Source organism: Vigna angularis, chromosome 1 (genome assembly GCF_016808095.1).
Source record: "Vigna angularis cultivar LongXiaoDou No.4 chromosome 1, ASM1680809v1, whole genome shotgun sequence".
In the NCBI taxonomy this organism is placed as follows: Eukaryota; Viridiplantae; Streptophyta; class Magnoliopsida; order Fabales; family Fabaceae; genus Vigna; species Vigna angularis.
The window spans coordinates 12,606,551-12,678,639 of NC_068970.1; the positions used below are offsets into that span (position 1 = coordinate 12,606,551).

Below are 72,089 nucleotides of genomic sequence, written 5' to 3' on the forward strand. Positions count from 1 at the left end.
AATAAATTGTGATTAGAATCAATGTTGAGAAATATTTAAGGAAGGGAAGAAAATTAAATTAATATTGGTTTTATATTAATTTTCGAAAAAGTTTGAAAGAGTGTTTAAAGTATAATTGTTTGCGCTATTGAGCCTGATCTAGTGGATGTTATATTATTGATGTTGAGGGAAACACTTTAGGTTAATGCTCCATTATTTGATTCCAAAAGGGAACTTTTATTCCCACTCCCAAAGCCTTATCTCACTTTGCTTTTCATGCATTAAATGATGAAAGAGAAGAGGGATGTTATATTATTGATGTTGAGGGAAACACTTTAGGTTAATGCTCCATTATTTCATTCCAAGAGAGAACTTTTATTCCCACTAATCCCTCATTCAAGTGAAGTGTTGCATGAGTGCTTGAATCATTGCTTCTTTTTCTCCACTTTGCTTGAGTGGGCACATGTTTCCTAGACTTAAGAGGCTTGTAAGTGACCTTGGGGAGGTTGAAGCTTGGAGAGTGGAAAAGAGATTTTTGGAGAGCAACCAAGTTGGGAGAGAAAGGAAGAGCCACCCTAGCCTTGGAGTTTTTGGACATCACTTGTAGGAGACCAAGAGTAGTGAAAGCTTGTTGTCTAGTGAGGAAAGAAACCTAAGAGCCTTTGGAAGCTAGCTTGGAATTGAGGTAAGGGGTTTAACTTGGGATATAACATAGTGTATGATGGGTAGAAGGTAACAATATAATGTTGTTGCATGCTTTCTTCCTTGTGTGTTGGGATTAAAGTTAACATGTTGAGGTATGTACTTTTCTTTTTGGTTGTAAGTTTTATGAGTTTTTGGGTATAACATGTAGAAGCTAAAAATGAACTTTTACGATTTTTCCTAGATTTATTTGAGACCCTTCCCGAAGCCCAAAATAGTCGTATGAGTAGTCAAATTAAAGATATTTGAGTCTAGTTTCCAACAAATCAAGAATCAACTCAATTGGAGTTCGGTAGAGAGACTAATGAGCAAAATAGTCATCAAAGATCAAAGTAAAGCAGACCAGAGCGTGGTTAAACTTCCAATTTTAATAATTTTACTGCAGCTAGCCCTGTAGTCCAAAAATTACGAGTTTTGTGTCCAAAGAAAGATATTTGAGTCTAGTTTCCAAAAAAGCAATAATCAACTCAATTGGAGTTCGGTAGAGAGAGTACTGAGTAAAATGGTCATCAAAGGTCAAAGTTGAGCATAACAGAGCGTGATTAAATTTTCAATTTTATTAATTTTACTGCAGCTAGACCTGTTATCTAAAAATTAGGAGTTTGGTATCCAAAGAAAGATGTGTGAGTCTAGTTTCCAGCAAAGCAATAATAAACTCAATTGGAGTTTGGTAGAGAGAGTAATGAACAAAACAATCAACAAAGGTCAAAGCTGAGAATACCAGAGCATGATTAAATTTCCGATTTTAATAATTTTACTGCAGCTAGCCCTGTTGTCCAAAAATTTCGAGTGTGATTGTTGTGATGGTAAAATTGTGAGAGCAAGCGTTCTGTCATTTCCTTATAGTTTTGTTGAATCGATGGTGTTCGTATTGAGATACGATACTGTGTTGAGTCTCTGCGGAGACTGAGATTCGAGTGTCACCCTTTCCTCGTGCGCGGGGACTAGAGATGGTTGGATGTCTCGCCCAATGACTTCGGCTCGTGTGAGTATAGTGCTCGGTGGGTGTGCCTAACCGAAGTTTTTACTCGTAATTCCTTGAGGAGTCGGGGAGATAGGTCTGAAGTTGCAATGGAAGACGACTCGAATCGCCCTGTTTTGCGAAACAGGTTTGGTACGACAAAATTCAAGGAAACAACAGAATCTTGAGTAAATGATTGAGTCGTGAGTTTAATACTGTGATGTATTGTAATATTGTGACTTTGATAGTCTAAGTGGTGATGATCTGAGGTATTAATATTGTGACTTTGATAGTCCGAGTGGTTATGATCTAAGGTATTAATATTGTGACTTTGATATATAGTCTGAGTAGTGATGATCTGAGTTATTAATATTGTGACTTTGATAGTCTGAGTGGTGATGATCTGAGTTATGAGTTGAATATTGCGTTGTAATGTAAGATTGTGATTAGGATAATCTAAGTTGTGATATTTTGATATTGAAATTATATGCTATGTTAGGTTCTTCGTTACTCACCCTGAAATGTTGTGGTTGTGGTTTCCACCTACGATGATCGTACTTGTACGGGAGTAGATGACGTTGCAGATGAGGCAGAGATGAAGTAGCACGACGAGAGTTACGGGAAATACTATGGGGAACTTATCATGTTTTAAAGTAATTTTATGTCTTTGAATAATGAATTTGATATTTGTAAGGTTTTAACCTTATGTTGTAAGATGCTTAGACTTTTGATGATTTAGTTTCGCGATGTTAATTTAAAAAAAAAACTGGCGTATGGATTTGAATTTTGTTATTTTCTAGTGGCACTCCGTAAGGGGTGTTACACGTGAGACCACCAGCACACCAAACACTGAGTCTACTAGTGTTCAATATATTCTTCCACCTCATTCTAACCGTGGTCAACCTCCAATTAAATATGAACCAGACCTTCAACCCAAAGTTAAATATCTCATTAGTAAATATGTGTCGTCTCACAGGTTATCTCAGTCATATGCATCATTTGTATCTCAATTATCTTCAATTTTCATTCCTAGTAATATACATGAAGCTTTGGCAGATCCTAGATGGACTGAAGCAATGGTTGAGGAGATGACAACTTTAGAAAAAACAACACTTGGGATCTTGTGTCCTTACCAAGAGGGAAGAAAACTGTGAGCTGCAAATGAGTCTTTACAATTAAGCATAAAGTTGATGGAACTATTGAGAGGTATAAAGTACGACTTGTGGCTAAAGGTTACACTCAGTCTTATGGTGTAGATTACCAAGAGACGTTCGCACCGGTAGCCAAGCTCAATACTGTGAGAATACTTTTGTCGCTAGCTGCAAACCAATTTTGCCTCTTCTACAATTTGATGTGAAAAATGTTTTCCTACACGGAGAAATTTCAGAAGAAATTTATATGGATTCTCCACCAGGCATGACTGATTCAATTGGAATGAAGGTTTGCAAATTAAAGAAGGCTCTATATGGATTAAAACAATCCCCAAAAGCATGGTTTAGAAGGTATACCAAGTTTATGGAGGCTTTTGGCTATAGAGCAAGTAACTCTGATCACACCTTATTTTTTAAGAGAGGAAAAGGAAAAATTACACCTTTGATTATATATGTAGATGACATGATTGTTACAGGAAATGACCAAGATGAGATTTCTAGTTTACAACAATACCTTGCATCTGCATTTGAGATGAAACAACTTGGAAACCTTAAATATTTTTTAGATATTGAAGTAGCTAGATCAAAACATAGTATTTTTCTATGCCAAAGAAAATATACTATTGATTTACTATCAGAAACTGGGCTGCTTGGGAGTAAACCAGCTGATACACCAATTGAACAAAATCATAAACTCTTTCAATGTCAAATTCAGTAAGCATAGACAGAGGAAGATACCAAAGGCTGGTAGGAAAATTAATTTATTTGTGTCATACATGCCAGACCTATGCAGTGAAGGTTAGTCAATTATGCATGACCCACGAAAGCTTCATATGGATGTTGTTGAAAGGATTTTGAGATATTTGAAGTCCGTTCCTGGAAAAGGAATTTTGTTCTCAAATCATGAAAACTTAAAGGTAGAAGGGTACACTAATGCAGATTGGGCAGGTTTAAAAGATGGTAGAAGATCTACCTCTGGATACTTTACTTTTGTAGGAGGGAATCTTGTAACTTTGAGGAGTAAAAAACAACCTATAGTACCAAGATCTAGTATTGAAGCAGAATTCAGAGGCATGACACTAGGTGTATGTGAACTTTTGTGAATTAAAAATGTGCTATCAGATTTGGGCTTTAAACAAAATGAAGCTATGAGTTTGTACTGTGACAATACTTCGGCTATAGCAATTGCTCACAATCTTGTGCAACATTATAGAACAAAGCATGTGGAGATTGATAAACATTTCATCAAAGAGAAGCTTGAAGCTGGAATAATTTCATTTCCTTTTGTAAGATCAGAATTACAGTTGGCTGATGTTCTCACCAAAGGAGTGTCAAGAAGATTGTTTAATGAGTCTCTATTCAAGTTGGGAATGTGTGATATCCATGCACCAACTTGAGTGGGGATGTTAAGATAGACCAAATATTCTATTAAAGGATATTAGACAATCAAATATTATTTTAGTTATAATTTAGATATTATTATAATTTGTGCAGATTTATGCACATTGTTATTCCTTTAATAGATGAAGAATTATAGGATCCTTGAATGTATATATATGGTACTCTACTCTTTGAAATAATACATCACAATTATTCTTTAAACCTTTTATTAGTGATGACTCTTGTTTTTTTTTTTTACCGACCATGATTCCAATTATTATTTGATTTTAAAGAGTGAGAACAAAAGTCGAGAGAGATTAATGTTGATCTATTTTCATGACTTAGTGTCCATATATAAGACTAAAATCCGTACATTCATATTTTAAACAAAAGTCTTCTTGTAAATTCATACAAAAGTCTTCTTGTAAATTCATATTTTAAAAGAAAGAAAACTTATTAAAGGAAATTCAATTATATTAATTATGAGAATTGATGTAAGTACGATTATTAATATTTATATTAACTTAGATTATAATTGTAGTTGTCAAGTACATTGTTGAATTTAATGTTACGACATTTGATTAGGGTTCCCATTTATTTTAAATATGAGTAAATGTTACAGTCACTGTTACAGTTATAATATGTATATATATTAATAACAGTGATATACATAGCATAACCAGGCAGATCTGTGAGGTAAATTTGTGATGTGTATGGTCATATTTGAGGTGATTGTGTGAGGGTTATAACTAATCTGACTTACCGAAAAAAGAAAGTCGTTCCTATTTTTTTTACTGTACAAATCCTATCATTCATTTAGAAATACAAATGTAAAACAAACTTTATCCGTAGAAATTCTCTAACTTCCTTTTTTAATGTTTGTGGTAAAATGCTGACAGTTAGTTAGTTGAAGAGAGAGTTCCATATAAAGAGTACATGTTTGTCGCTCGAACGCAAGTTGATAAATCAACACTTCAAACCTAGTTTCTTGGGTTCTGATAACTTATATATGGCCACAATTGTTACCTAAAAAAATGACAACAATTTCCATTCAATAAATCGGATTACTTTACTTTCGTAGTTTCCTCTTCACCGTGATTAGTTTATTCTTTCCATATTGTAGCCATGGTTAACTCCGAAGCAGTAAGAACTGCAGTTGGAATAATTGGTTTGTTCTCCAAAATCTTACAATTTCATGTTTTTTTTAGTTTGTTTTCCTTTCCCATGAGCAGGTAGTTTCTAAATGTTTTTCAAGTGGTCGTTTCATCTGATATAATTACGAAAAACAGAAAAAAGGACATTTAAGGAACAATTTAGTTAACGCTATCTAACTCCATTTTTTACTAATAATTATGTTAATTTTGCCTATAAAAAAAAGTAACTAATACGGTTATTATTTGTTGCACAGGAAATGTCATTTCTTTTGGTTTATTCATGTCGCCAGTGTAATCTCTCTTTCTATATCCATTCTCAATTGATAATGATGGTGTGGCCATAACAACTGATATTGGAACTGTAATTTGCAGACCTACATTTATTTCGATATTTAAGGCAAAATCAGTACAAAATTTTAGGTCAGATCCATACATGGCAACCATATTGAACTGTGGTGTGTGGGCATTCTATGGACTGCCCTTCGTAACAAAAGATAACACTCTTGTCATCACAATTAATGGATTTGGCTTCTTCCTTGAAATCTTCTACGCTCTCGTCTTCTTTATTTACTCAACCTGGAGCAAGAGGGTGAGAAAAAAATACCAACTTTAAAAATGTAATAATATATTCTTAAGTCCCTAATTAATGGATGTTTTCTAAACAATTTCAGAGGAAGATCATGCTCATCTTCCTTGGTGAAATGATCTTCCTTGCGTTACTGGTGTTTTTGGTGATGACCTTTGTTCACACCCCCAGCCGAAGAAAGGTGATTGTTGGACCTATCTGCATATTCTTCAACGTCCTTATGTATTTTGCACCCTTGACTGTAATGGTACGTACGTGTAATCATAACTCTGCAAATTTATTTCTTTTCTTAAATATTTATGCATATCTATCATAGTGGTTTGGTTTGGTTATCATCTATTTTTGGTTTCATTTGAAAACCAAAAAAAAAAAAAAAAAAAATGAGCAGAGACAAGTGCTTCGAACCAAGAGCGTGAAATACATGCCTTTCTTACTTTCATTCGCCAACTTCGCCAATGGAATTGTGTGGACAACCTATGCCTTGCTTAAGTGGGATCCATTCATCGTGGTAATTATTATTTTTATGATTCCGTAATGAAAAAGGAAAAGGGTGAGAACTTGAAAAAACTAACTAAAGTTTTTAAATGGCAGATTCCAAATGGTTTGGGAACACTTTCTGGGTTGTTACAGCTCATCCTCTACGTTGTTTTCTATCGAACAACCAACTGGGATGAAGACGACGAACCCGCTAACATCATATGATTTGTGCTTGGAAACTCACAGAAGATACAAAGTCAAGGGACAAAAAGAATAAGAGTTTGTTTCAATATAAAGTTGGAAGTCTTTTTCAGAGCTTCTGACCGTATTTCTGTTTAAGAAAAAGGAAAAAAAAAAGTTGTGTTTTTATAACCAAGTTCCCAACAAAACTCCTGGCTCGTATTGAAACATGCATTAATCAATGATTGTAATTTTTGAATAACAGCATTGATGTCTGGTAAAGAGCAATGTTGTTGGCTTTAAAGATGTATATGCTCATCTGAGCTCATGGGAATATTTTTTTGGCATGAATAATAGCGGGTGATAGCTGAGAAATTTCAAACATTATGAGTTATCCTTCTCAACATTTTTTTAAACCATACTTGTTCTTTGTCATATCAAATTATGTTTTATAGTACTACGCGGAATGTTATATAGGATATATATATAGATAAAAGGTAAAAGCAGCCATATTATTAATCATGAATGCATAAAGGTGTGCTATTCTCACTTCTGAATGCACAAATTTAATATAAATCCTGCTCATAAATGAAATTTGTATTAAATGTACATCAAACATAAGCTTAAACTCATCCTATGAATTTGAACCTTATATACATATATAAATCAGACATCAAATCTATTATTAGCACGCCACACAATCCCACCAAATTAGTTTTCAGTAGTATTTTCACAGTTTTCTTTGATAGCACTTGAAACACTCCCCCAGTATTTTGGTTATACCATCGAGGAAGGAAAAAAAAAGTAATATATTACTGTATTAAAATTAGGAATTCTCGTGTCGTTTAAATTAATTTACTTTAATATTAATCTTTTTTTAAATATATGTTCAATTTAATTATGATAACTAAAATCAACAGGTTAAATTAGAGTATAAATACACTAATTACATCAAAGGGGCAGTATTTCATAGTTTATTTCAGGTAGATAAAAACGGCTTTTTTTTCACAAATTTTGATGCATCTATAGTTTTCTCAATTTGATTTGCATATTATGAATATATATATATATATATATATATATATATATATATATATATATATATATATATATATATATATATATATATATATAACAGGTTTTTCTTCTCTATAAATGAATGAATCATCCTCTGTTACAAGACGAATTGAATATAGATAAAAAATAATCACTAACAATCATCTAATTCCACAACAATCATCTAGTTTATGATTTGTATGAATGATTGATTAGCTTGTATTTTTTATTGTTAGTTTCACTAGTATTTCATAGTTCATAACATATTTTTCTTAATAGTAACTCAAATTAATATGTCAAATTGTTTAATAGAATATATTAAATTTCATCAAACTGTTAAAAAGAAAAACAAATTTATATTGATATATTAAAGATAAAAAATCAACAAAAACAAAAATGATTATTTATAAAGAATATTATTTCATTCCTGATCAATTCAATAAATTTGTTCTGATCTAGTTGTCTGAATATTGAGAGACACAAAAGGAAAATTGGAAAAAGGAAGAACTTCGAAGAACGCATGGGAGTTTTAAGTTTAACTTCTCTTTTCTCTACACTTTCTTTATGTATTTGAAGATAACCCTTATTATTGTGAGCAACTAATCTTTCCTTTTTGAACTTAAAGTAATTCATTAAACTTATAATCCTTTGGATATAGATATGATATCCTATTAATAATGGTTTTTTATTCTATTTTTAACATTAAAGTGACTTGATTACTCATTATTTAATTTGTTTTTAGATTCTATATTTTTTATCAGCAAATAGATTGTGATTGTAAAGCATTTTTTTAACATATTCAAATCAAATAAGATTAATTTCAAAGATTAGGAAAGATTTGTAGTTATTAATTGAACAAGTTCTTAAAATTAATGCAATGCACTAATACATTGTGTGTCACATGTAAGTATTCAGTACATATTTTAGGATAAGAATAACTTACTGATACTAATCATTAAAGTTCAAAATATATGAAACATATACTTTTACAATGAGAATACTTTATAACTTAAAATGACAATCCACCAAAGTTTCGTCTTGCCGAAGGCGAATCTGAAGCAGAACATTACCAGAAATCATCATGGTTGATGGTCGGAGGTCGTAGAGTAAAAAGTGTCTTACATTTGCGAGAAGAAGAACATGCAAAATATGAAAAATGGTATACTAAAAACCGAAAAGTAAAAACATGGGTATTGATGTTTCCGAGGCCAAAAATCATGAAAAGATATCTTCACTTACCTTTGACATTGTAAATGTTTTGTAAAAAACATTCTATGATAGAAGTGATGGATTACATGTGTTTGTTCAAAATCAAAGAGTACTCAATGCATAACAAAATAATAGAACCTTTACTGAAGTAGTCATGAAGGAGCTTCATGATGTAAAGTCATATCAAAAGTCAATTGATAACTTGAGGGTACATATATTTCAGAATGAACTAGATAATGATTTTGACCAAGTTCATGAATAAACAAGCTCAAGCAACAGTTGAGATCTTAGTATGGATGTAGGATATCCAGGGTTTACCAAGAGGATTACTTGGACAAAATTCTTTCTAAATTTGACATGGAAAAGGTAAAACCTGTTACAATACCCATTGCAACTCATTTCCAAGTTATCATCAACCCAATTTTCAGATTGATGATGATAAGGAAAAAACTGTCACGGATACCATATGCTAGTGTCATTAGAAGCATAATGTAAATTATGATCCGGATTTAGCTGAGTTAAGTTCATATGCAGATATTTATTAGGGACCAAAACCTTAAGACTCGTGTACAGTACATTTGTTTAAGGAAATTGACCAATCAGAGTTTTATTGATTTAAATCAAACTCGGGAGACTTGACACGAGGAGATCAATGAAAAGGTATATTTTTACTTATTTGCGAATGCAATTAATTGAAAAACGCCATACTACACACTCTGCACATTCAACCACAGAGGGCAAAGTACGTAACTGTCATAGAGGTGAATTTGTGGATTAAAGAGATTATCAATGTACTAGAAGTTGAGCATAAACATTGAAGTGCTATCCACTTGTGCAAGAACTGTATGTACCTTGAGCATACAAAACACAATGACATTACATTCCATTTTATTAGAGATGTAATCGATGATGAATCTTTAAAGTGGTAAAAATTCACACATTTGATAATCAAGCATGTATGATTACCAAAATGATTCATTGATGAAATTCAAGATGCGCCTTGACAAACTAAATATAAAGTCAGTTGGTGCTGATAGGAATAGAAGAAGTTGGCGAGGATTGGAAAACTTTGAGGTGGTACATCAAGGTGAAAAGTTTCGAGTATGGTTGGCATCAATTGTATTTCAAAGGTCGAACAATGGTGGAAGAAGGTAGTTTCCTTTTATTCATGCAAAAACTCATCTTGCCTACGTAGAAACTCATTTTGCTTGAGTGAAAATTCAAGTTTTTTGTATACTTTTCTCTGATAATTATAAGAAAAAGGAAGAATGCAATGGTTCTTTAACCTATTAAGAGATTTTTCTTTCAGAAGAACTTGTATTCAAGTGATCAAAGAGGTTTTACTTCTGGTTTAACAAAAGCAAGTATTGGTTTCAAAGCAAATGGATCCAACTTAATATCATCAATTATGATTGCGAGTATGTGATAGTATAATGAAGATCCTGCAAGTTACAAGTCAAATCCGGCAACATTGCCAAGCAGAAAGTAATACTCATACCCACAGAACCCAAACCAATGTGGGGAAAAAAGGTAAAAGAAAATCAGAGGTACAGTTTTACACACCCAACATATTGACATGTCACCAGCTCCTCCTACCTGTACCCCTTACTGTGTATTTGTCTCATCTAGTATCCAAATACTGCTTTCTCACTATAGATACAAATTGATTCTTCAAATAGTGAAAAATCACTATAACCAAATTGTCTGCAAGACTAATGAATAAACCTTCAAGGCCCTCTATGCTTGCGGAAGCAAAAACAACCCTGTTGCTGATCATGAGGGATCATACCTCCACCTTTGGTTGTGTCAATGGCTTCCAGCATGGAAACTACCTCATCCATCTCTGGTCGCTTATCTGGAGTGGCATCCCAGCATTTCTTCATGACATTTGCCAGAGAACTTGGGCAACATCTTGGCATTTCTGGTCTCAAATTCTAAAATTCCAACAGAACATAATAATATAATCATAATGGATCCATAAACACAGAACAGTGATAAACAGTCACTGCTGAAGTGAGGAAATCAATCAAAACAGAGAAGAAAATATACCTGTCGAACAACGGCTGATGTAATCTCTGAGAAACTTAGGTCAGGATATGGCATGTCACAACAATATATTTCCCATAAACAGATGCCGAAACTGTACACATCACATTTCCTGTTATAGGGGTTGCCATTTAAAACCTGTACACCATCCCCGATGGGAAAACAAAAGTAAATATTCAATTACAAGGATTTTTCTCTGTGATCAATTAAATATTTTTTTCTCGTCTTTTTCTTCTCTTATTCACAGTTTCACAGTATATGATGCCACATGAAAGTCGTCATTTACCCTCATTGAATAGCTCTAATATTGAAATGAAAATTGGAAACACCTATCCTCACTTGGATGAAATATTGGGACAGGATATGCTAATTCCCCATAACATGAAATATATTGGTACACAGCATGCCTTTTTGAACTAAGGCTTCCGATGTGTCACAAATACTAGTACAATAATATCTAATTTGTAAAGGATTGTTCAGGTATTGACTACTCACCTCTGGAGCCATATAACCAAGAGTACCAGTCTCCCCAGTCATATCGTTAGGATTTGATGCCTCAACACGTGCAACCCCAAAATCAGCAATTTTAACTGTGCGTGTCTTGTCCAACAGCATGTTTTCTGTCTTCACATCTCTATGGACAATCTTCTGAGAGTGAAGATAACTCAGCCTGTAAAACCAAGTGAATTCAGGTTGAGTAGTTGCACACAAAAATTACGATAATTATTGGCTCAACCGCTAAACAAGGTGGAAAAAATATATAGATACCCTCTTGCAAGATCAAGTGCCAGCTGAATGACAATCTTAAAAGCTAGCTTCCTCCTCCTGTTCTTTATTAGGTATGATTTCAGATTTCCTCCAGCAAGATACTCCACAACAACACAACAGAAATTGCTTGGCATGCCAATCAGACCATTATCAGTTTGTATCTGCAATTCTGAAGACCCCATTGTTGCCCCTATAAACTGAACATGGAAATGTAAATGGTTAAAAAATATTGGGTAGAAAAATGTTTGCAGAAACATGTGCAATGCCCTTTGGGAAAAGAGAAAAACAAATCATCTGCAAATATCAAAAGATTGAACAAGAAAGTGTCATGATGAGAAACCAAAACAAGCATTAGGGGGGCAAGAAGCTCATGCTCCACACCTAAATGCATCTTCTGTACCAGATGCGTAGGACAAATGGACAAAGTCCAGACTTGGGTGCCCCAACATACTGAATGAATTAAATTGAATCTAATGAAGATACAAGGTATCTTTCCTTGAGTTAGAAAAATTTGATGTTCATTTTGAGGAGAACGTGTAATGCACAGATAAACTTTTCCGAAGAAAAGGTTGCCCATAAACAATAGAAACCGGAAGACTAGAAGTTTCATTGAAAGTAAATTTCAAAAAATGCTGGCAGGCTGTCAAAACTTTATCTAAAATCTTTATTCAACAGAAACATGGATGCTGAACCAAATGGAAAAGGTCTATTCACATTTATTTTCACCCTCCATTGTGAAAAAGACTAGTTCGAGTTCAGAACACAGTAAATTTTCTATAATTAACATAGAATAAGCAGATGTCAAAACTGACTCCATTCTACGTGAAGATATTAGTATTCAATTTTAGATCAACAGAGTATAAAACAGATTAACAAGCTATAAACTAAGAGCCCCATACTTCAGCTAGAAAGGTTGTAGTTAAATTGTGTGTTCTATAATCAACTCATAAAGGATAGGCAATGTTACTGTCAACAGAGATCTCCTCAAAACTGCTTTTTAAAAAATGAAAATAATAAACTCCAAATATGTTAAAGTGCACTCAAGTAGAGATTATATTAAAACTTCTGGAATTCAAGCACTGTATCCCCGTTAATAAGGTTAGTATAATATGAGAATAATGCCACAAGTTAATGCAAGCAGTGTACCTCTGAATATTCTTTACCACCAATATCAGATTATAGACAGAGAAACAATATGAAAGAAAAACATATCTAGGACAGTTAAGCTCATATGTTGTGAAGAAACTTCAATTTTATACGAATAGTATATTTTCAGCTCCATATTATACTTGTATTTCTCATATTTCAGTATTTTTCCAATAAAGGTACAGTAGGCTAAATGCATACCTCATGTTCTTAAAACAAAGTGCATGGAAATTTCAAACAACAAGGATAATAGTAGTGGCCCTCATCCACACAAAAGCAAGTCCTTGTACAATTTCAAGCAAATTCTAGTTGAATGTAATGAAAGGAGAATATAGAAAGAAGGTGGAAAAGTGGGAAGATATAATTAAGAAGGAAATCCCTGAAACATGAAACCAGCAAAAATCTTGGTATCCTTGAGAATTAAAAGATTTTTATCAGAATACCTATCCACTTGAATACCTTGTATGACATTATTAATTCATTACATTCAAGTATGCAAAGGCATATTTAAAAAGGAGGACTGATTTGCATTCAATTGAAAATGAACGCTCACCTGATAACACAAATTCATAGGACCTAATATGGCAGAAAATTCTATGTTTGGATGGATCCCTCCACCCAAATAAAATCAAATAATATTAGCATACACAACTATGAAATAACAAGCTCAACATGTTATGATGACAATTGCACAAACAAGAATACACTGACGACAAAGAAATTAAAATCAACCTTTGTGACATTGGGATGATCAAGTTTATGCCAAACAACAACTTCCTGTGTAAAAGCTGCTCTCAGGGAGGCAATTTCTGCTTCTGTCCTTTGTCCTTCCTCACCCCAGTCCAACAATTTCACTGAACATTAAGTAACCACAATAACTCGGATCAGTAAAGGCAGAAAAAGGAAACACAAATTCTACTCAAAGAAGAAATAATCACTGAAACAAAAAACACCACGTTTATTCATTCTCCACACCACAAAACCAAATCCACAATGGGGTCACTTAGAATTCTACATCACTAAAAGCCCAATTCCAAATTTTACTATTATTCCCGTAAATTCAACTCCACACTAAACTATTCTAAAAGTCAACTCTTTTCCAGAAAATCCTGCGAGCAAGGGAATTAATTCATTAACTGGAGTAATTTGCTACAAGTAATAATTTTGCGGATGAAACTAAGAGCTTTTAGAATTTCATCCATGGGTGTTTATTCATACAAATTAAACAGTTAACCCACTTGTTGAAACTAAAAATGATAATAACTTGAAGATCGCTAAAAAGGACATATGTGTAAATAAATTCCTCCCAGTTGAAGTTTGGTGATTGGGAAATTAGGCATCTGAATCTGATAAGTAAAAATGGATCAGTTGAAAGGAACAACTAACCAGCAACATCTTGAGTATCATAGACACCACGATGAACAGTGCCAAAAGTGCCACGAGCTATGACACTTTTGATGATGAGTTTAGAAGGATCAATCTCCCACTCCTGCTTTTGCTTCTTGAGACTTAGCCTAGCAGAGGCGGGTCTGAATTTGGGAGAGGCAGTGGCACTGGTGTGAACATGAACCTGATCAGCATCTTCGTCCTCATCAGAACGCTTTTTCTTATCTATGGTGAGCACCTTGTTGAGGTGCCTCTCCAACTGTTCATCTATGCTCTTCAGATCAATCTGATCCGCCCTCACAAACCCATCACTGCTTTCCTTCATCTTCTTCTTTTTCTGTGCCTCCCACACAATTAACAAAAAGAAGAAAAGAGGGAGAGAATTATGGGTCTAAGATGTTTCAGTTGTTGTTGGTGTGTTGCCTGATGATGGTGGTGGTGTTGATGATCTTGTTCTTCTTCTTGCTCTTTCTCTTTCTCTCATCCATGTGGCCACATGGAACTGTCTGCTCATAACGTGTCTCTCTGACCCACTTTTAATAATAATAATAATAATTTACTTTTTTTTTATAATAAAAACAATAACTGTTATGTATTTTTTTCTCTCTCTTTTACTCGTCACAGTCGGCTTCCTTACACGGACAATAATAGACGAGTGTTCGTTCGCTTGTGGACGAGTGTTCGCTCGTCATCTCAGCATCCACTCATCAATTTTTTTAACGTCGTCTAACCAACTTAACGGTAAGGACTCAATTGATATCAATTTTGAAAATTAAGGACCATTTTGATACACTTTAGAAAACGAGGACCCATCTGAAATATTCGTACAAAAATAGAAATGTGGAAAAGGATTAAACCTAATATTAACTTATTTTTATCTTTATGTTCAAATAACAAAATATTGAATTCTCTTAATCATTGTCTTTGTAATCAATTAAATTATCCCATTAATTTTTTATCTTTTAATTTGTTTAAATTTTTAGTTGTTAATATCTCTCTAACATATTTTAACTATTTTTTCAAAATTTCTATCATTTTATATTTTAGATAATCATTCTTTCAAATTCAAATAAGTATACGCAAATAAAAGTCATCTGTATAATAAAAAATTTATATGTTATAAATTATAAAATGTTAAAAATTATAAAATGTTAAATTATAATAATTGTCTAAATTTTTAAGTTGATCCATTGTTTTGATATTGGCATGATATTTAGTAGTTAAAGAAATTTGTGGAATTAAAATGTTTGCTTAATTAGTAGTAAAGAAAGTTTATTAATTTTTGTAAGTTATAAATATTAACATGATTATTGGTCTTTGAGTTTATTGAATTTAGTTAGTTATTAATTGTTCATGTTTTGATTATTGAATAGTTATTACTACAACTATAGAAGACTGTAAGTACATTATATGTAAATTTATTATTTATGTAATAATTTAAGTAGATTTAATATGTTAATTTGAGATATTACAATTATTCTCTCTACTGTTGTGGGTAAGTAAGTTTTAGATTATACTTTGAAATCCAACGTCTTATTCATGTAAAAGAATTAGAAAACAAAAAGTTAATGTTAATGTGGTTTTGGTCCGGTGCTCATGACAGTCAAAAACTGGATGCAGACAAATTGCCCATATAAATTTTTCAGAGTTTATTTTATTTTTTACCTGCTATGGATGATTGCCGACTGTATAGGTCGGTCCAATTTTCAGAAAAAAAAAAATAACGGAAAATACATTTTTTTTAAATAGATAAATATTAAATTTTATTCGTATAATTTAAAATAAAAATTCAATTAATTCTCTACAAAGTGTACATATAAATTATTTTAGGTTATTACATATTTATTTATAACATGTGTTATTAATTAATTATACTGACTACTTTAATATCCCGTATTTCTTCTCTAATATAAACTAATTTAATATTATATAATTAAATATTTTTATTTTTTTCTACCAGTTGTCTTGGAAATGTTTTAGGAAAGCGATAATATATTTTATATTATCTAATTATATAATAACTGAAAGTGATATATCTTATTTTATTTTATTGATTATGAATAATATATTGTGTAACTGAGAGTCTTTTTCTAATATGGTATTCTATTTGTTTAATAAAATTAAACTAAAATTAAATAATAAGTTATCACGTTGCACAAATTAATGCACAAATTAATGTACAAATGTAGCAAAAAGTCTTTTCAAATATTAAAGTTTGTTTGTTTTTTTCTTAAAAACACAAGGTAAAACTATTAAATCACATGGGAATCGCTATATCATATTCAGATTTTTTGCCCTTAAATAGTAATTATAAGGTTTGATATTGTTAATCTCAATTAGAACAAAGAAATATATTTGTTTGAACCAATCTTATTAAATGTATATATTGTGCAATCTAATTATTGAATAAAGTTAAGACCAATTTTCAGGACATTTACTTCTTTAACTTTAATAGTAAGTAAAATATCATATAAAGAAGTATGTGGCTAACAATCATAGGAAGAAAATTTTCGGTTTTCAGTTTAAAAAACTTTTATTAAAATGCTATTAAGCTTTTTATTAAAAGGATCAACATATTTTTATAAAATAATAAAAATGTGTACATTTACAATGTACTCAATTAAGATTTTTGAATTTTTTTAGAAAATTTGATTCAATAAAAGTTAAATATATAGCATGAATTTTATTTTCACAATCTAATGCATTGGATGGCATAAGATGCTATTAACTGAGAAAAATATATATGAGGCAATAAATTATGCTCTTAAGGTATGTATGAATATATTAAGATAGTTATATTTGAAAGTTATCCGTTTAAAATAAAATTAAAAATAATTACATATTGAAAAATGTGTTATGATATTCTTCCCATGCTTTTTGGAAATTTGAGTGCTGAACTCATCCACCTTGGCATTCAAAGTTGTCTCTTACCAATGAATTTCATTGAAAAATAAGAAGGAAAAACTCTGATTGCTTCATCATCTATTGAAAAACATGATACAACAGACTCTTTATGCACCAAATCAGTTGACTTAATCTTAAATGCTAATTAAATGCAAAGTTGCCAATTGTGACAGCAAAATTATCCCTTCATATTTACATTTCTTCCAACATTTTCACTGATGTTGCTTTCGTATTAAAAGTGAAATAATTAACATATTTATTTATCTAAAACTTTAATTTCACAATATTTCTTATTTACTTATTTTTTATATTTTTAAATAAAATTATTTTATCTAAACAGAATTAGGTGTTGACATAACTTTATTAGACTGTATTCTTTTAATATATCTATTAGGTCATATGGAAACTATTTTGTCTTCACCACACCCATACATAATTTTTTCTCTAACGTTATGATTTTGCAATAAAATGGAGATGATTTTTTGTACGTTTGTCTGATAATACATTTAAAAGAATTGAAAATTTAATAAAGAATTTTTCATTTTAATAGTCAGATAACTCACACCTCCTAGCTATATGAATCCTAATTTAATCTCCTTCAATATCTATACCAACTTTCTACTACTTGAATGATGTGAGAAAATTAACTTTTATGAGAAGGTCTATTCCCTTAACAATATTCGATGTTATTATCCTATACACGTCATCTTATGTTTAAATATTTTTTATTTATACGATTATAACAATGTTTATATATTTTTTATCATCCGATTAAAACTAAGCTTATATAATTATCTTTTACTACCTACTCCCAATCAAGTTAGTTCATTCTTATATATCTTCAAGTTTAAAGAATACAATACGTTAGGGTCGATGCCTTAGGCGTCCCCGTTAATGATTTTATTGTTCCAATGTTATACAATCAATGTTGCTATCCATACATCTTATCTTACATATATCTTCTATTCTATATTTTTTTATTGTTTGATTATAACTAAGTTGATATGTCTATGTATGATCACCTTTGAAAAAACTTTACATGAACCTATATTTAGTTGAGTTTACAAATTAAAAAAAAAAATTGTAAGTCAAACCAATATATAATTAACATTTCTCCGATTCAACTATATTATATATATATATATATATATAAAAGCTTAATTAAATAATGCATTGTTAATTATGAATTTGATCTCCTCTGAATTTAAGCAAACTACACATAAGATTTATTCTAATGTTAAACAGTTGTCCAAAATAATCAATTTTCAAAATACAAGTAACAGGTTTTATATCATAAATGATTCTCCGTATATTTTAAAAAAATAATTGAGATTGTGAATATGATAAATATAAAAAGAAAATAATTTTAAGTTTCTTTAATCTTGGTGAATAGGAAATAATACTATTGTATTATTTTATCTTATATATTATATGAATAAGAATTCATTACTACGTGACAGTAATAATAATACGGTGAATTAGAGAAGACAACGAGTTAGTGGGTATGAGTTTGATTACTTTATATTGTTTTTCAATAAAACAATTATTTTCATTTTCAATATTATATTTAATGGTTACGAAATTTTTAGTTTCTTTACTTGTCGTATTCATATTTTAATTTAATATCTTTTATATAAAAAATGAAAATTATAACAAATTTTCTTTTCTTTAACGTCAATATATAAAAAATAAATTATAATAATATAAATATCAAAATAAGATTGTCAAATAACAATTAGATAAAGGTGAAATAATTATAAAAATAATTTTATTTGTGTCATAACAATATTCTAATAATTTAAAACGGAGACAAGTATGTTTAAGGGTCAATTATTTTAAAGATAAAAGTAGCAGTAGTTTTAAAGATAACATTCCATTATTTTATTCAAAGTTCAACTATAGATAGATTTTATGTTAATAGAATTTCATTTTATAAAAATCACTATCTTTCTAGAAACATTTCTTTAAAGTTTTTTTTATGTCTTCATTCTAACTTTCTGAGTCTTTTTCTTATTTGTTTCATAATTAGAGATACCAATGGATTTATGATAGAAATATCTACACTTCTAACTGATCATAATTTAAAATAGAGTAAGTTTAGTTTTGTTTTTAACTTTTTTAGTTAACTTAGCAATTTTTGGCAAATGAGGTCCTAAGATCTATGCATGTGACTCAAAATACTTCAAACTGAATATTTGTTTAGTTGTGATCGTTGTGATATGTTTAGATATGTGAATTAATGTTTGTGTAGATAGTCAGAACATCTTATGAGAACTATAGTTTTACGAGCAACATTGAGTCAAGAATTTCTTACACCAAGTATGAGAAACTAGTAAAATTGTTTATATACATGCTTTTGCTTAGTTGGTATGATCTAGTTTGATTGAAAACTAAAATCTATGATTTTTTTTGGATTAAGTAATTTTTCAATTGTTTTGTGATTTAATGATGCAAATGTTCTATTCTGCTTGTAATTTTGTGTTAAATCCTTGTGAAGGAAAATGGTAGCGATGATAAGGCAATGTAAAGGCATGTGATATTGAATTTTATGTAAGTTGATTGAATTGTTATGATGATATATGGAACAAATTAGGAATCTCAAACTTGTATATAGTGTATCAAATTGACCCATTGATACTATCTTAGCAAATTTTAAACTAGATCTGATATAACTTTATGTAAGAAAAAGGTAAATAAAATAGCTCAGTTAAACTCAGTTGATCAATCTAATACGCATATCAGATTCTGGTATTTTTCCTTATGAAAGATTGTAGTAATGTATGAATTGAATGTATAATGAGTGAATTTGCCATGTAATATATCAAATTGGTTAATTAAGGATTATTTTAGCTTAAGTTGAGGTAAACTAATGTGCATTTAACAAAAGAAAAGAGTAAAGTCTCTTTAAAAGACAACTTTCTTCTCATTCTAAAAACATAATTTTTGATACCTAAGGCTTTGTTCACTTGAATGGATTTGGAGGAGAGTAATTGAATGGATTTGAGAAGATTTGAAGGTAAATTTTTTTGTTGTTTATTTGAGTGGATTTGGGGGTAAGTGAGAGTGGATTTAAAAGTAAAATTTGTGAGAATTAGTGTAGGATTTGATTGATGTGACAGATTAAAAAAATTTACTTCCAAATTCACTCTCACTTACCTCCAAATCCACTCAAATAAACAATAACAAAATTTACCTTCAAATCCTCTCAAATTCATTCAATTACTCTCCCTCAAATTCGTTCAAGTGAACAAAGCCTAAGAGATAATACTGTGAGATAGAGACATTCTTGAGTTCTTGAAGGAAGTGTTGTTGGGTTTTCTAAAATTCGTCAAGAAGCAATCAAGATGAGTTTGGTTGTAGAACTTCTTACTTAGCAATAGGACTTTTTTGTAACATCTACACTTTATGTCTTCTTGTTTCATTTACTTGTTGTACTTAGTAATATTATCATTGTATAGGTAATAGTCTTGATGCAATTGTGTAACATTGTATTTAGATTATTTTTCTTGATAAGTGTATGACGTTCTTAATGTTTTAGGGTTTAAAATTATTAAGATATTACATTATATATCTACTTGTTAAAGTATGTTCTTTCGTTAATTTCTCATCACCAACATCTTATATAGGTGTCAATACTTTATACTAAAAACAAATATGACATTACAAATGTGATAAAAATTCAAAAAGAATAATAATTATTTAATAAATTTTAAATCTCTTCACAATTTCACATTAATCATTTATACTTCATCTAAACTTAAATATTAATAGATAAAATTAATTTTCTATTACATTAACATAATATAATATATTAATCACATATAGCGTCATAAATATTACTTATAGAACTTAGGTGTATAGTGGAATTTTCCAATTTCACTAACAAATTGTACATTTTAATATGAGGATCCTGTGATTTTGACAATTGCATCACTTAAAAAATTTGCACTAGTAAAAAGCATAGATTATGTTGCGCCATATACGCTTCGGTTATGCGAAAAGCGAAGTGTACAACCATATATACCTTGGTCACAACTTAACCCGTGGCGGAACTAAGATATTGCCTCGGTCAACATGAGACCCGAGGTCTATACCCCTACACAGTGCTCCTATTGCTTCGGGTTGACTGCAATCGGTGCCTAAATCACTCTCTATTGCCTCGGTCTACTTAGGAACCGATGCCTAAACCACTGTTGCACCTGCCACTTACCTGCTACGCCTGCTCCACTTCATTTTTTCAAAACCACTTACCTGCTCATCTGCTCCACTTCCTTTTTTCAAAACCCTTGCGTCGCACAACTTCTTCTTCCTCTGCGTATACCTTCTTCTTCCTCTGTGGGTTCGTCTGCACCACCCCTGTGCTGCCAGTGGTCTCGCCACCCTTGCCTCCATCTTGCGCCACCCCTGCCTCCGTCTTGCGGGTTCGTCTGCGCCACCCTTGCCTCCGTCTTGCTAGTGGTTGCGCATTCCACTGCTCTTCATTGTTCTTGGTCGCGCCTCCTGCCTTCGCCGTCGCGTCATTGGTGCCCCGCCGGTGCTACCTCCGCCATTACTGTCTTCGCTGTTGCTGCCTCCACCGCTGCTTCAATCTTACTGCCTTCAATCTTCCACGGAGGAGGCTCCATCCTCAACATCGCCACCAAAACAGTCAAGCTTCCCCTTTTTCACTACGATTCTAGGGTTCAGACCATCCCTAACAGGTTTAGCTTGATTTTGCAGGTTGAAAATTGCTGATGAGGATGAATGCAGGTTGAACAGGGTTGTGCGAAGTGAGGTTGGGGGATTTGCGATCTGCGTGGACGCTGGCGGTGGCTACGGCGGTGGTGGTGCGATCTGTTGGTTTCCTTTCTGATTGTAGGTTATGCGCAGGAGAGAGAGAGAGCTCTCGCGGTGGTTTTGTGTGGCCGGTAAAGGTGGTTCGATGAATGGAGTGTTGAAGATTGGTGGAGTCGCGGCGGTGTCCTGGTTCTTCAGTGGTTTTGTGGTAGTCTGGCAATGGTTGCCTTTCTGGTTCCCTCGTTTCTAATCTGTGTCACGATATTGTGCAACAGTCGCGGCAGCGGCATGCTGGTTCTGTGGCTTGGTGGGTTCTGTGGCTTGGTTCTCTGGCTGTGAAAATGGAGAATATCGGTGGTTCTGTGGTGTTCTCTAGCTTGGTTCTTTGGCTTGGTTCTCTGGCTGTGAAGATTGGCGGGACTCGAGAGTGAAAATGCCAAAGTTACCTTCTCTGACCCGGGAGAACCCGAACAGACAATAGCAAAAAAAAAAAGTAATCACCTTACTAACTCGGTTCAGAAGGAACCAAAAGTCCTTAAAAAAATAAAATAAAAAACTACTGTTTCGATTACTGTGAACTGAGACCAAAAGTCCATCCCTTTATGCCTCGGTTCTGAACCGAGACCAAAAGTTCACCCCTTTTTACCTCGCTTGTATATACCTCGGTTCAAGAACCGCTATCTATGGTAATCGTTGTCGTTTCCCCTTACTGCACTAATGTTGTTATAACTATTATTATTAGGATCTCAATACATCCATAAAATTCACGATCCCAATAATTAATTCAAAATCGAATTATATATACAGTGAAAACATATGTGATATGTTATTTCTTTATAATAATAAAAATAATAAAATTATTATTATAATTATAAAGTTTTTAATATAAATAATTTTATAATTGTATTATAAGTAATTTTTATTTATTTGATATGTAATTTTTTAATTAAAAATAATTAAGTTTAAAAAATGATTAAATAAAAAATATTAAATTTAAACAAACGAGTCACTTGAAATATAATATTGATAAAATAATTATTTTAATTTAAAAATTTATTTAAACAATAAAATTAAAAGATAAATGTCAATAAAAGAAATTTCCTTTATATATATATATATATATATATATATATATATATATATATATAGATATATTAGTTATTTCACATTATAGTTTTACGTAAAAACTAAATTTTGTAAAAGCAAAACATACTTAAAAATTAAAATACATTTAGATATGTGACAGTTCTGAAAACTATTTCGAATTAGAAAAAATAACTAAATATTTTCATAACACCGTTAAAAATACTGTCAAAAAACACTTATATGAATAATTATTTAAAACTATGTATTTTAGTAATATTGAGGTGTGAATAACAATGGTCAGGCCATTTCTATTTTCTTTTTTAAATTAGAATGGCCTAGGCCCATTTGTTTATCCAACTTGTCCCTCCTTACTTCACTTTTTTTGTGTTTCATTTTACACCTCCTACAACTCATATCATGCACCTCTAAAAATTTTATTTTTCCTACATCTCCAACATTTTCAAATTTTTTTTTTTAACTTTAATAAATATATTTTTATTTTCTTCTCTTTCTTATTGAAGCACTCTAATAAATATCTTTTTATTTTCTTCTCTTTCTTATTTAAAGTACTCTACACCACCTTAATAATAATATAATTTAATTTAATATTTAAATATTATTTAATATAGTTTTATATTTAATAATTATTAAAATATGATTATATTATAATAAATGTTAAATTAAAAAATAAAAAACAAAAATTAACATAAAAAGAACTGAGATAATAATACTAATATAAAATTTGATTTGATATATTAAAATATTTAAATAAATTAAACAAGTTATTAAATTTTAAATAAAAACAAAAATTTTAAATATGCTAACAGTTTTTTTATTTAAAATTTAACAAATATTTCATTTAAATGAAAATTATAATATTATTTATTATATTTTTATACTTTAATAATTATTAAAATATAATTTATATTTTTATAATAGTTTTATTAAAAAAATAAAAAAAAAAAATAACTAAAATAAAATTAATAGTAATGAAAATAAAAATAATATTTAAAATCACATTTAATACATTAAATTAAATTAAATAAATATTAAAATTAAATAAAAACAAAGTTTTAGAAAAAATTTTACTCGGATATCGTATTATATATTATCGGATTTCTATATCTAATTAACAAATTTTCTAAAACTTTGTTTTCTATTTAAATTTTAATAATTATTTAATTTAACTTAATATTTTAATATAATATTATATATTTAAATATATTAAATGTAATTTTAAACATTTTTTTTAATTTTATTATTATTACTTTTATTTTAGTTATTATTATTTTTACTTTTTTAATAAAACTATTCTAAAAATATAAATCATATTTTAATAATTATTAAATTATAAAAATGTAATAAATTATATTATAATTTTTAATTAAATTAAATATTTATTAAATTTTAAATAAGAAACAAAACTGTTAAAGATATCCAATAAACAAGTTTTTTAACATTTTTGTTTTTGTTTAAAATTTAATAACTGTTTTATTTATTTTAATATTTTAATATATTTGAATATATTAAATCAAATTTTATATTATTTTTATTATTTATTTTATTTTATATTTTTATTTTAATTATTTTATTTTCTTTTTTTAATATAACTATTATTATAATATAAATCATACTTTAATAATTATTAAAATATAAAATTATATGAAAGAGAAAAAATAAAAAGATATTAGTTAAAGCGTCTTTAAAGATAAAAAAATAAAAAAATATTTATTAAATTTTATTTAATAAGAAAGAAATTAAAAAAAAATTATTTATTAGAAATAAAAATGAAATGTTTGAAAAAGTTAGAAATGCAGATATTCAAGATTAAAATTAAGATTTTTGGAGATACAGATGAAAGGTTGGAAGTGTAGGATAAAACACCTTATTTTATTTTATTTTTTTAAAACAAATCATGCGTTCTTATATCTAAAAGAAATCTACAAAAATCTGTTTACAATATTAGTCGAACAGATATCATAACAACAATACCCTACTTAAATATCCACAGAAAAAATATATAAATATTTAAATTTAAGACAGCACCAAAATGTATATTCCTAGATAACATCAAATTTGATATTTTATAATATTTAAAACTTAAACTTTAGGATAGTTTATTCTTGAGTATTTATATTTAAAACCGTTCTTAAAAGTAGCTTTTACTTCATGTATATATTTTAATATTTATGTCTTTTTAACAAAATTTTTGGGATGTAAATAAGAATATTTATAAAAAAAATTGTCAAATGATATTGGCTTGAAACATAATGTAATATGGGTTGAAAATAACCATGTTTAGCATTAGAGAAAGAAAAATATTGATTGATTTTTGTACTATATAAACCGATCGGCTTACGTATAACGATAAATTAATCACACAAGTGATTGAATGGTTTGTTACAGCGATCATAATCGTTCGACATAAAGACTAATCTTTTTTATTAATAAAGTAAAAACATACTTAAGCAATAATGGGTCGTGATTGGACCTATACTAGACTTACTTAGAAATTTATAAATACAAAAGTAAGGTAGAGACGTTGGTGGTAGCATTTATTGAGCATTTAAGACTTATCTATTTTAACCCATTGGTAATCTAAAGACTAACTTAAGCATTGAAATATTTTTGACACAGCTTAAATTTGAATTATATCAAGACACAAATAGCATACTCAAGAAAATTGACGTATTTAAGTAAAATAAGATATGATTAAATTGTAAAAGTGTATCTCTCTATCTATACATTAAAACAACTTTTAAAAAAATTAACATTAGTTGTCAATTAAAAAATAGTCACAATAAATATCACAAAAAAAGTTATATCAATAAATGTCAATTAAAAAATAAAATTTGATGACATCGATAAAAGAAATAGTGTGAAAAACAGGATCTCAACAATGTCAATAAAAAACAATTCCATCATGAAATGATTTTTCTTTTGGTTTTCATTGGTCAAATAATAGTTTCACTTACCACAATAAAAAAACTTTGTTAATGTACCAGCAGGGACCGGACACCGTACAGAAGGACATCCACGTCATTGGACTGCCAAACGGACCGGTCGCCCACATCACTGTATGAGACCTAAGGACCGGATGTCGTACAGAAGGACATCCATGTCATCGGACTACCAAACGGACCGGCCGCCCACATTAGCGTATGAGACCCAGGAAACTACATTTTTACTTACTGATGGGAAGGGTTAGGTATTGAAGGGCGGACGCCCATGTGCCCCGTGATCACACTATTGTGAAAGGTTATGTATGGCAGGGCGGACACCCGTGCGCCCATACTCAAAACTCACCCGAAGCCGGCCGCCCAGGCCGTGGACCCGTCAGGACGGGCTGGTCTCGAGGATAAGACCCGCGAGGGCGGCCGACCATGTTACTAATCATCTTAGTTTAAGGTAAGTAGGGTTTAAAAGCTATTTGGGTTGAATTGGGCCGTGATTAACTTTTCACTAATCTCAAGCCCATAGCGAAAACTATAAATACAGATCCAGGGTGAGTGGTAGATAGGTTGCATTTACTGCACATTCATTACTGCCTGAGAAAAACGCCTTAGCTCTCAACTGACTTTGGCATCGGAGAATCTTTTGCAGGTCTCCCACCGGCGAACTGAGGAGTGAGTACAGAGAATATGACGTACGAAATACGAGAAGAGAGTGACGTGGAGACGTGGGACCAGCACAGCCCCTCACATCCGAAACAGTTAACATCAACCAAAAAATAACTTTTGTTAAATCTGAATTGACCAAAAAATAAAAAAGACCTATGTTGAAAAAATCAAACCTTTGATTAATGTTGACAGAAAAACAATCCTAGTTATCATTACCAAAATAACAACTCTAGTTGATGTCAATAAAAGAAAATCATGTTTGACATTAATTAGAAAATTAGTGTTGATGTTGAAGAAGGTTATTTTAACTAACTTTAATTGAGAAATAACAGTGGTCTTCGTGGTGTTAATAGAAAAATAAGTTTGATTTAATGTTTCACTGTTACTATATAGACAATCTAAAATCAACAACGAATTCACAATGAAATTGTGTTCACAATTATAATGGAGACAAATCCGATAGTATCTTATATAATGTTGTGTAAATGACTTCCCAAGAAGAAAAACATATAGACATTAGATGGGGAAAAAATAAAAAGTTCAGATTACTTTTTTTTCATAAATTTAAGTTTGTATAGTTTCAAAAGATTAAATTATTTATAGACTTCTAAAATTGCCTTTTATTTAAAATATTTTATATAATCGCTTTGTTCTAAAAATATTTCAAATTATTTATATAAATAACATTAAAAGTTTACATTAATTAAAATAAAATTAATTTATATTATACAAATGAATACAAACTCAATATTACAAATTGATAAGATTAAATTAGACGTTTATTATTAAAATTTATTTTAACAAAATTTATTATTTATTAAATATATTATTTCACATAACATTAATATTATTTTATAAATTAATTTTATAAAATTAAATTAGATTTAAAATGTATTTCCAAAAAAATTATTCTTAAAAATTCATTCTATAAATTTTTCTATAAAGCCATTTGAAAAAGTAATTTTTTAATCTGTCATTTCATTTTCCAAAAGTTATCGTGTGAAAAGTTGTTGCCATCCAAGCAAATTTGGGTGTTAGCAACTTCAAACTGAAATTTTGAAATAAACTGAGACGTCATAGGAATAAAGCCATCCTTAAAAAAAATATCTTCACACAATCAAAAGACAAAATAACAACTTCCAACCTCAAAAATATCTAAATTTTTTTCACACGTGAGAGAGAACTGGTACGTCAGTTCTCCATGAGCAACCGAAATCATAGCCCACATTGTTAAGTTGATCCAATGGTATAAAGCCGACTTGATTCATTATTATCCTCAAACAGTTGAAACGCAATCCTAAATGGGCCCTATTTATTTTTTATCGGCACAAAACGATGAAAAGAGAAAAAAAAAAGGCCATTCATTATATTCACACACCCTTTCAACACAAAATCAAAACGATTATTCTAAAATATAATTAATAAATAAGAGATCTTTTTTTATTGATTTAAATAATTTAAATTTATGAAACAATTTTACTTGAAGTAAAAAGCAACCCTTCTTTTCATATTTTAGATGTATGTTCACTTTGATAAAGCAGGTTAACAGAAATGTTTACGATAAGTACATTACATGTCTTGAAATATATAATATATGTATACATTATCTTATCATACATAACAGATAAAGCCAAACCTCTTATTTCAGTTCCTACTTCATACTTTAACCTACTTTAAAATCAAATCGTATTTTCCTAACTCACTTAATAGAAGGTCTTTTAATTCAAATATTTTTACTTATTATTTATTTTTTGGTATTTAGGAATGTAGACCTCTTAATTTATAATAGAACCAAATTTATTTGTTTACGATTTTATGACACCTACCTCATAATTCAATTTGTTTGATATAATTATTGTTGTTTCTCATTTTTTTTTTAAAAAAAATTCGTAAGATGTGATGATTTAACTTTTCTTTTCTAACCTTCTTACACGTGTTTAATTTTATTACCAGAATTTTCTAAAAATATTTTATTTAATATAATATAATAACTTATTGTTATTACTTTTTCTTTCTTATTACCATCCAAAATTGATTTAAATAGAAAAGATAAAAAAATGTATCTATAAATAAACTTTAGTTATTCCTAATTAATTATTTTCATTTTATGCAATTTTCTTCAAATGGTCTATTAAATATTCAAATATTTGTTAGCATAAAAAAGAAAATAAAGAGACAGGGGTGAATGTGAGTATACCATTACTTGATAAATATAAAAATGTGTAAACCCATCTTCGTGCCACTACGTAGACATGTCTATATTAAAATTTATTAAAAAAAGAGAGTAAAATTAGTAAATTGACTTTATAAAAAGTTGAAAATCAAAATAAAAAATTATTACAAGTTTTTTTTAGAGGTAAGCCACAGATATATCGAATTAAGAATCATCAATAGTGAGTGTGCAACAATTTATTCCAAAAAAAAAATCATAAATTTAAAATATATTCCTTTAATTCCAAAATGATTGACAATTGTGAGACCCTAGATATTTAACGCACCAAATCCCACCCTCTGAACCCATTTAATACACTGTGCCACGTCAAAACCCAATCTGCATGCGCCTGCCATGTGTCACTGAGGGAGCGTTCCAGATCGTTGGTGGAAAGCAAGTGGCATGAAGAGAATGGACGTTCGTCCTGCGGGAACGCTCTCTGCATTCTGCATGCGCTGACGCCATCTGTCACGTCCGGAGCTTTTAAAAGCTGTAGTGGAAGCCAGGTGGCCGTACGTGGTTGCATGGTCGTTCGGCGAGGAAGAGAAAATGATTTCTCTGAAAAACACTTTCTCTCATTTCTGCATTCACCTTCTTTCTCACGAAACTCTGGCCATTTCTTTTCTCCAGCTTCTCTCTAAACTCTTTTCATCTTCTCTCTAAGATCACTCACCACCAGCACCTCTGCTTCCATTTCAGAAACCGTAGGATCGTTCACGGTGTCCGGAGCTTTCATTTGAACCGAGCGGAACTGAAATCTGAACTGGTAAGTTTTCGAACCCTAAAACGCTCCGTTCAGAGTTGCATGCGGACGCTGGTCCTGCTGCATGTTAGAGTATAAGCTGAGTTTGTCTCCGTTTCTTGTGGTTAGATTTAGTGAAACATTCGAAGAGCACGTTGAGGGTAGAAATCTGTATTTGGACAAGTTAAACGCATACGCTTAGGGAGTTCATTGCTAGACCAGGTAAGGGAAGCTTTAGTAATTTAATTTAATACTTGTTGATGTTTATGAAATGCCTGAAGTATACTGGATGTCTGAAATGTATGAAATGTTTGATGGTTTAAGCATGCGTGAACGAACTCTGTTATTGTACTGGACGTATATTTGTAAGATTGGTTGCACTGTATGTTGAGAATGAAACGTATGATCTGGAATATGATTGAATTCTGTATGAGATGAAATGATAATGTGAATTCTGTAATGTATGAGATTTATGGTGGAGAAAAATCATAAGTTATGAATCGTATGAAACCTGTAAAGTCATTGTAAACTGAAAAATCTGGAACAACATCATTTTCTCTGATTGAACAATTACGCTCGTCCTTGTACGGTCATATACCGTTCGTCTTCTCTAAAATCGAATTAGAGTTAAATTCTTTCTTTTGGAAAGAATTCTGTTTTAGAACGAGCGTCCCCATTTGAAATGCTAATTGAGTGTTCGTCCTAAGTGGCGTTCGGTCTTAGACCGAACGCTCGTTCAAAAAGATAAATGATAGGTAGCGCTCGTCCTTATGTCGAGCGTTCGTCCTTGATAAGTAGCGCTCGCCCTTATGTCGAGCGTTCGTCTTTGATAGCGTTCGACCCTCTGTCGAGCGTTCGTCCTTGATAAGCGTTCGGCCTTATGTCGAACGTTCATCTTAAACGGCGCACGGTATTCTACCAAGCGTTCGTCCGAGATAGCGCTCGGCTTTATAACGAGCGTCCGTTTTCTAAATCGCGCAAGGTCTTCTATCCAGCGCTCGTACTAATTGAATAATTATTGATTTCTAAATAGCGTTCGTCCAAATTTTAAATATCGTTCATTCCGATCACAAATAGCGTTCGTCCTGATTTCTAAATAGCGTTCGTCCCGATATTAAATAGCGTTCGTTTATACAGTTAATTAACGTTCGTCCTTTTTAAAGAAGTGTAACTAAGAATGAAAGTGTGATGTTGAGTGAATTATGAAGTGTGCGAACCATATATGAGACGAGATTATGATTTTGGAATTTTGAACGAGCGTTCCAAGGAGGAACGTCTCTATGAAAGATTATGATGAGTTGTAAAGTGTGACCATGGTAAAATCGCTGATGGCTGATCATCCTGATATTCCGTGAGTGCTCTTCTCATGTAGAGGAGAGTAGGTCATGCGTGGGAATGGCAGGAGGCCCTAGCCCTATTGAGTACTTTGAGGCTGATAGGGTTAACCTCGGTTGGCAGCTGATGAGGGTCCCAGTTACTACACCAACCGGGTGCATGAACGCCTGCGGTTACATGGATTCACACAGTCCGGACGGTCGGTCTTAGGAGAGTTTTGGATGAATCATATTATGCTTCGATGTATTAATGCTTGTCTTGTGTGTTAAATTCGTATGTTAAATTGTATGTGATATGTATGAATTAAATTACCTAAGCTTACCCTTGCAATTTCCTTGTGTTGTCTACTGTTTATGTACGTCCGTCTTGTCAATGCAATGATCATCCGTTGTGGATGTGAGCAGATGGAGAGGTGCCACTTGAGGCTATGTTGGAAGAAGAAAATTTGGAGGACGCCAACCTAGTCGAAGTGGAAGTTAAGGCCGAGCAGTAGATCGCTCGTTTTTTTTGTAGTTGTTAATAGTTTTGTTTATGTTTTAGGACGTTCGGTTACTTATGTTGTAAAACCGTTCGTTGTTAGCGTTCGCTATTATTTTTTTGGGCTCGACTTTGTAATGCTGCATTTCTAGCCGTTCGGCTTTTGATCTCTGTTAGTGGTAAAGACTGTTGACTGTTTACTGTTAATTGTAATTAATTCTAATTAATGGTTATTACTATTTATTGGGATGTTACATTTATTGGTATCAGAGCAGTTTTGTTCTTTTAAGGACGTGTAAGTTATGAGTACACTATGTTTTCGTTGTGTGCTTGTATTGTGTTTAGTGAGTTATGGAATTATTTAACTCTTGAGCAATTCTAACGCTCGTTTTCTGATGAACCAGAGAACGAATGGCTCCTAGACTTCCTCCCCCACCTCAACCGAGTGAACCTGATGCTTCCAACAACTCTAGATTGTTGGAGAACGTCATTGAGAGACTCCAACAGCAAAATACCACCCTCATGGAGCAAAACGCCACTCTGATGCAGCAAAACCAAGCTGCTATGCAAGGTTTGGAGGCCTCGCGTGTTAATTCTGAAAACACGCAAAGGCAATTGATGGAGATTTTGGCTGCCACTAGAGGTGCGACTGGAGCTTCTTCTTCAAACGCCACTCAACATGCCACCCAACCTAATGCTGAATGGAGCTTGGAGAGTTTTCTCCAGCACCATCCGTCCAAGTTCAGTGGCAAGTGTCTTCCGGATGAAGCAGACCAGTGGCTGAGAGATATGGAGAGAATTTTCAACGCCAAGAGATGTCCGGATGAAAACCGCTTGGCATATGCGGAGTACTTGCTGACTGGAGAAGCCAGCCACTGGTGGGCGAGCGCCAGAGCCATTCTGACGGACGCTCACCAGCAGATTACTTGGGAAGTGTTCAGAAACAAATTCTATGAAGAGTACTTCCCTGACAGTGTCCGTTTTGCAAAGGAGGTTGAGTTTTTACAGCTGGTTCAAGGGGGAATGTCAGTCTCTGAATATACGAACAAGTTCAAACACTTGATTCACTTCAATACAATGGCCACCAGTGAGGAGTGGCAGTGCAGAAAATTTGAGAACGGTCTACGCAGTGATTTGAAGGTTGTAGTTTCCAGTTTGTGTATCCGAACGTTCCCTGCTATGGTGGAGAGGGCCAAGGTGTTGGAGAAGAACCTGGCAGAGGCGGAACGGCACAAGAAACAGCAGACAGTAAGGGGGCCGATTGTCTCAAAGGGAAATGTTAATCAGAGAGGATCCCCTTACGCTCGTCCAGCAGTCAACGCGAGTGGATCCCAAGCCTTGGCTACTGTCGGCCAGTCTGGACAGCCAAGGAGTGTGGCATGTTTCCAGTGTGGAGGACCACACCTGAGGTGGGCTTGTCCTCAACTGAATGGGGGAAAATACTGCACTAAATGCAGAAGGAATGGGCACTTGGAGAACGAGTGCTATGTGGGAGGACGTGCGGCAATGAGGCCGCCGAACGCTGGAAGAGCCCAACAAGGAAGAGGTGGACGTGCACAAGCTACAGGAAGAGTTTATGCAATTACGGGTGCTGAAGCTGCTCGATCAGGTACGCTCATCACCAGCACTTGCTTCTTGTTTGGAAAGCCGTGTGTAGTGTTGTATGATTCGGGGGCAACTCATTCCTTCATCTCGAAGGCATGCGTTGAGAAACTGGGGCTAGTGGAGAGTGAATTACAGTTCGACTTGGTGGTGTCAACCCCAGCGGCTGGTGGGATTAAGACGTCTACAGCTTGTGTGAGATGTCCAATAGAAGTTGAAGGGCGTAGATATAAGGTCAATCTCATTTGCTTACCCCTTCAAGACTTAGAAGTAATTTTGGGGATGGATTGGTTGGCTACCAATCGGATCCTCATTGATTGTGGAAAGAAGGAGTTAGTCTTCCCAGGTGAAGAAGAGGAGGAGTTGTCTGTCGATTGCGGTCAGTTGAAGGAAGACATCATGGAAGGGGCGAGCTGTTTTCTGATCATGACGTATGAAGACAACGAAGTGGAACGTTCGTCCTATGATAAGAGCAGTGGAGGACGAACGGTAGTGGATGACTTTCCGGACGTCTTTCCGGATGAAGTCCCTGGTCTACCTCCTATACGCGAGGTTGAGTTCACGATCGACTTGGTGACCACTGCTGCACCCATCTCGGTTCAACCTTATAGAATGGCACCCGCCGAGTTGGTAGAGCTTAAGAGGCAAATTGAGGAGTTGATGGATAAGAGGTTCATCAGGCCGAGTGTTTCACCATGGGGAGCACCTGTGTTGCTGGTCAAGAAGAAGGATGGCAGCTCTCGGCTCTGCATTGATTATAGGCAACTTAATAAGCTGACTATCAAGAACAAGTATCCACTTCCAAGGATAGACGACCTACTGGATCAGTTGCAAGGTGCGTGCGTGTTTTCAAAGATTGATCTACGTTCGGGCTATCATCAGATTAGAGTGAAGGAGGGAGATATTCATAAGACAGCATTTCGGTCTCGTTATGGTCATTATGAATATGTGGTGATGCCCTTTGGAGTGACGAACGCACCTGCAATTTTCATGGACTACATGAACAGGATTTTCAGACCGTACCTGGACAAATTTGTAGTGGTGTTTATTGATGACATCCTTATCTATTCCAAGAGCTTTGAGGAGCATGAAGACCATTTGAGAATCGTGTTGAGCGTATTGAGGGAGAAAGAATTGTATGCCAAGCGTTCAAAGTGTGAATTCTGGATGAAGGAAATCCAGTTCTTGGGGCACGTCGTTTCTGCAGGAGGTATTGCAGTGGATCCAGCCAAGGTGAAAGCAGTGCTGGATTGGGAGAGCCCACGTTCGGTCACAGAGGTTAGAAGCTTCGTGGGGCTCGCGGGCTACTATAGGCGGTTCATTGAGGGATTCTCTAAGATAGTAGCCCCTCTGACTTATCTCACCAGGAAGGATCAGCCGTTCGCATGGACTGATCGTTGTGAGGAGAGCTTCCAGGAATTGAAGAAGAAATTGACGAGCGCTCCAGTGTTAGTCATCCCAGACACGGCCAAACCGTTTGAAGTATATTGTGATGCGTCGTATCAAGGTTTGGGCTGCGTACTGATGCAGGAGAGGAAGGTGGTGGCTTACGCTTCTAGACAGTTGAAGATCCATGAGAAGAATTACCCCACACACGACTTAGAGCTGGCAGCAGTCGTGTTTGCATTAAAAATCTGGAGGCATCATCTGTATGGAGCAACGTTTCAAGTCTTTAGTGATCACAAGAGTCTTAAGTATCTCTTTGATCAAAAGGAGCTGAATATGAGGCAAAGGAGGTGGCTAGAATTTTTGAAAGATTATGAATTTGAGTTACTTTACCATCCGGGAAAGGCTAACGTAGTAGCGGACGCACTAAGCAGGAAGTCGGTTCATGTTTCAGCTATGATGGTGAAAGAACTCAATCTAGTGGAGAGCTTTAGAGACCTAAAGTTGCAGTTCGAGTTGGAGCCGAACAGTATCAAATGCTGCACCTTTAGAATAACAAGTGATGTGTTCGACCGAATCTGGATGAAGCAACGTGAGGATGATGAACTAGTGAAGATCTTAAGCGCGCTCGGTACGGATCAGGCCAAACATTTCAACGCGGGAACGGACGGTATGTTGCGTTACTTAGGTAGGATGTGCGTTCCTAATGATGGCGAGATGAAGCGAATCATATTGGAGGAAGCACATCATAGTCGTCTTAACATTCATCCTGGTATGACTAAGATGTACCAAGATCTTTGGAGTTCGTTCTGGTGGCCTGGAATGAAGAGTGATGTCGCACGTTTTGTGGCATCTTGTTTAACCTGTCAACGTGCCAAAGCGGAGTATCAAAGACCGGGCGGCTTACTACAACCTTTGGAGATTCCCGAATGGAAGTGGGACAACATTTCAATGGACTTCGTGACTCACTTGCCTCGCACGGTCAAGAATCACGATTCTATTTGGGTAGTAGTGGATCGTCTAACGAAGAGTGCTCACTTCCTAGCGGTCAACTTGAAGATATCTATGACCAACTTGGCCAAGCTCTACATCAAAGAGATCGTTCGTCTACATGGAGTACCGTCCAGCATCATTTCAGACCGAGACACGAGATTCACATCTCGTTTTTGGCAATCGTTGTAAGGAGAATTGGGAAGCAAGTTGCGAATGAGTTCTGCTTATCACCCTCAGACGGACGGCCAATCTGAGCGAACCATCCAGACGCTCGAGGACTTGTTGAGGACGTGCGCCCTAGATCATATGGGAGTTTGGGATGAAGTTCTGCCGCTCGTTGAATTCACATATAACAACAGTTTTCAAGCAAGCATAGGAATGGCACCGTTTGAAGCTCTTTACGGAAGGAAATGTCGAACGCCACTGTGTTGGTTCCAAGAAGGCGAGAATGTATTAACTGGACCAGAATTAATCCAGCAAACAACCGAGAAGGTGAAACTGATTCAAGAACGATTGAAGACGTCTCAAAGCAGGCAGAAATCCTATGCTGATAAGAGAAGAAGACCCTTAGAGTTTGCTGCTGGAGATCACGTGTTTCACAGGTTGAATCCAATCACTGGAGTGGGAAGAGTCCTTCGTCCAAAGAAGCTTTCACCCAAGTTCGTAGGGCCTTATCAAATTCTGAAGAAGATTGGATCAGTTGCGTATGAACTAGCTTTACCACCTCAACTGTCCAATCTACATCCGGTCTTTCACGTTTCCCAACTCCGGAAGTATGTAGCTGATCCATCACACGTACTAGAGTTGGAAGATGTCCAACTTCGCCCAGATCGAACGCTGGAGATGCAACCAGTCTGCATTGAAGACAGCCGCACCAGACTCTACAAAGGGAAGGACGTTCGTCTTGTGAAAGTGGTGTGGGATGCGAAGACTGGCGACTCAACATGGGAGGTTGCAGAGGCCATGAAGGAGCTATACCCTCAATTGTTCCCTGGTAAGTCCTAGAATTTTCGAGGACGAAAATTTTTGTAGTTAGGGAGATTGTGAGACCCTAGATATTTAACGCACCAAATCCCACCCTCTGAACCCATTTAATACACTGTGCCACGTCAAAACCCAATCTGCATGCGCCTGCCATGTGTCACTGAGGGAGCGTTCCAGATCGTTGGTGGAAAGCAAGTGGCATGAAGAGAATGGACGTTCGTCCTGCGGGAACGCTCTCTGCATTCTGCATGCGCTGACGCCATCTGTCACGTCCGGAGCTTCTAAAAGCTGTAGTGGAAGCCAGGTGGCCGTACGTGGTTGCATGGTCGTTCGGCGAGGAAGAGAAAATGATTTCTCTGAAAAACACTTTCTCTCATTTCTGCATTCACCTTCTTTCTCACGAAACTCTGGCCATTTCTTTTCTCCAGCTTCTCTCTAAACTCTTTTCATCTTCTCTCTAAGATCACTCACCACCAGCACCTCTGCTTCCATTTCAGAAACCGTAGGATCGTTCACGGTGTCCGGAGCTTTCATTTGAACCGAGCGGAACTGAAATCTGAACTGGTAAGTTTTCGAACCCTAAAACGCTCCGTTCAGAGTTGCATGCGGACGCTGGTCCTGCTGCATGTTAGAGTATAAGCTGAGTTTGTCTCCGTTTCTTGTGGTTAGATTTAGTGAAACATTCGAAGAGCACGTTGAGGGTAGAAATCTGTATTTGGACAAGTTAAACGCATACGCTTAGGGAGTTCATTGCTAGACCAGGTAAGGGAAGCTTTAGTAATTTAATTTAATACTTGTTGATGTTTATGAAATGCCTGAAGTATACTGGATGTCTGAAATGTATGAAATGTTTGATGGTTTAAGCATGCGTGAACGAACTCTGTTATTGTACTGGACGTATATTTGTAAGATTGGTTGCACTGTATGTTGAGAATGAAACGTATGATCTGGAATATGATTGAATTCTGTATGAGATGAAATGATAATGTGAATTCTGTAATGTATGAGATTTATGGTGGAGAAAAATCATAAGTTATGAATCGTATGAAACCTGTAAAGTCATTGTAAACTGAAAAATCTGGAACAACATCATTTTCTCTGATTGAACAATTACGCTCGTCCTTGTACGGTCATATACCGTTCGTCTTCTCTAAAATCGAATTAGAGTTAAATTCTTTCTTTTGGAAAGAATTCTGTTTTAGAACGAGCGTCCCCATTTGAAATGCTAATTGAGTGTTCGTCCTAAGTGGCGTTCGGTCTTAGACCGAACGCTCGTTCAAAAAGATAAATGATAGGTAGCGCTCGTCCTTATGTCGAGCGTTCGTCCTTGATAAGTAGCGCTCGCCCTTATGTCGAGCGTTCGTCTTTGATAGCGTTCGACCCTCTGTCGAGCGTTCGTCCTTGATAAGCGTTCGGCCTTATGTCGAACGTTCATCTTAAACGGCGCACGGTATTCTACCAAGCGTTCGTCCGAGATAGCGCTCGGCTTTATAACGAGCGTCCGTTTTCTAAATCGCGCAAGGTCTTCTATCCAGCGCTCGTACTAATTGAATAATTATTGATTTCTAAATAGCGTTCGTCCAAATTTTAAATATCGTTCATTCCGATCACAAATAGCGTTCGTCCTGATTTCTAAATAGCGTTCGTCCCGATATTAAATAGCGTTCGTTTATACAGTTAATTAACGTTCGTCCTTTTTAAAGAAGTGTAACTAAGAATGAAAGTGTGATGTTGAGTGAATTATGAAGTGTGCGAACCATATATGAGACGAGATTATGATTTTGGAATTTTGAACGAGCGTTCCAAGGAGGAACGTCTCTATGAAAGATTATGATGAGTTGTAAAGTGTGACCATGGTAAAATCGCTGATGGCTGATCATCCTGATATTCCGTGAGTGCTCTTCTCATGTAGAGGAGAGTAGGTCATGCGTGGGAATGGCAGGAGGCCCTAGCCCTATTGAGTACTTTGAGGCTGATAGGGTTAACCTCGGTTGGCAGCTGATGAGGGTCCCAGTTACTACACCAACCGGGTGCATGAACGCCTGCGGTTACATGGATTCACACAGTCCGGACGGTCGGTCTTAGGAGAGTTTTGGATGAATCATATTATGCTTCGATGTATTAATGCTTGTCTTGTGTGTTAAATTCGTATGTTAAATTGTATGTGATATGTATGAATTAAATTACCTAAGCTTACCCTTGCAATTTCCTTGTGTTGTCTACTGTTTATGTACGTCCGTCTTGTCAATGCAATGATCATCCGTTGTGGATGTGAGCAGATGGAGAGGTGCCACTTGAGGCTATGTTGGAAGAAGAAAATTTGGAGGACGCCAACCTAGTCGAAGTGGAAGTTAAGGCCGAGCAGTAGATCGCTCGTTTTTTTTGTAGTTGTTAATAGTTTTGTTTATGTTTTAGGACGTTCGGTTACTTATGTTGTAAAACCGTTCGTTGTTAGCGTTCGCTATTATTTTTTTGGGCTCGACTTTGTAATGCTGCATTTCTAGCCGTTCGGCTTTTGATCTCTGTTAGTGGTAAAGACTGTTGACTGTTTACTGTTAATTGTAATTAATTCTAATTAATGGTTATTACTATTTATTGGGATGTTACAACAATCAATGTTTTTTTACATGGATTAATTAATATATAACAATAATAAATAAGTCATTCAGGGAAAAAAATTTACTTACTCAAATAATTTTACTAAAATATTTTTACTAAAATATTTTTACTCATACGAAACTCAACTATATGTATGTTTATCATAATTGGGATAAGTCTTTTTCCTCATCTTAAAATTAATCTTAATTTTTAATAATTTGAAAGAAAAAATTGTTTTGGTGTCTTTTTTCTTGGAATACCATTAAAAGTTTGACTAACACAATTTACCATTGAAAACTGGTTTACATAAGGATCTATTGTGATTTTACATTTTTATCACGTATGACTAAAAGTTTATACTTTTCACCAAGTTTCATTAAAATTAAAAAATGTGAACCAATAAAAAAATAGAACTCATAATCTTTCTTACTCTTTTTTCTAATTTTTATTATGAAGTGACCTTATAAATTTATATATTCTTAATAATATATTAAATAATTGTAAGATATGATCGAATTCTAAAATAAACAGTTTGTTTTGATTTAAAAATGTTATTATTATAATTATTAGTTTTTATGATGACTTTGAAGAATAGAGGAATTGAGTCGTATTTTAAAGTAGAAAAACTGTATTCAAAAGTAATGGGTCCCACATGGTTGTGTCCTGCATTACGGTGAGTGGTTAGAGCAGTGTGTGTGAAAGTGGAAGTGAGCTGAAGCACTAAGGAACGGCGTTGTGATGAGTGCTGAGTTTCTCCGAAGCTTCTTCGGACATACTAAACAATCTAATTCTATATCATTCATTCAACAATGCTGAAATACTAATGCTTCTGTGAAGAAAAAAACACCAAAAGGAGCACTTTGACTTGACTACGTTGATTTTACCTCGTGCCCTTTTAGATCTCCATCTTCCTTACCTTACCCTCATACATGGAACATGTTTATTCAAACCGGTCCCAAATCATTACCTTTACATCCATTATTACCATTACCACGTGTTTTTTAAAAAGTCGCATATTAACACGTGCATCATCATTCATTATTCATATTTTTTTACTCAATCTTCCTACTTTTGACAAAAGGCAAAAGAAAAGGTGGATATAGAATATGTGTGTCCCTTCGATTACAGATATATATTTTATCTACATGCACAAATTTTATACTAAATTCATTATGTCAGTAAGTTTAATGCTCACTTCTGACAAAAAAAGAAAGAAACTTTTTGTTACTTCTTTTGAGGTGAATAAACGATAAAAATATATTATTCTTTTCTCTTTTAAATATTTTATTTCATTTTTAATTCTTCTAATCTTTCTTATCACATAATATATTTTGAATCCATAATTTTGTAAATTTTAGTTCCTACAAAAAATTAAACACTCGTTATCGATGTACCTATGGGAATTTATTATTTTTCGGCTCTGCAAATAAATACAGTTTTGCAAAGAGAAATATTTCCAGTATATTAAAAATAAATTAATCCATCATTAAGTTAAAAATTACTTTATTTCTTGTAAATAATAAATGATTACTTCTTGAAGCAAAAATACAAATACGATATATACGTGAATGAGACAAAAGCATTCGTTGAACCAGATCAATGCATAGTTGAATTTAATTATTTCACTTACGTTGGAGGGAGTTTTATTGGCCTCATACATTTTAGTTAATTATGGTCAAATCTTAGATACTTGTGCCACATAATTTGATTATATGTCTGATGTTATGTATTTGTTCATATGCTAGTGTTTTCTATCATGATTTTGTAATTCTAAATATCTTCCCTGGATATAGTAGCCTTGTGATTCACACACACAGACACAAAACCAATAAAATATACATGGTCAATTAATTATATTTTCTTATAGAAGATAGATTTTTCAACTTTTGCTATAAGTATTTTACAAGTCATACCTATTAATATTATTATTATTATTATATATATTATTATATATATATATATAATATTTTCTCTCTTTCTCTCTTTACCTTCACACTATCGTATAATTTTTTTAAAGCACATAAGACTGCAATTAAAAAAAAAAGTTACTGTTACTTTTAATTTTTTTCACTACAAACAAATTGAAACAAAATATTTCCAATATTTTCACATAAAAAGAGTGAATATTTAAAAGAAACGGAGGGAGTTTAATTATGGGAAAAAAAAACTTTTTTTAATAAAAAGATAAGGAAGTTTTATACAAAAAAGCATACCAATATCTACTCTTTTGTAGAATAAAAATAAATAAAAATTATGATTATGTAATGAATAACCTCAATACTAGATGACATTAAATCTAACTTCAAAACCAATACAAGATCCATTTTTAAAACTTCAAAATATTTAATATTTCTTAATAATGAATACGATTTTTTTATTAAATAAAAGAAAAAATGAAAAGGTCATGATTTCTAACGAACCAAAGAAGACGGAGTAATATTTGTCATGAAAGTGCATTTAGTCCAAAAGCTGCGCCTTACAATTCCTTTATTTTCTTTTGATGGTTAGAGTCAAGAAAGGTAAGGCGGTTATGAAATTCAATTATTGAAATGTCACTGTCAACTCTATACACGTTACACTGTTCATTTAGGCAAATTCTCATTCGTTGAAACATTATTTTCAGTTCAAATTAATATTGTTCAGTATAGAGAAAAATATTTTTAACCTAATTCAAATGTGAATATAGAAAAACAAATAAATAGCAACACCAATAATAAAGTAGAATACAGTTATTTAGTTTAACGTAAATGAACACATATTTTTAATATTCACAATCCATCACTAGAATTTATAATAACCTTAAAATTTTGGTAATCAATAATAAACAAGTCATATAGTATCAATCATAGATATTGCTAACAGCATTCTCGAGAGTGATATTACGCGATAATAATTTTATATTTATTCATATTTAACATATATATAGAGAGAGATAATATTCAAAATGCATGATAGTTTTTAGTTTTTTTTTTATATATAAAGGAAGGTATTTAAAATAAAATTAAAACAAGATAATTAATATTTTTTATATAAACTTTTTTTTCATCAACTTCTGTCATAAAAATCATTAATCTACGTTTTTTTTTCTGTGAAAACGAACGGCATAAAAAAATACCTTTTCGGAAATTGTATCATATTTTAGAGCATAATTGTCACTATTTTTAAAAGATAAAAACATGTTTTAAAACAGTATTTATTTTAGTACATATTATTATAAAAATTATCCATTTCTTCCATTACAAGGTAATTAGAAGTATTTAAATATTATTTAAGCAGAACCTTGGTATCATAAAGAGAGTTTATTTTCCCTTCTCTGTGAAGCTTAACTATTAAACTTTCATGACATGAAATTTTTTGTCGTAGTGTATCTTTCTTTCGCAAACATCACACAATTGTTGAACGTATAAAAAGAAAGCGATGTATCTAATGGTTAAAATATATATATATATATATATATATATATATAGAGAGAGAGAGAGAGAGAGAGAGAGAGAGAGAGAGAGAGAGAGAGAGAGAGAGAGAGAGAGAAGAACTTTTGAATGAAAAATGTGAAGGAGCTTTTATGAATGCTTCGAATTAAAAACAGTGTGGTTCTGCCACAGTGTCCTTTGATAAAAACTGTATGTATTATCTTTACTAGGTCAATGAATGAATTTAATGACTATGTTTGGTTGTACGAGATTGTAAAAGTAAGCCATGGCTGCTCATATTTTGTATATGTATATCTTATTCGGTGACATAACGCAGAGAAAGCTTCTAGGTGCTTCTAGGTGCACGAAGCTTGAGGTAAAAATGTGAACCTTAATTAATTAGTATGGTATGTTTTTAATTAATTTTTTATCTAATATAAATCCAGTGTTAGCAAAGTATGTTATAAGAAAAGAAAAGATAAAAATTGTATATCTTATTCAATAGGAAGAAAGTATAATTGATATATATATATATATATAATTATTTAAAATAATATAAAAATAGAATATAAATATATCAACATAAATATATAAATATGAATGAAAAATAAATTAAATCTAATAAGATTAACCATGCATGGCAGTAAATGTGGTCCTTAACATAAAATAAATAAGGTATATTATGTCAGTAGTTCTCCCAAAAAATTGTCTAATTTAAGCTTGAGGAGAAGTTAATTGATGAAATGCTTGACACTGACAGCCAAGTTAAACAAAACTTCTTGCCAAATTAATATTGACATGCCATATCATATCTCATTTTCTCTGTCAGGACCAGAGGCGTAACCAGGAATGTGATATATGCCTCTAAAATTCTTTGTGGAAAAAAAAAAAAAGCGGTCCTCATTTTCCATTTTCATTTGCCTACAATTTTCATGTCGGGAAAAGCAAGGCTAATATTATATATTATAGAAATATGTAATATCATTGTCGTCGGAATGGTGGGAGGATCTACACTGGCACACAAGGTATCATTAAGATGGTGATTAGTGTAATATTATAATGGAAGACAAAACAAAAATACAAAACTATAACAATTACTAATTACTCTGGCGGAAAGAATTACAATATTAAGTATGATAATTATTATCAACAAGAATAGGTTCCAAGGTGTGAAAATGAGTTATTTAAATACAACACAAAAATAACTTTCTTCTGAAAGATTGAAATGCAAGGCCATAATCAATAGGCAACAAACTGAATGCTCGAGGATGGTAAAGCGTCAGTGTATAATTTTATCTCAACCCTACATTATTTCAAGTACAATATAATTAAATTTAAGGATGCATTTTGTTTGATGTTAATTAAGTAATTAATTTGATATAAATAAAGCTAGAGCATTGGAGGGTAATATAAATCATTTAAACTTCAAGATTAAACCAATCAAACACATGAAATTAATGGTAACATCTGAACATGTGAAGAACTGCTGAACACATGGAAGTAGTAACACATTATCTTAACACGTGAAGTGATGAATTTTCCTAAAACATATGTAACCTAATCCGCTATAACACTTGAGATATCGCTTCACTAATTAAGGTGCCATTGATGTGCATATATAACCACTCCCATTGCATGATGTCATGTTCTCATTGGCCACCGATAATGGCCTTTAATAATTTTTTCTTGCATATGTACTACCAGCTTTCTAGTGGTGCAATCAATTCCTGAAGCTTTTGATATACCCTCGTTGGTTCAACGCCAACTCTTGAGATTTTAACCTGAAATGAAAAAAAAACAATATGGTATATCAGAATGAGAATAAATTGTGGTGTTTTTTACCCTAACAAAAACTGGACCAGAATGGGAGCCGAGAATAACTTGAGACGTACTTTTTTAAGAACAACAGTATAAAATAGAGAGATAAGCATATGTTGATTGTACCTGAGCATGAACTGTGTAAAAGATCTTATTATCAACAGTAGAGAAGTTGGCAGTGACAACTTCAACACCCTCTTCCTCAAGGACACTAATTACTTCATAGAGCATGAAGTTCTTATTCACCCCACTTATCAACATCACTTCAATGCCCGAACCCAACTCCTTTATCTCAAGTAGAGGCAATTGATCAGCGTCAATATTGAAAATCCCGTTATTGGTTTGGGTTGTTCTCATCATTTTCATGGCTTGCTCCTTCTCCCCCTTCAGTTTCTCTATTCTTTCTCTCAGATGCTTTATATACGTGGCTGCAAGATCGAGCTGGTCCTGCTGGGAAAGCATGTCCTGAAACATTCGTTGATTCAATCAATGAACTTAAGATGAAACCTTAATTTGCAAAGATAGAGAGGGGGTGACTGAGTTATGTTAGAATGTTACCAACCTTGGTGGGTTTGAGGTACTGGGAAGGGATAATTGAAACAAGCTTGAAGCAGAGAGCTTTCATATGGATTCTGCGGTTCCTTTCAATGGTTTTGCGGTCAAGTTTTGATGAAGCAGTGACAGTAGTGTTTGTGTTCTTCATGTTTGGAAATTTAGAAAGGGAAGTAAGTAGGTATGGTATGGTATGTTATGGCATGTAATGTGGTTTGTGATATGGAGTGTGATGAAGATGGTAGAAAAGAAGAGAAGGATGCGTTTAAATAGATAGGTTGAAAGAAAATTGAGTGTGAGTGGGGCCATACTACTAAATCATTGACAGTATCGTTAGAAACGTTGATGTGCTCCCATAGATTCTGATGAATACACGGCACTGCTGAAGAGGGGCACAGCACAGTCACACTGGTCCTAACGTTTTCACTCTCGCTCAGACATTATTATTAATTAGAATTTTCGATTCGTAAAAAATATGATTTTAGTTAATAAAAATATGTTGAAAATAATACACTAGAAATTGAAGAAATAAAAGAGTTTGAAATATTTGGAAAAGGAAAGAGGGTTAAGTTTTGTTTTGTGTGGGTAAGAGTATGAAGAGAAGCGCGTTGGCCCACCGCCAATAAATAAGGGAGCAGAGGAGGTGGAGTCGCAATACCTGACTCTTGACCATGTTGTTTCATGGAAACTGCAATGAAAGAGGCGTAGGCTGTCCCACTCTTCTGTTTCTTCTTAGTTCACAGCTGAGGAAAAGATTCTGCCCCCATCCATCACGCCCAATACGTTCGCCTATGCCAAAATCTTACTCTCATTAGGAAAAGAAGTTAAACATAATCTTACTATCTTTTGACAATCTTTTGTTAGAGTAAAATAGTCGTATCAAAAGTGATATTTTATATTTTTGAAAGAGAAGATAGAGAAAAAAAATACCATTATCTCTCTCTCATTTACTGTTTTCTTATTCATCTTATTTATGAAGGTTGAAATAACTATAACTATAGCTAAATAGTAAAAATAAGTGTTTATTGTTCATTTATCTTCACAATACAGGTATTTTTTTAACTACTGTTATTATTGCTATTATTACACTAGTTTACATTTGTCTTTTTATTTTGTCTAATATGTTTCAACTTTTAAGAAAATGAAATATATAAAAATACGATGATAATTTTGAAATCAATATTTTCTATACTCTTACTTTTATATCGATTATCGAACTGGTAAAAAAAAGTTTTCTACATTACCGAATATCGAACTGGAAAAATAAAACTCTTTTTAACAATCTATACTAAATTATATGATTTAGAGAAGTGCATAAAAAATCTATAATGTTAGTGTACTTAGATTTTGGTAATATTTCATGCTTTTAGAATGATTTCTATTACATTCAAATAAACAACCTTCCATGAATATTACAAGCTATCACCAAGTTAAGGGTTTCTTACTAAATTTAAAGCATAATTATTATTAGTGGATCACATGTGATTAACTATATGTTCTTAGAGAATGTAAGATACAAGAAGACGTCTCTCAAACTTATAAATAGACTTAAAGTTGTACTATTTATTATAGTTGTCATAATTGAGTTTTCATCCTGCATGTAATAATGATTTGCAATAAAACATTTTTATTATATATTAATGTTATAAAGTTTATATATTGATTATAATTAATTTTTAAGTATCTTATAAATTTCAATATTTTTCACTGAGTGTTAATTATTATTTTTTTACAATGAATATGTAATTTTTTTTTCGTATTTTTCAATTGAGTATATGTTATTTAATTTGTTCCTTAATTAAGTCTCTAGTTTTTATCTTTTTTTCGTTATTTTATCTTATCATTTTATTTTTCTTATCTGGCTCTATGTTGTGAGGTTAAAAAAATAATACGAACTTAATTTCAAATATTTAAACGATTTAATTATTTAAATATTGTATTGTTATTGATATTTTTATATGATACATTTTATATTCTTCTTTATATAGATATATGAGACATACTCTAACATTGGAAAGAATATAAATATTTTAGAATAAAGTAAAAGTCAAATATATTTCAAATAATAAGACGAGATATTCATCACCTCCCATCTTTTAATTTTGTGTTATCTTTCTAGTTTAAAATTAGTTTAAATTATTTTTAATTATAAAACTAAGTCTTTGTTCACTTGAATGGATTTGGGGAGAGTGATTGAATAGATTTGAGAGGATTTGAAGATAAATTTTTTGTTATTTATTTGAGTGAATTTTGGAAGTAAGTGAGAGTAGATTTGGAAGTAAATTTTTTTAAGCTGTCACATCAATCAAATTTCACACTAATTTTACAAACTTTACTTTTAAATTCACTCTCACTTACCTCTAAATCTCACTCAAATAAACAACAAAAAATTTTAACTTCAAATCCTCTTAAATTCCTTTAATCACTCTCCCTCAAATCCATTTAAGTGAACAGGGACTAAGTGTTACTATGGACTTGTAGTTAACATTAATTATGTCTTAACTCTACTTAATGATTGTCAGAACCGAACGGTCAGGAGATGCTTTCGTGGCATGTCAACTGCACGGTTCCTTCTAATTATTTTACTGGTTACCCTTTTTGTACAAAAATGTTGACAAAATGAATGGTTGAATATCTCATGTTATACTCTCCCCTCTCTCCCCTCCAAAATTTTTCGGATTGCATCGTATTTTGAATTGTTTTATAAACATTACTATAATTGGAAATCTTAAATTGCTGTCCTTGAGAACTAAACTGACAAAAAAAAATTCCAAGGAAAAGAATACCCATGACATATTTAACTAAAAATATAAATTGTTTACTCAAAATGTGTAATGTAATCCTGGTATTCTTAAAAACAAATCACTCCTATGGAAAAATGCTCCAATTTAACTGACACATTTAAAAGAAGTTATACTATATGAAGTATACCGATCGAAATTGATTGTCATTAAGCAGGTACTAATAGGTCAGATTGTCTTACGCTCTACAAATATACGACATTAATGATTAATTATTGGGTTTGATTACCTAAAATATATTGCACTAATGGTTAATCAATGGACGTGGTTGTCACAAATTTTATAAATAGCCAACTGATGTACAGGTACGATGATCCTTTTTTATCCTAATGAAGTATAGACCTGTTTATGAAACATATCTCGACATAGCTACTTCGGATCAATACCAGGTTTTGCAATAAGAGTAAAAAATTCCGTAATTATTTCTAAAGGCATGTCTTTTGTTTTGAGAACTTTCAGGAAGGATCAGCCCTACATACTTTCAACCTTGGCAGGTTCCACTTTTGATTATAATTTATAAATTATAATATATTTGTTTAACTCATGTTTTTGTGAGTAAAAATATCCTGCAAAGTAAAAATTATGCACATGATGGTTCAGAGTTGCGTTCAACCTTCTCAGGTACTACCAACTCTTAATTCTAAATTATAAAATATTATGAACAAGATGGTTCAGAACTGCGTTCAACCTTGTCAGGTTCTATCGACTCTTAATTTTAAATTATAAAATATTACAAATGGTTCAGTGTGGTCAACCTTGTCAGGTTCTACCTACTCTTAATTTTAAATTATAAAATATTATGCACAGATGGTTCACACCTGCGTTCAACCAACCTTGGTTCTACCAATTCTTAATTTTAAATTATAAAATATTATGCACAAGATGGTTCAGATCTTATGCACAAGATAGTTTAGAGCTACGTTTTGTCAGGTTCTACCCACTCTTAATTTTAAATTATAAAATATTATGCACAGGATGATTTAGAGATGCGTTCAACCTTGTCAGGTTCTAACCACTCTTAATTTTAAATTATAAAATATTATGCACAGGATGGTTCAGAGCTGCGTTCAACCTTGTCAGGTTCTACCAACTCTTAACTTTAAATTATAAAATATTATGTACAGATGGTTCAGAACTGCGTTCAACCTTGTCAGGTTCTACCAACTCTTAATTTTAAATTATAAAATATTGTGCACAGATGGTTCAGAGCTGCTTTCAACCTTGTCAAGTTCTACCTACTCTTAATTTTAAATTATAAAATATTATACACAGATGGTTCAGGGCTGCGTTCAATCTTGTCAGGTTCTACCTACTCTTAATTTTAAATTATAAAATATTATGTACAGGAAGGTTCAGACCTCAACTTGGTCAGGTTATAATGGCTGCTCGGGGGAAGTCAGAAAGTTGATTTCAGAAATCGCCGCTCAACGTAGGAAGTCACAAAAATGACTCCTGCCTCAAGACCGCTCGGGGGGAAGTCAGAAAAATGACTCCTACCTCAAGCCGCTCGGGGGAGTCACAAAAATGACTCCTACCTCAAGCCGCTCGGGGGATGTCAGAAAAATGACTTCAAAAATCCCCATTCAACGCAGGAAGTCAGAAAAATGACTCCTGTCTCAAGATCGCTTGGGGAGAAGTCAGAAAAATGACTTCAAAAATCTCCGCTCAACGTAGGAAGTCAGAAAAATGCACTAGTGCAATAAAGGAAAATGACACCGGTTAATTTCGTTTATAGGCACCGGTTCTGCAACCGAGGCATATACATGCGAGGTAAAAAGGATAAGCTTAATGCCTCGGTTGTGAACTGAGTCAAAAAGGGATCGGTTTTCGCCTCGGTCCTCTTTTGAACCGAGACCGTATCTTAGAAAATTCAATAAAAAAAAAATCACAAAACTGCTGAACCTGCTGGGTCCTTTTCCTCAAACCTTTAATACAGCAGTCCTGTCCCAACCAAGCCAACTAATTCCAAAACACAAACCAACTCCCAGAATCTGTTTTTTAGGCAGAATTGAGGTGCAATTTTCACTCAGGTAACAAGATAATCAGTATTGGGTTTGGGTATGCAAGTCAGGAACAAAAGGCACTGGGATGAAAGAATCAAAAGGTCTAGTTCTTCCGCATCAGAAAATCATAAAATAATTAGGAGTTGAAGGCACCAGGGATTCATAATAGTTCAGAGTAACAGATACATGACAGAGCATATAAAACCAGCACAACAAATGGAAAAAAAATCAAAGAAACCAGGGATTCATACTTTTGAAATTGCACACTCAAAGTACTCAATAACCTCCTCATTTTCATGCTTCAGTAATAGAATCCGTCTCAAACCCCATTTCCCAGTTTCTGAAAATCGTCAACGGCAAGCGGCTCTCGACGGCAACCGACTCCCGACGGCAAGCGGCACGCGACAAGCGGCAAGCGGGTGCTAGGCCAGCACTCCACCACTGGCACGGGCCGCACCAAGCGGTCCACGAACAGCATCATCTGAGAAACAAAAAGAAAAGGGAGAGAAAGGGGATCGGGATCTGGATCTGGATTAGAACCCTAAAAGCTGTTATCGAGAAGCTTCTTCACTCCCAATGGCCACCGCTTGCTCTTCACTCTAGAGGCGATGCACTCGCAGGCGAGGTGGAAGCCGCACTCGAAGCCGTCGCACACGACGAGGTGGTGGTGGCTCCCGATGGCGGCGAGGCAAAAGGTGGTGTGGAGAAGGAAGAAGAAAGCTATCGATGCTCGAGGAGGAAGAAAAACCTTATTCGCGTGTCGTGAGAAGATGAAGATGGTGGTCGCGACCTCCATGGAGTTTGGACGAGAACGAAGGCGTTGTGGTTGCGGCTTGCGGGTTTGCGCGTGGTGGCCGGCTGCGTGGTTGAACGGCGGTGCTTGCGGCGACCGTAATGGCTGGTGATGGTGGCGGTGTGATGATGGGGTTTGGTGGAGAGGAGAAATCGTGATGGAGGGAGGCAAAGATGAGAGCGAGAGTGCGAGAGATGAGAGCAAGAGTGCGAGAGTCTGAGAGAGGTTTTTTTATTTTAACTTAAGGGTACTGCCTTGGTTATATTTGAAACCGGTGCCTAAACCCTTTAAGTGCATCAGTTACACAGCGAACCGATGCCTAAACCATTTAAAATTTATATTATATGCCTCGGTTGGCCTTCTACTCGAGACAGTAACATCTATAGGCATCCGTTCAAATATAACCGAGGCATATAACTGCTCAATATTTACCGAAATGCCACCGCACTTTTATATGCTTCGGTTTCAGTAGAACCGAGGCGTATATAGCGCGTTAAAAAAGCCTTTTTTACTAGTGATGACTCCTGCCTCAAGCCGCTCGGGGAAGTCAGAAAAATGACTTCAAAAATCCCCTTTCAACGCAGGAAGTCAGGAAAATAACTCCTGTCTCAAGATCGCTCGGGGAGAAGTCAGAAAAATGACTTCAAAAATTGCCGCTCAACGCAGGAAGTCAGAAAAATGACTCCTGCCTCAGGACCGCTCGGGGGGAAGTAAGAAAAATGGCTTCAGAAATTCCCGCCTAACGCAGGAAGTTAGAAAAATGACTCCTGCCTCAAGCCGCTCGGGGGAAGTCAGAAAAATGGCTTCAGAAATCCCCGTTCATCGCAGGAAGTCAGAAAAATGACTCCTACCTCAAGACCGCTCGGGGGAAAGTCAGAAAAATGGATTCAGAAATCCCCGTTCAACGCAGGAAGGCAGAAAAATGACTCATGCCTCAAGCCGCTCAGGAGAAGTCAGAAAAATGGCTTCAGAAATCCCCGTTCAATACAAGAAGTCAGAAAAATGACTCATGCCTCAAGCCGCTCGGGGGGAAGTCAGAAAAATGGCTTCAGAAATCCCCGCTCAACGTAGGAAGTTCAAAAAAAGAACTCTTATCCGTCAACTACTCAACAGGTTTAGCTTTGTGAGGTTCCAATGCCTTTTCATTATAAAAATAAATATTGAAGCATTTACTTTATTTAAAAGCATATTTTTTGGAGTGAAAATCTCTTGCAGAGGAAAAAGTTTCAAAGAGAACTCTTAGCATTTTCTGTTTAGTCTAAGGAACAGATCCAAAAAGAACTCGTAGAGTTCGTCTCTTGGTACATAGAGCAATGAAGACTTAAAGCATCGAAGATATACTCCCAAGATACAACGTGAACGACCTCTTTTAAAGCTCATAATAATCCATACGCACCTCTTTTAATAAAGAGCTTGCTCGGACTTGGGGGACTTATGTACTATATGAAGTATACCTATCAGAATTGATTGTCATTAAGCAGGTACTAATAAGTCTTACGCTCTAAAAATATACGACATTAATTATTAATTATTGGATTTGATTACCTAAAATATATTGCATTAATGGTTAATCAATGGACATGGTTGTCACAAGTTTTATAAATAGACAACTGATGTACAGGTACAATGATCTTTTACTATCCTAATAAACCTCTTTATGAAACATATCTGATTTGAGCGTCGGAGTGTTTTCAGCAGGTCAACAACCCATTAAAGTGGATCGCGTTCTCGAAAAGAATTAAAGATAAAAAAAGAACAGAGAAAGAAAAAACGACCAAACTTCGAACCAATTCACTGAAAACAGAAATATGTTGAAGATTTTAGTTATTACCAAAAGGAAAAGAAAAAGTATTACAACATCTGATTGGCATGCCGTAATCTAAATTGTGAGTCAAATAGTAGCTTAAAGACTATTATCTGTGCATCACGTTCACTTCTTCCAACATCTGCTGTAACATTCTAAGACAGCCTACATCTAGGTCATACACAGCAGAGGTTCAAGGATGGTCAGTTTCACAAAAGTCAACCTTTTTATGAAAATTCCCAATCAGTATAAATTTTCATGTTGTCGTGTGACAAAAATTCTCAAAAATGTAATTATTCTGTATATTGTTGAACACGTCCCTCCAATAATAATGTTACTAAAACTAAAATACACAAGATTAATTCTAACCTTAATAATAGTTTTGTAGAATTGGATAGGATCCTGAATCACAAACTCTAAAATATGTAATTAATTATTAATTATTAATTATTAATAATTTTGTTTGATTAAAATTGAATTATTATCTTGGCAACAAATTAATAAGAGATCAGTCCTCACTCTGAGGTTCATTTTAATATTTAACAAATATTACAATTTAATCATTTTCTCCTGTCATTTGCACATTAGGATCACTTTTATATGGTCATCCGAACTAAATAATAATGCAAGGATCAATAAAAACAGGAAACGATGTTTTCTTATGGAAAATAATCATGATAATAATAATAATATTATTATTATTTTCGATTGCGAGTTGCATTGTTGAGTGCATGCATCTTTAAAATGCTTTTAATTGATTTCACTTTCCAAACAAGCAAGGAGTGTCAAAGGAAGGAGTTGGCATGTTCAGAAGGAAGTCTACTTCTTCCATAGGAATAGAATAGGTTGGACAAATTCCCAACATAACATATGCTATTAACATAATAAGGTTATGATACTCAAATACTCTATTTTCTACTGAGCACCCATACAACATGATGTGACACTTTTATTTAAAATATAAAATAATTCAGAATTAGTCAACTTAAAAAATAATATTATTATTATTTTATTAGGTGTATTAAAGGTATAAGAAAATTAAAGTGTGTTCATGTAACATTTTCCTAAAACCTTCTCCTCCATTATTGGTCGTTTTGCATATATCTTCTTTATATAAATTATAAATATACTAAAGTTATCATAATTATTTTAGAGTTATCAAAATCAATTTTCTCTCTTCTTAGTATGATATTTTAATAAATAATTTAAAATATTTTTTAGAAGTTACATTACAATTTCTCATGAGAAAAGTGAAAAAAAGTTTGGTTCCTGACCAATGAAAGGCAAGTGATCTTGACAGAAAAAAACTGTTGGGTTATTGGGTTCCCTTCCTATGTGGAGAATAGGCCCAAATAATGTGGACCTTTAGGTCTCACTAGGTCAAATTGAGATGGGTCAAATTAATATAGCACATTAGAGTCATTTGAAGAGAGGCAAAAGCCAAGTGAGAGAAAAAAAAAAGAGAGAAAGTCATCCTCGCATAACCCTAAACCTGCACTGGTGTCTTATTCTCTGTGAACACCGTTGGATCGAGCTGATTTTTGGACAGTAGGTTCCAGAAATATGGTTCTTCATTCTGACCGTTCGGATCGTCAATCGGAGGTCTAGATTGGGAGAAATCGGTCCCGCACCAGCAGTCCTGTTTTTGTGGAATTTTCATGTTCTTGGTTCTCATTTGTAAGCATTTGTGCTTATTTAAATTGGCTTATTGAACACATTATTTGGTGTTATTATTGGAAACTCTTTTGTACCCTATTATTGATCATAGTGTATTTTTTCTTTGGTCTGGACGACTCGTGGTTTTTACCCTTGCATTGAGGGTCTTCCACGCTAAAAATTGTTGGTCTCTCTTTGTGCTTTGGATTCTATTTTTGTTTTATTTGTTTGGTGCTCCTCACAGATTCTCGCAAGAAGGGGGATTGAATTTCCGCTGCGTTATTACTGTATGATAAGTTGTTATATTTTTTGGCCATTTCCCCATAAAAACATCATATTCAACATATTCTATTTTAATAAGAAAGTCATCAAAAGTAAGAAAAAGAAAAATATTCATCAGATATTTTACAAAGAATCTAAATAAGTTTTTTACCCTTTTAATAATAATATATTTTGTAAGAATAGTAAATTCTAAGATTCCTATGAAATAGAGTAGTTTCTTGAATTGAATTGTTGCATTGATTTTTCCACAAATTCAAATTGCTAATTAGTTAAAAGAAAATCCAATTTTCTCTTCATGGACAGGGGATAATAATTTCATTGTCTTCCTCTTTTTCATTTGTGTAATTTAGCACTAATGAATAAAAGCAAACAATCTCCTTCCATCCAGGTCTCCATTTTATTGAGAGTAGTACATTTTTTAAAATAAAAAGACCATTCACTTTAATATTTGTTAAATATTTTACTTTAATTTAAAGATTGAGACCATACATCTCTCAAAAATACCATGGTATTTGCTTACTGGAATGAATTTTGGTGAAATTATATTCTGGATTCTGAATACATAAATAAGAATAATTTAGGTTTTTTTTAAATAATAAAAGTATGATTTAGTTATTAATGTTTAGAAAATGCAACAATCAATTATGTATTGTTATAAAAAAATAATGTCTAATTAATTCCTAAAACTCTTGATGTGCATAATTTGATTACTTAAAATCTTAAATTTTTAAATTTTATATAAAAAATAAAATGATTTTATCTTTAAATTTATATATTTTTCTATATTATTTTATCAACTTGATTTTTTATTGAGATGTGGTTGGATTGTCTTAGTCGAGGCTTAGATGTCATCATCTCTATATTGTTTATTTGATAAATGTTGGGAAAAGTTTCTTTCCATTTAAAGTTAATCATATTTATTTTTTAACCAACATCATTAAAATAGATTATCAATATTAATATGCTATTTTTTTAATTATTCACAATTATTGAATATTTAAATAATTTTTTTATTTCATGATAATTTAAATATCTTATATAAATAAAAAATGAAAAATTAATAAACATACAAGAAAAGATTAATGTGGAGACGCTAGTGGTTTCATTGGTTTGTGATGTAAAAGGATCGAAATCGTCAAAATTGAATGCTGGTCAATTCCCAGCTCCAAAGGAAACTAAATAATTGAAAAATACCTATTGTGTTACACGAAGTTATGAGCTCTTTTTCGTTTCTCCTATTCATTGCTTATGTTACGTGCTTCCTTGTCTTCAAAATTAACATGCACTGCTTTGATACATGCGTACACGGTTGTAAAATCAAAAACTTAAGCAAATAAAATAATACAAGGTAGAGTTTTAAAGTAAATAATCAAATTAATATAATTGATATTGTACCATAAAATATTAAAAATTACATAAACTAAAAAGTATATAAAATTTCGAGATTATAAAAATAATATATAATTATAAAATTATGTATTTTTTGCACAAAATTATATAAATAAATAATGTTTAAAATTAGCAGATTATAATATTATATTAAGTTTTGAAACTATGTAACATTGTGTATTATTATATAAAATTGTATAAATTATGTGATACCGATTAAAAATTAAATTATATATATATATATATATATATATATATATATATATATATATATGCATTCATAATTTAAATAACAACATTATTTATTAAGTTTATTTATCGTTAGCTATAAAGAGAGACTGAATGAATTTTAATCTAAAAATAATAATCAATAAGTTGATTTATCATTGATTATACACAAAAAAATTTGAACTCAAATATATATTTTTGTTTGTGATTTCAAAAAGACTGAGATAAACAAGATCAAATAAATAGTCATAGCATATTCACAATTTAGAACTAAAATATATTAAGTATTTCTATCAATAATAACTGAAAAATCCAAATATTTAAGGTTAAAATATGAATGACACTAAAAAGTACATTAAAGAAATGATATTTTCTTTTTTATTTGATGATCTTTCTAATTTTAATTGACAGCATAATTTTGAGAACATCGTCTTCGATTTCAAGAATCATGAATTATTAAAGATTATCGTCATTTTTACACGGTTTAATGACATCACTTTATTACAATTAGATTTTCTATTCATATATAAGGAAATGTTATATAAATATTTAATATTATTCACCAGCATGAAGTTATTTTCCTAACATGGTATTTGTTAAGTGTGTAAGTTAAGGTCAATTGTTTGAATTTTGTTGTTTTGTTTGAGGTCCAAGCATTGTTCTAAATGGTTTTTTTTGTATATCTAAACTGGTTGGATGGTATTTGTAAAAGATATTCTGATGTCAAAGTCAATTCAACTACATATAACAATGAATGAAATAGTTAATGAGTGTAACCTATCTTCATTTTTCAAATCTTTATTTATTGGTTTTGTGGTGGAGTTTGAATTAAAGTTGACTTAATTACAATCCAAACATGAATAATCACACTTTAACCTTGAGTTAATAGGTTTTAAGGTTAATATGCTCTGGTACTGTTTAGTCTTATCGGTCCGATTCAAGACTAGACGGTCAGTTAAGTGATCATCTGGGCTCAATGACTTGTTCATTGGGTTGGTGGTTGATAATACAGTCTTCTGCATGATCGATCAGTTTGTTTAGTGATTGACTAGGCTCACTGGCTTATTCACCAACCATCGATCTGATGAACAGCTTGTCGGCCTTTTTGCTGAACTGGTGGTTGACCATTCGGGTTGGTGCACGGCTTGTCGGCTTGTTCAGTGACCATCCGAGCTAACTAACTTGTTTGTTGGGCTCACGTTTGACCACCAAAGCAGTAGTTGATAATCCAAGTTATGGTTGAACAAACGGTTATACAATACACACACCTCAAGCATAAACAATAAAATTTTCGTTTGCAAAGGGATTTAATTGATCGCCCGGAATTTGTGCTACTTAACCTTGCAAACGTTCATCTGAAATTATAACTGTTGGGAGAAGGCATAATGCTTAGAATTTTGCACATGTTAGAATGCAAAGCGTTGGGCTTCTTTTAATAGTTGGATGCGACTGATCTAATGGTTAAGAATGAAGAAAGGGAAAGATCCATGCTGCTATAAATAGGAATGAGTCTGGTTTGCATTTTCAACTTTTCTACAACCTGTTCACAGTGAAACTAACCACTTACGAGTTAGAGGTAGTAATGTCTATCGTTCGCCTTTCTATATATGAGGAGTCTTCTAGGGGAGTGATGGTGGATATGCAGATAAAGCATCGTCTTCATCAGTGTTATTGTCAGACGTCTTTTCAAGACAAAGTTGTGACAGAGCATAGATTTCAAAGCAAACAATACCTCATATGAGAGGTGATTAAACCCATCCACTCGACGAACTTGGGATCGGAACACTATGTATATATTTGGTCCAACAAATACGCTAAGTGATGTAACCAACAAGGCTCATTCAACTTTACTAACCTAAAGTGATTAGAAGATATTATGAGATATATTTGTTCGTGCTTCTATATATTTAAATTAAATCCTATATATTAAACTTGGGTATTCAACTTGATTCTCTGGTTAAATATATACTAAGGGGCTAGAACGACCACAAATTTCTTGGAAGGTTGTAAAGAGAACAAAGAAATTAAATACTAGAGAATAGGTTAATGATATGATTTGTGATCTTGTTGTATGTTTAAACTGTAAATTATAATTTAATGTTTGTTACATGTTTTCTTCTCAACAATCATATTTGATTTCTTTTTCAAGATAAATATAAGCAATTGAGGGAAGAAGTCCAACAACATCAAATGCTTGAAGGATCACCTTCACAAAAGTTTCATGTTGCCTGATGACAATGAAATATACTTTTTTTGTTGTTAGAGGTGAAAATAAAAAAAGTAACGTGTATGGACTTTGTACATTTAGCAAAAGGTTTAATACTTCTACACATTCTTACTCTAGTATTAGCCAAACGTTAATGGTTCATCAAATAAAGGAAATGTGTGAAACTATTTAGAAATTAAATGTTGAATGGAAAAGGATTCCAATGAGAGAACACTTGAAGAAAAGATCAATCACTTGAAGAAAAATCATGAGCAACAAAATGAAGGCATGCACCAACAAGATAAGCATATATACCAACAAAATAAGTAGATGAAACTTATTTTGCAGTGCATCCGATTAAAGAATCTTATGTCAACTCCTTTTATCCTCTTAGTAATGGAAATTATATAATAGAACGTAAGATTATTTATTGTAATTTTAATTGTATTATGATTTTGAAACTTGCATTTTTTATATAGAACTATTCTCGTTTTGCTTTTATGTGGGATCATGTCATATGTAACTTTTAAGGTATTTTTATTTAACATAATTAAATTTATAATATTTATAAGAAGATGGTTTATAAACAAGTAAAAATACTGTATATCAAGAGGTAAAATTACGTACATAAAAGTAGTCACCAAAATATATTAGTTTCATTTTTTTCACCAAAAATTATTTTAATTCAAATAAAAAAAAGTTACGTATTAGCGATCAAATTATAATAAAATATTAAAACTTGTATTACCAACCTCTTAAATAAAGAACTTGTATATATTCTTTGAAAAATAATTAGAACAGTCCAAGTACTTTACTATTAATATGTATTTTTGCGACAAAAAAAAATCTTAAATAGAAATATCTAAATATTAACAACTCTTAAAAAAACAAAAGTAAATGTCACTAGTTTTATCATTAAAAGAAATATATTTAATTAAGATTTGATTAGAACTTTTTTTTTTCAAAAACAAGGTTTTCAATCAAGTTGGAGTGATTTGACAAAATTATAAAAGAAACATTTTTAAAAAAAAAAGAGGTATGTTATTGAGTTTTTTTTTTTAATTATTTTAAGTGTAGAGGAGTGAAAGTCTGTTTATTTATACCATAATAAGATGTGAAAATATCTTCAATAGCCTCCTAAGGTCCATAGTTTGGCTTATTAAGAACATTACCTTTATATTAAATTACCACTTTTAGACCTTTTGTAAAGCCTTTTTTTTTATTTTATTTAAATCATCATAAGACTTTAAAGTTAAAAATTAGTAATATGAATGTAAAACATTTAGGTTTATTTATAAAAAAAAATTTCAAGAAAATATTTAAATGGTATACAATTTTTTTTAAGAGTTTTATTTAGAAAAAATATATAAATTTTAAATATAGAAAAATGTAGAAAATTCTTAATAGAGTTTTATAAAAAATATAAAATACAAAGGGTATAAAATTCAAAACTTCAAATGTAAAATTAAAAATAAAATAAAATGAAAGAGCAAAGATATCTATTTGTTGTTTTACTTTATTATGATAATTGTTCCATTGCTATAATTACAATATATTGAAATTATCTTATTTATTATAATCACTCTTCAAATTTCCAATTAATTTATAAATATTACATAAAATATATTTTTAAAATTTATATTTACATGAATTTATAAAAAAATTATAAATTTTTAATAAATTAATTTATTATAAATAAATATAAAATTCTATAAAACTAAAAAGAAATGTTGTTACGAATTGATTACTTAAAAAACATAATTTTAGCATCAAACAATCTTTAAAGAAAAACATTAATAAAATTTAGTTTTTCGCAACAAAAAAAGCTACTTGAAAAGTAATGTTGTGTTCACTTAAATAGATTTACTCTGAAGAAAAAAATAGTACAAATGGATTTGCGCGAATTGTTTGTGTTTAGATTGATAGATTTGAGAGGAAATGTGAACACTGATTTGCGATATCTCTTCCATTTTCAATTTCGTTTAAGAACGACGATTTACGATGATTTCATTTGATTTTACTTTAATATCTTGTTTCTTTCTTTCCTTTCCTACTATTTTATATTTCACCTCAAAGAAACTTATTCCTCACCTAATCTGCAATGCTTCCTGGAACAATGTAAGTCAAAATAAAAATAAAAAATGGGTAAAGAGAAAAAAAGAAAAGGAAATGGGACAAGAACCAATTATCAGTTCCAGTGAGATAAATGAGGGGAGACTTACCCTTTTATTAGATTTTTTTTATTACTTTTACTTTCTTTTACTTTTATTTTTACTAATAATAATTATAATAATAATAATAATATAATAAGATGTTTTAAGATGTATTTTTCAATTTGAAAAAAATATAACAACTGAAATTAAAAACATATTTTGACAAACATAAAGTAATAATAATAATAATAATAATAATAATAATAATAATAATAATAATAATAATAATAATAATAATAATAATAATAATAAGGTTATATGTTTCACTAGGTCTCTATTTTCGTCCAGAATCTAAAATATGTCATTTTCTTTCTCGGCGTCTCAATTGGGTTCTTGTTTTTGTAAAATTGAAGAAATTAGAGACTTGTCATCAAATTGGACAAACGATCGTTTAAGTTTGGTTAGGTGGCATGATGAGTGTATTGATTAATCAGACGTGACATTAAAAACAAGTATGAATTGATTTTTTTATTAAAAAATGGATTGCACAGAGGTTAAATTAGATGTACTCAAGGACAAAAAAAAATTATGTGCAGCCCTGCAATTGAGAAATCCAAATCAGATTGGGGAAAAAAAATTGGGCTCCGAATTAGGGTTCGTGGGAGAGAAAAAGAAACCCCAATAATTCCCCAATTCAAACCCTTCAAAGAAATTTCCAAATCCAATTTCAGAACCTAACCCCAAAATCGCGGGCCACACACGAGAACAGAGAACTCAAAAACCCCAAATGAAAACCCTTGCCACAAAACGCAGAAACCCTCGTAACCGTAGAGGCATCGTCGCCGCGAATGATGAACGTTGCGTCTGATCCGTCGGTTTCGCATCCTCCTCCCTGCAACCAGAACTAAACCAGAAAAAGAAAAGAGGGAAAGGGGAAAAGAAGAAGAATGTCCAATGTGTTGCCGCAAACCACCACGAAAGCCGCTTGGTCGCGCCATCTCCACACCGTCGCCGCGCCATCACCGCCGGAGTCATCTCTCGTTCCTGCGATACCCAGCCATACCCCGAAGTAAGAGAAAGGAAGAAATCTCTCTACGTTGCGGCTAAAGCAAAGGAATAGAAAAAGAAAGTGCTTCCAACGCTGAAATTTTTTATTCAAGCAAAATAAACAAACGTCCAGAAACCCTGAAACTCACCTTCACCAATTTGATTTTGATTTCGCAATTCCAAAGGAGAATAAGGCTTTCGGCACTTAATTTAATTTGATTTTCCAACTTTGTCCTTGTTTAAATTATATCTCCACTCTGTACACTTAGTTTTTTAATTCAAAAATTAAAAAAATACAATTGACACACGTTTTTAATGTCACGTAAATTAAAATTACACTGTCAGCATGCCACGTAACACCCTCCTTAACGGCGTTTGATCAATTTGACGACAAGCATTTATTTGATTTAATTTTACAAAAATAAGGACCCAATTGAGACGCCGAACAAGTCGGGGACCTATTTGAGATTCTGAATGAAAATAGGGACCTACCGAGACATTAAACCTAATAGTAATAATAATAATAATAATAATAATAATAATAACAATAATAAAAATAATAATAATAATAATGCTTAATACCACTTATGGTCCCAATTTTTGTCAACTTTGAAAGAAATGGTCCTATTTTTTTTTTATGTTCAATGTAGTCCTAAAGATCGTAATTTTTGTTCAATTTAGTCCTTTTTGCAAAGGGCGTTTAAATCGTTGACGGGCAAATGTCCAGTTGTGCAATCAGTGACACGTCACCCTTGACACGTCATCATCATCTCCTATCTCCAGAAATCATAATTTCCCCTTACATAGAAACCTTAGCCACCAACCCTAACCACCGCCGCCACGCTCACGATCAGCCACCATCTTCGCACCTTCATCATCAGACATTTTGAAACCCTAACCAGATGGTCGCGCCGCTGTTCCAAACTCTCCGACACAAGCATCGCGAAACCGAATCCCGAGTTCCTCGCGCCTTTGAGCAACGTCATGAAGCTTCTTCATTCTCCACCAGCCACCACCAACCTGAAACATAGAATATCAAAACCCACAGAACCAAAAATCTCCTTCAAACCAGAAGCGTGATTCGCGCCGCAACGGTGAAGAGCCACCAACATGATCATCAACCTCTCGCGAGCAAAATCCAAATCGCTCACGCAAACCCAAGTTTCACCAGCGCCTCTCCGCAAGCTTCTCCACCGCGCCTTCTTCATTCACCTGCAGGATAAAAACGTAGAAGCAAACAAACTATCACGAAGTTAACCATATCCCCCGTGAAGGAGAAATCCTATTCTCGCGTGACTGCAATCGACCAAGCTTTTTCCCAATCTGCTTATGCAAATCTGAAACCCTAATTTTTGGGTGAAGAAAGGGGTTGCCACATGTCAAGGCTTCATTGGCGTAACCATCCTTAGAATACTGTGGTCCTAACCACGTTAGCAAATAACTGTCATGTAATTCACTGATTGGTGATGTGGCGTTAATGATTTAAACGGCGTTTGTAAAAATGAATAAATTGAACATAAATTACTATCTTTAGGACTACATTGAACATAAAAAAATTAGGACCATTTCGAACAAAGATAACAAAAATTGGGACTATAAGTGGTATTAAGCCTAATAATAATAATAATAATAATAATAAATAATAATAATAATAAAATAATAATAATACAATTTTTTTAATTTTAAAAATTAACTTTTATTTTTTTCTTCTTATAATAATTTTTATAAATATATATAATATTAACAATTATAATTTTATATTACTTTTACTACTAAGGATATTTTGGTAATCTTCAATTTCTACCAATTAAACAAAATTTTTTATCTGTCACGTCAAATACTATATTAATTTTCACAAACTTTAGTTCCAAATTTACTCTCACTCACCTCCAAGTCCATTCAAACAAGCAACAATCAATTCACTCTCAAATTTCCTCAAATCCATCTACCCACTCTCTTTCGAATTATCTCCTCCAAGTGAACAAAGTCTAAATGATTCTAATTTAGAAGAAAAAAAAGATACTTTATTTCTGATACCAAAGTTCAAAAGTAGTCTATAAAAAAAAGTTCCATGAGACATTTATGCTTAAAAATAAGTCTCTTATAGGTTTTTTATATTATATTATATTATATATATATAACTATTATTATCAATAATAAAAAATTACAATAAAAATTATGTAAAGTTTTAAAAGCATTAAAGATATCAATTTAAGAATGTTCCTCTGTTATGGATTATTTTTGCAACATTTTTTTAATATAATAGTTGTATAAAAAAATAAAAAATATAATAATTAAAATAAAGTGAAATAAAACAAATACAAAGTTAGAATATAGATATATTTTTCTAATACGTAGGTTAGGGGAGATGAAAGTCTCAATAGATGTTGATATAGATAATGATGAAGGTGTAATATTTGAAAACCTAAAATATTGAATAAGAGAAATAGAAAAAAAAAATCTAAATGAGAGAAAAGATTATCAATTACCAAACAAGAGGGTGTAGTGCAACCAAGAGGAGACAAGAAGGCTAAGAAAGTAGTTATAGGAAGAGGACTAAGAGTGTAAAGTGTATCACGACAAGACTCGAAGGGACGAGAGAAATCAAATATATCATGATAGTTTTTATTATAATCGATATAAAATTTTTTGTAAAATATTACAAAATTATCACAATTTTTAATTATTATAGTGATTACAAATATAACTGGTATAGAATGTTTTATATTTTATTGCAAAATTATTACTGAACTTATTATAATAATTATAGTAATAACTGATATGATAAGTCTTATTACTATTAATACATTATAATTATTATAATGAGTGGTTATAAAACAAATTTTTTGCACTAGTTTATTTAATAAAACTTTTTTTATCAAGTGAGAAATATGAATATTTTTGTTTTTTAGGTTGTTATTTTTAATATAATGAATTGTTAAGTTCTTAAATTTTTGTATTTGTTTTAATTTTAATTTTCGCAAACTAATTGATGAAATTGTTAAAGTACTCTAAAACTCATGTATTGTTACGACTCATCACGTTTTCATTTTAGAATGAGATAAAAGAATATAAATTAACTATAACATAATAAAATTCAATTTATTTAAGGTTAATTATATTTTTGTCCATTAACTTTATGTGAAATTTTGAATTAATTTCTAAATTTTGATCCAAATTAGTCTCTCAATTTTAGAAATACGTGGATTTAGTTCTTTAAATCAAATTTGATTAATTTTATTTGACGTTTCACTCAACTAACATAAAAGAAAAAATGTATCAAACAATATAAATAATTCAAATATTATCATGAAATGCATTTGAAACGTCAAATAAACTTGACAAAATTTGATTAAAATAACTAAATTCATAATTCTAAAGACGAAAGAGACTAAATTAATTCAAAATTTCAAGATTTTGGAGATGGACTAATTTCAATTTTTACTAAAAGAAACTAAAAGTATATTTAACTCATTTATTTATAATCTAATTCGTAAATTTAAAATTTATATTGAGTTAAATTGATTCTTATAACCTAAGTTATACGATATAACATATCTAGGACTTCTCCTTTTTATTCATTTTAACCTAAAATTAATTAGGGGCTTTGGATGAATTAGATAATTTATTTAACTTGTCATTACTATTTGGGTATTAATTTTTTATATTATTTTACAATTTTTTTGCTGTTAATTAATTTTTTTAATATATAAAGATAAAATATATATTAAAACTGATGAAATTATTATATATTTATCTTATAAAAATTTAAATGTTATTTAATAGTGAGGAAAAAAAATTGTAACTTAGTGAAATTGTTTTCTAATTATTTTACAATGTCGATAGATAAAGATTTAAAACTTATATTTTATTCTAAAAATTTATTTTATGATCATTTAAATCTTTGAAAGTTAATAACAAATAATTATTTTAGTTTTTTAGTTTTTTTTACAAAAATTTAACCTAAAAAAATATTCATTTTTCAATTAAGTAAATCCACTAATTTAACTTGATATCAATTCCAATCAAATTTCTTTTATATAAGTCAGTTTTGACCGCTACACTTACTAAGTTAAATATATACTTTAATACGTTTTTTAATATCTTAATTATACACTTAAATATATTTTTTAATATTTTAATTATATTATATTTTGATTTTTAAATTTAAAAAATAAATACACTTAAATATATTTTTTAATATTTTAATTATAGTATATTTTGATTTTTATATTTAAAAAATAAATACATATAATCATTTTAATTTAATTTGGTTAATTTTTTTTTACATATTAAGTAAGTTTCATATAGTTGATATTAAAATAAGTGTTAAATGATATAAATAACTTATATACTGCATGAAACGTGATATATAAAAAAATTTTAAAAATTATATTTATTTATTTTAAATTTAAAATTTTAAATATATTAAAATTTTAAACATGAATATTCCAATTTTATGTTAAAATTTGAAAACTATAAATATATTCAATCATATGTTATGTTGAAATTAATATAATAAATAAAAATTATTGTCTTCTTCCTAGATTTGTTAACTTAAGAAAATTTTCCTAGATTAAATTTATTTGTTTGTTGGTAATTCTATAAAAACATGTTAGATTTGATATTTAAGCATATGAAACTCAAACTTTAAGAAAATTATTTAGGCAGAAACTATATAATAATTGTAAATATGAGTTAAGATATTAAGATATTTAAGAGAGTTAGATCTATAAATTATTTAAATATTTATTTTTTAAAATAAGTTTAGTTAATAATTTGATTTATATAATCTTATGATTGACAAAATACTAAATTTAAATAAAAAGATAATAATATTTTGATAATATTTATTTGATAACATTTTAATATAATCTATGTATCATTATTATTGATCCAAAATTACTTCACAATCAATAATAATAATCATAAATATCAACATAAAACAATCATAAAATAACACAACGATATTAAAATGTTGTCATCGAATATCATTACCCCAACCAAAATGGAGGCGAATCAATTGAGACGGGACTATACTATTTTGTGTAGCTTTTGTCAATTGTAAAACAAAACAAGATATTGAAAGCAATTAAATAATATATTAAAAGCACACGTTAAAAATATGCACATCCCTTCTTAAAAAAGCTAGACTAATGGTAATGTATAGACTATATAGGTGCGTTTGACTTCTACACTTGCCCAATCATTGAAAGTGATTGATTTGAAAAAATTAATAATGATTCGTAACTTTCCACATATTTTTTCTGAATCTGTTGAAATAAAAATAATTATCATTTACTTAAATTTTCTTTTCCATTATTGTGACCAGAATAAAATAAAATAAAGAGAAAGCGAATAAAAAGAAAGTTATTTACATTAAAAATTTATAAATCATCTTCATATACTTAAATTTAAAAAATTAAAAAATAGTATATTTATAAAATTTTAAATTATTCTTATTAGTATAAATTTATTTTAATATAATTTTATTATTTTTATTTTTATTTAATATTTTTCTTACTTTTGCTTTTATTACTAATAGTATTATTGTTATACAAATTTATTTTTTTATTATTTATTATTTGATATTATCATTATACAAATAACTTTTAATATTATTTATTATTATTGTATAATTTTTTATTTTTTTATTACTATATGATTTTTTTATTATATAAATTTAGTTTAATATTATATTATATAATAATTAATTTTATTATAATCTGTTAGGTTTACGTTAAGTATGATTAATTACATTACAGTGAATTATGTTATATAGTATAATCTATTTTCACGTTATTCTTAAGTTGAATTTGTAAAATGTTGTTATTTTTTATGTACCTTTTTTGACTTTATGTTCCTAGATAACTTAAATGCATTTTTCTGCATTTTTATGATTGTTTTTCTGTTTAAATTAGTGGATAAAACTACTTTTTTTCTTTCTATATAATTAGTACTCAGGTAGAAATAAATACAGTGTAAGTGAAAAGAGTGAAAAATAAGCTAAAAACTTATTTTAAAAAAATCTACTATTATTAATAGTATTTTACTTATTACCAAAAAATGTTTTAATAAATCTTATAATTTATTATAAATGTGATTTATAATTAAAAGTAACTTTATTTTTTCTACTTTTTCGTATTTTCTCTTTTTCATTTTGTTAAGTTTTCTTTCTACGTAATCGCTTTATACCAAAAAAAAAGAAAAGTTGGTAGACGAAATTCGATTGATCACTAGCTAGTTTGTTCGGTCAGTCCAAACAGCTTTTCATCACCACATGAAAAACACACTTTCCATTGTCCATTGGTCTCTGCAGTTTTCAACGAATCCTATTTCGGCGGAATAATTAATTACATTTCAAAGACTATATAAATGTCAATGTTGTTTTTCTTTTCTTACTCATTTTTATTTTGTTCTTTAAAATTTGTTTCAAATTTTCCACAAAAATATATTTTTTCATATTTTTAAATGGATATTTCGCAGCTTTACTTTTTAAAATAGTATAGAATACTTAGAAATCAAATTCTCAATCTATTTTTTACATTGTCTGTGATAAAATTAATGTAATTTGAGTTTCGGAGGGCCAAAATTTAGATTGGGATTTTTATTCTATTTTTTATGTTTATCTCTTGTTAAATACTAGTTGAAATTCGGTCATAAAAAAACCGAATATAAAATGAGTTTCATCACCAACAATATAAGAAGACATTGAAAACTCAGGTACTAAATTTTCACCTATTATAATATTTAGTTTTATTCTAAAAAATAAAATTTATTTAGATATTATCACTATATTCTATATCGATTGATTTAAGTAACATTCGGTTAACTACATAGAAAGTCAATTCTGAGAATCGCAAAATAATGTCAGTTGAATTGTCGCTAACCGAGTAGACAACAATTTAGTATTTTACACATTAAAGATTTCACTATTTCATTAACAATTTAAAAACATGTTTATGAGACATTGGATCGTGATTAAGTCAACCCTGTTCAAAAACTCACTTTATAAATACAGAGGTAAGGTAAGGTAAGGAGGTAAATGATTGTATTTATTGGACATTGTATCCATCCGTTTGAGTTTGGATCTTACAGGAAAGATTCTCTAAGATATAGAAGAAGAGAAATAAACTAAACTAAGTAAAATGGTTTAAAATTTGAAAGATATAGTTATTAAACCTACTAATTGAAATACTTATATTAAAATAATATTATTGGTAGGAAGTTTTCAAATTTATTCGTAAGAATTTAATCTTTTAAAATCACGTTATTGTGATTTAAGTTTCAAACACTTTAATTAGTAAATATTAAAATGATTCAAACATTTTAGAATATGACGCAAAAAAATGTTAAATTAATAATTCACAACACGAATATATTTCACTTTCTTTCTTTTTTTCTCTTTTCGGTAAAAATATGTTGGTGTTGACTAAGAAGGCTGTGAGCACCACATGAAAAACAGAATAATAATATTAATTATGGCATGCGTAAGCATAAGAGGCAGCGGCAATAATTGAAGTAAGATGTGATTTGTGACGCATTGCGCAGGTAATGGCAAGTAAAGAACAGTGCAGCAGACAAGAGAAAAACAGAATAGTCATTCATTGACTTGGTTCCATTCCAACTAGCCTCTGTTTCCTATTTCCTGGTTCAATTTTGCCTGTAGCAAAGACAGTGACACCAAGCTTCACAAAAAATATCTAATGACACCACCAGACACATGTAAGCCTCACACGTGTAATACATGGTAGACAAAGTTCCTGTCATAAGTACAGGAGACAGACCGACAAACAGTTATAGCCACATCACATTCCTATTAACATTCAAGTCATTTTAAACCAATACCATCAAGACCAAATAGAGATTAATTTATTACTATTATTATTTTATTTTAATTTTTATATTTAAGTGAATTTATGAATTGAAAACACTAAATCAACTGATAAAATTGCGATAGACAGATCAACCGATTCAAGAACTCAGGTCCATTCTGTCATACTTAATCATAAATGTGTAATCCTTTAATTATTATCCTAACAATTTTAAATCACTGCGGTAAAGTTAATAATATATCAGGGAGACTTCTGCACCCTCCTCTCTGTATCTTCGTAAAACTTATTTTTACTTTTGTTAAATCTTATAATTTTTATTATTAAGATAATATTTTTCTGTTAGATAAAGTAGGTTTAATAGCTTATTTTGTCCTATGGTGAGTTGTTTCAATTAAGTCTCTCATTTTAAAAAAGTGTCAATTATATCTCTATTTAGTAAAATTTATCTCAATCAAGTCCCTTCCGTTAACAGGAATGTCGTTAATTTTTTTTTCTTCCCTCTCCTCCTCTGTGGAAACAACAGTATTTGTCAAACCTATATTCAGGTTCTTTTCTTTTGTCTTTAGATTATATTCAGAAACATGATCAGGATTTTTTTAACTATATAATATCATATTTATTACTTAAAAAATTGAATAAATATATTTAAAAAGTGATTTCTTTTTTATACAGCATACAAAGGTTGCAAGGGATAGTTCCTAATGTAAGGACCGTGCATTGTGTTAAAATAAGAAGTAGGGGGAAGAGTTTCACGTGGGCGTCTGCTGTAAGGACCAAGTGTGTTTTATTCTTTTTAAAAGGAAAAAGTGGTGGGGGAAGGGGAGCACGTCCGTGAGTGGTAAGAAGTGGGGCGGCTGCACGTTTCTGGAAGTAGGAGGCGGCTATCTAACAGCAGATGGTGCAGTTGGTGGATGGTGGGTCTTCCCACTTTGAAGTGCTCCAACCACCAAGAGAAACCATCATCACTTTCTTAATGGGCACAACACTAAGGGAAGGAAATGGAGAAGCTGGGGAGTGCACGGGTTCTACTTCTTAAAGGGAAGAGTTGGTAGATTCAAGGGGTTGGGAGGATCCTTACGGATTGGAAGAGTTGCTGCAAAATAGTGAGAGGGTGAAGATCGGAGCTGTTGAAGGACAAGGAGGCCTCGGATTTGCAAGCCTTGAGAAGACTGATTCAAGAAGAGTGTTGGTGTTGCATCTTGAGGAGTTAGAGAGCTTGCTGCAAAATCTGGAAAGGGAGAGCTGGCACTGTAGCAGAGGACTGGAACAGCAAAGGGAGGAGGAACACAGTGCAAAGATTGGTTCAAGATTTGCAAGGAAGTCTTCAAGAGGTAAGGGGAGTTAGACCTTTTGGGTTGATTGTTGAAATATATTGTATTTGATGCAAATCTGGAAATTTTGGGGATGAAAATTGGAGTTTTCTGGGTTTCTGGAAATCTGAGTTCGATTCTGCAGAATTCTGCAGAATCGCGCGTTCGTTCCAAATGACTCGACCAATTAGTGGTCGGTCAAATAATATGCGCGTTCGGATTTGGTTTTACGAACGTTCGCGTTCATTGTTTTGTTGAGCGTTCGTCCTTCCATATGAGTATCACGTTCGTCCTTCCATATGAGTATCGCGTTCGTCCTTCCATATGCGTGTAGAGTTCGCTCTTAATAGTCATAGCGTTCGGTCTTGTTTTGTTGAGCGTTCGGTTTTATGTTCAGTGTTAGCGTTCGTCCTTTAATATGAGTATAGCGTTCGGTCTTTTGAAATAGTTATAATAAACGTTCGGTTTTGTATTATCATGTATGAACATGTACGTTCAGTCTCATAATATTGACTCTGTGTGCGTTCGTCCAAACAGTGGTTACATATTGGGTTTCGTTGTATTTGTCTATGTGCGTTCGGTCTCATAGTATTGACTCTGTGTGCGTTCGTCCAAACAGTGGTTACATATTGGGTTTCGTTGTATTTGTCTATGTGCGTTCGGTCTCATAGTATTGACTGTATGTGCGTTCGTCCAAACAGTAATTTCATGTTCGGTTTTGTAGTATTTGCCTATATACGTTCGGTCTCTTCGTGTTTAATCTGTATAGCGTTCGTCCCAATAGTTTTCAAGTAATCTGATAGTGTTCGTCTTATTGAGCGTTCGTTCAAACAGTATTCTTTGTGATCTGATAGTGTTCGGCCTATTAAGTGAGCGTCCAAACAATATTCGTCCTCTTAGTGATCAAATAGTGTTCGTCCGTGCTTTGAGCGTTCGTCCAAATAGTGTTCGTCCGTGCTTGTGAGCGTTCGTCCTGTGAGCGTTCTTCCCAGTGAGCATTCGTTCCAGTGAGCGTTCGTCCAGTGAGCGTTCGTCGAGTGAGCGTTCGTCCTAAATATTGAAGTGAGCGTTCGTCCTTAACACATTGATTTGAGCGTTCGTCCTGGATATAGAAGTGAGCGTTCGTCCTTAAAACATTGAGTGAGCGTTCGTCCAATAGTGTCCAGTGAATAGTGCTCGTCCAAATAGTATTTTACAAATATGTTGAATTTTAAGTTCCTTTGCTTTTGAATTGAATTATGTGTAATAATGTTTGGAATATATGCTGTGATGAAATTTACATGAAAGTATGTGAATGCATGAGATATGTTAAATTACTGTGAAAATATAATTGTGAATGTGAACAATGAATTGGAGTATGATTTGGACATCTCGGGGAGAGATGGACAAAAGTGTTATGTGGGGCGTTGTTGTTGTTCTGTATAACTGTAGTGAACTTTGTATTTTGGTCTGTCTATCCCTACACTCAAAGCATTGTTGATACTCAAGTAGAGGAGAACAATGTAAGTGGTGAGAGTAGAGGGAGGTCCTCGTCTATAGTCTTTGAATTTAGACATAGACAGATTGGGGGATTTACCTTGCTAGTGTTGGAGAAAGACCAGCTGAACTATGCAAGTGCAAAGACGACTGATAGTTCGACAGTTATACAAATCCGGATGAGTCAGGTGTGTGGATTTACCTTGCATAGTGTTGGGGAGTGCCAGCTGAACTATGCGAGTGTAAAATGAGTCGTATGAGGATATGATATGTGGTTTTATGAGTATGTTTTAATTGTTCCTGTATATAATGACATGAATTAACTGTGTTGTACTTCTAACATGCTTTTCGTACCTAGCTCACCCTTGCATTGTTTTCGTTATGTGCTGTTTGGGTACGTTTTCATTGGCGATGATCATCCACTGCGATG

At 31.9% G+C, this 72,089-nt stretch overlaps 4 protein-coding genes across 4 annotated transcripts; 2 read left to right on the forward strand and 2 right to left on the reverse strand.

The window, feature by feature from the left end:
- The first annotated feature begins 5,235 nt into the window (after positions 1–5,235).
- On the forward strand, positions 5,236–6,938 carry LOC108329410 (bidirectional sugar transporter SWEET5). The gene is made up of 6 exons (XM_017563599.2): positions 5,236–5,341; positions 5,582–5,618; positions 5,700–5,916; positions 5,999–6,160; positions 6,302–6,421; positions 6,505–6,938. The coding sequence occupies exons 1-6, from the start codon at positions 5,299–5,301 to the stop codon at positions 6,613–6,615; spliced, it is 690 nt and encodes a 229-aa protein (XP_017419088.1). The 5' UTR covers positions 5,236–5,298; the 3' UTR covers positions 6,616–6,938.
- A 3,282-nt stretch (positions 6,939–10,220) lies between these two features.
- LOC108322138 (serine/threonine-protein kinase STY13) lies at positions 10,221–14,690 on the reverse strand. The gene is made up of 6 exons (XM_017554132.2): positions 14,182–14,690; positions 13,528–13,649; positions 11,650–11,846; positions 11,377–11,551; positions 10,885–11,019; positions 10,221–10,769 (listed from the first exon to the last, which is right to left on the reverse strand). Exons 1-6 carry the CDS (start codon positions 14,504–14,506, stop codon positions 10,563–10,565), a joined length of 1,161 nt encoding a protein of 386 aa, XP_017409621.1. The 5' UTR covers positions 14,507–14,690; the 3' UTR covers positions 10,221–10,562.
- Positions 14,691–31,744: 17,054 nt separating this feature from the next.
- Positions 31,745–38,666, forward strand: LOC128196199 (uncharacterized). Its single transcript, XM_052876440.1, has 4 exons — positions 31,745–34,603; positions 34,727–35,205; positions 35,674–36,308; positions 38,578–38,666. The coding sequence occupies exons 1-4, from the start codon at positions 31,745–31,747 to the stop codon at positions 38,664–38,666; spliced, it is 4,062 nt and encodes a 1,353-aa protein (XP_052732400.1).
- Positions 38,667–43,737: 5,071 nt separating this feature from the next.
- Positions 43,738–44,898, reverse strand: LOC108341536 (transcription factor bHLH162). The gene is made up of 3 exons (XM_017579213.2): positions 44,687–44,898; positions 44,251–44,589; positions 43,738–44,087 (listed from the first exon to the last, which is right to left on the reverse strand). The coding sequence occupies exons 1-3, from the start codon at positions 44,825–44,827 to the stop codon at positions 44,004–44,006; spliced, it is 564 nt and encodes a 187-aa protein (XP_017434702.1). The 5' UTR covers positions 44,828–44,898; the 3' UTR covers positions 43,738–44,003.
- Positions 44,899–72,089: the final 27,191 nt, after the last annotated feature.

What these genes read in the sequence shown, in the direction of transcription:
- LOC108329410 (XM_017563599.2), top strand. Translation starts at nt 5,299, where the DNA reads ATGGTTAACTCCGAAGCAGTAAGAACTGCAGTTGGAATAATTG. An exon ending in TTGCACCCTTGACTGTAATG is followed by an intron (nt 6,161 to 6,301) that starts GTACGTACGTGT and finishes AAAAATGAGCAG; the next exon opens with AGACAAGTGCTTCGAACCAA. An exon ending in AGTGGGATCCATTCATCGTG is followed by an intron (nt 6,422 to 6,504) that starts GTAATTATTATT and finishes TTTAAATGGCAG; the next exon opens with ATTCCAAATGGTTTGGGAAC.
- LOC108322138 (XM_017554132.2), bottom strand. Translation starts at nt 14,506, where the DNA reads ATGAAGGAAAGCAGTGATGGGTTTGTGAGGGCGGATCAGATTGATCTG. An exon ending in TGATACTCAAGATGTTGCTG is followed by an intron (nt 13,650 to 14,181) that starts GTTAGTTGTTCC and finishes CTTAATGTTCAG; the next exon opens with TGAAATTGTTGGACTGGGGT. An exon ending in CATCAGCCGTTGTTCGACAG is followed by an intron (nt 10,770 to 10,884) that starts GTATATTTTCTT and finishes TTGGAATTTTAG; the next exon opens with AATTTGAGACCAGAAATGCC.
- LOC128196199 (XM_052876440.1), top strand. Translation starts at nt 31,745, where the DNA reads ATGGCTCCTAGACTTCCTCCCCCACCTCAACCGAGTGAACCTGATGCT. An exon ending in TGTATGGAGCAACGTTTCAA is followed by an intron (nt 34,604 to 34,726) that starts GTCTTTAGTGAT and finishes CATCCGGGAAAG; the next exon opens with GCTAACGTAGTAGCGGACGC. An exon ending in ATACCCTCAATTGTTCCCTG is followed by an intron (nt 36,309 to 38,577) that starts GTAAGTCCTAGA and finishes GGATGTGAGCAG; the next exon opens with ATGGAGAGGTGCCACTTGAG.
- LOC108341536 (XM_017579213.2), bottom strand. Translation starts at nt 44,827, where the DNA reads ATGAAGAACACAAACACTACTGTCACTGCTTCATCAAAACTTGACCGC. An exon ending in AGTACCTCAAACCCACCAAG is followed by an intron (nt 44,590 to 44,686) that starts GTTGGTAACATT and finishes CGAATGTTTCAG; the next exon opens with GACATGCTTTCCCAGCAGGA. An exon ending in TTTACACAGTTCATGCTCAG is followed by an intron (nt 44,088 to 44,250) that starts GTACAATCAACA and finishes TTTTCATTTCAG; the next exon opens with GTTAAAATCTCAAGAGTTGG.